This window comes from Poecilia reticulata, chromosome 8 (assembly GCF_904066995.2).
Source record: "Poecilia reticulata chromosome 8, P_reticulata-male-v2, whole genome shotgun sequence".
NCBI lineage: Eukaryota > Metazoa > Chordata > Actinopteri > Cyprinodontiformes > Poeciliidae > Poecilia > Poecilia reticulata.
The window spans coordinates 11,087,991-11,160,079 of record NC_088837.1 but is presented as its reverse complement, the minus strand read 5'-3'; the positions used below and the strand labels follow the sequence as shown (position 1 = coordinate 11,160,079).

General features: G+C 35.4%; 2 protein-coding genes and 1 long non-coding RNA gene across 4 annotated transcripts; all 3 read right to left on the bottom strand.

Moving 5' to 3' along the window:
* Positions 1-258: 258 nt before the first annotated feature.
* LOC145552520 (uncharacterized) lies at positions 259-4,585 on the bottom strand. Of its 2 annotated transcripts, XR_014088593.1 has the most exons (4): positions 3,954-4,585; positions 1,201-1,479; positions 1,043-1,069; positions 260-958 (listed from the first exon to the last, which is right to left on the bottom strand). XR_014088593.1 is itself a non-coding variant. In XM_081609878.1 (3 exons), the coding sequence occupies exons 1-3, from the start codon at positions 1,508-1,510 to the stop codon at positions 849-851; spliced, it is 447 nt and encodes a 148-aa protein (XP_081466004.1). In that variant the 5' UTR covers positions 1,511-1,811; the 3' UTR covers positions 259-848. The 2 variants fall into 2 exon arrangements, 1 of the variants encoding a protein (XP_081466004.1); XM_081609878.1 differs by lacking the exon at positions 3,954-4,585 and having other exon boundaries at positions 259-958; positions 1,201-1,811.
* Positions 4,586-27,199: 22,614 nt separating this feature from the next.
* LOC145552677 (uncharacterized) lies at positions 27,200-28,360 on the bottom strand. The gene is made up of 3 exons (XM_081610451.1): positions 28,054-28,360; positions 27,918-27,944; positions 27,200-27,833 (listed from the first exon to the last, which is right to left on the bottom strand). Exons 1-3 carry the CDS (start codon positions 28,358-28,360, stop codon positions 27,724-27,726), a joined length of 444 nt encoding a protein of 147 aa, XP_081466577.1. The 3' UTR covers positions 27,200-27,723.
* Positions 28,361-60,096: 31,736 nt separating this feature from the next.
* On the bottom strand, positions 60,097-64,442 carry LOC103468623 (uncharacterized). The gene is made up of 4 exons (XR_534237.2): positions 63,998-64,442; positions 61,467-61,748; positions 61,192-61,218; positions 60,097-61,107 (listed from the first exon to the last, which is right to left on the bottom strand). It is a non-coding gene; the product is annotated as an uncharacterized LOC103468623 (long non-coding RNA).
* Positions 64,443-72,089: the final 7,647 nt, after the last annotated feature.

Sequence of the window (72,089 nt, the reverse complement as noted above, 5' to 3'; positions counted from 1 at the left end):
GATAATTATAAGAATGTGTTTTGTTTACTCAGCTTAGTAACTTTTTAATGTTGTGTATATCACTGGTTTTATGTACTTCCTGTTTTTAACCAATCTCTTTACATTTCATTTAATGCAAAGACGTCTGCATTCATGTGTGAGATCGACTTATATCCCCAGAGGTTTTGTAACGTCACTAATTTATATAAATATAAGTTATACATTTATAATTATATGCCATTTTTGCAACATGAGAAGAAATAAAGTTGAAGTGAAACAATAAACACCCAATGACATCTGCTTGTTTTTTTATTTATTATTTTCTGAACATGACAACAAAGATTTTACTTATTCAACAACAATACATGAGTTATAAAAATAATAGTTAGACTTTTTGACAGTTAAAAAAAAACATAGAACAACATGTATATTATGCAATAACTGGAAAATGTACTGAGAATAATTTCAGTTCAGGTCTTAAACACAGAAATGAAGAAGCCTGTAAGGACATGTTTTCCTGCAGCACCTCAATTACCAAACTATAAATCAAAACAAAAAACTGTTTCATCTAAAATTTTAACCTACACCAATATAGCAAAACTGCTATCAAAATTTGAAATATAAGACATTTTATAGTGACCAAAAGAGATGGCAGTTGATTTCAAATTCACGTTTTACAATTTTATTTTTCAATTAATGGAAAATTAACATACTTATTTATTTCTATAAAATTATAAAATCTGTGCATTTCACAATGTTTATTTTCTTATTTTAAAAACAAAGCAAACTGAATATTTAATAGTTTTTATTGTTCCCTTTCCTTATTAAAATAACAACGTAATTTCTGCTTTTAAAAATATCTGTGAGTTTCAGAAGATCAGGCCTCTGATGGTGAGGACGGTGCTGAAGGCCAGAGCTTTGGTGAACACCACTCGGACTCCGTTCATCAGCAGCAGGTAAAAGTTCAGCTTGGCTTTTTCTGGACGACAGAGAAACAGAATTCAGACTTGAACACAAACAGCAGCGATGGAACCAAACTGAGACAGGAAGAGATCAGACTGACCTGGATAAATGCTGCCACATTCATCATCTGTTTAGAGACAGAAAGAACATCAGTCACACAAACATCATGAAAACTCTGACAGAGAGATAATTTAATCAGGTAAACATTTTTCAGAAATGGATATTTTCAAATTCTGCAGGAAAAACTTAGTTTAGTACCAGCTTCATTGTTGCCGAAGGTCCCGTTCATCCCACAGGAGTAAATGGTTTCATTACTGAATACAGCAAAGTTGTAGGTGTTGTCCTTTGACAGAACAGCATCATCAGTGCTCACGTTGACTGGACCCTCTTTCTGATTCAGAACCACGTCTCCCCCCTTTGGACGGAAATCTGTGGCCAGACAGACGTTTGGACCGAGCTCGTCTGCTGACTTCAGGGGGGAGTCAGGATTTGACAGAGGACTGAGGACGAACAGGGACGGAGTCTGAGGGGAATCAACTGTTCCAACAAAGAAAAAGAAAATAATCATTTAATGAATCAGATATAACAGAAAATAAGAACTGAAGTTCATCTAGCAAGATGAAATTTTCATTTTCTTAAATCTAAAATGTTCATATAATTGTTTCTTTGTTTAAAAAACAAAAAATAACATAAAAAGTCTTCAAAAATTCTCTTACTTTCTGTGCATTTCACCATTGAATTTCTTAAGTGTTTCAGAAATACTTTGTTTTTGTACACACACTTTCATCTCACTTCATACTGCCAGACGCAACTGATTAATCAGCTTATTTTTGTCAACAAAAGTTTAACAATTTAAGAAACATTTTAAACTTACATTTCAAATGGATTGCACGTCTAATATTTTTATTTTTGATAACACATTATTTTCTGTTTGTTTGTACATTATTATTATTATTATTATTATTATTATTATTATTATTATTATTATTATTATTATTATTATTATTATTATTATTGTTGTTGTTGTTGTTGTTTATGATGATATTGTTAATTAGGTTTTTGATATGTTTTAACACCTTAAAACCTGACTCTGCTGCTTCACCTCGATTTCCCCTTTGCGGGACTGTAAAACCAATTTCTTTCTTAAAATATGCATACTATTTGCTAGGAAGTTGTATTTTTAAGTTAGCACTGGATAATGGTGTTTTTGTTTTGAATTTGAATTTACAGACATTTAAAAAAACTCCAATAATAATGGCAAGAATTTCTATTTGTTTTTGTTATGTGTATTGTAGACGTTTCTGGATATTTTAAGATGACATGTTTGCTAAAACTGTTAAAACACGGAAAATGTTCCTGTGCTGGAAAGTTTTTTTTTACATGATGAGATGTAAACACTTTATCTACTTCTAAGCACGTCTTCAATCTAATAAACGTGTTCAACCTGTCGATATTGATAACTGACGAGTTTTTCAAGGATCCTTTGCATTGTCCTCATGTCCGAAACACAAAAAAAGACTGGATTATATAAAACTATTTCCGAGTTAATGGAGCTTTTGCGTTCATGGCACAGTTTGGTTTTGACTTCAAGTTCAATTTAAAATGCTTTCTGCGGGATTTCGATCAGCGAGAGCGGCTTTCAAACTGAGAACTTTCTGAAAATGGCTCCGTCTTTGCAGGTGGGACCAGAACCACGGGGAGAAACTGGAGGATTCCGAGCTCTTCGGTGTTTCTACTCGGACGCATTTGGATCTCTCCACTCTACGCGTATTTATCCAGCGGAATTTTAGTGTAAAGTACGAAGACATCTAATGACAAGAGAGAAAAGATCATTTATTTTATTGTGGGAAGATCCGCATGTCACTTCACGCCTTGGACAGAAGTAAAGAAATCTGGTATAGATGAGCAGGATTTTTTTTTAATGTATTTGTTTTCTAAATATTTTTTCTATTATTTCAATCTATCTAAAAACCACGGAGAACCAGAGGAATAATCTCTTATAAAACGACGTGAGTTGTAGCGATTACAAAAATGTCATAATATTCAGCTTAAAGTTATGTTACAAACGAACAGTGTTTATGGCCGCACAATTACAGAAAACATGAGCGGACCAAACGAATTATATAAAAACAAACAATGAGATGGCCGACTCATTCAATAAAAGATTAAACAGGAGAATGTGTCGTTGCGTGTTTTATTGGAGTCTAAAATTGCTGTCCCATGATATTATCCATAGAACTGCTCGATTTTTTTAAACTTCAAAATAAACACGACAAAAAAGAAAGATTTTTTTTCCCGTTTTTTCACCCGTTTTTTTTCTTTAAGTGTTAAAAACATAAACAAATCACTTTTTTAACAATTTTTTTTTCAGTAAATTGACACTTAAATTCTTTAAAAAATACCTGTTGATAAGAATAAAATGCAACACAAATAAATAGACACAACGGATAACATTCAGGAAACAACTTCTTCTTTTAAAATAAAACGGGAAACTTGCACCTTGATGTTCCTTGCAGATGATTCTATGTTACAACTGTTTTGCTTCTTGAACAGTTATTTAAAAATGAAATAATGTTTTCGCTTTTTTTTTTTTTTTTAATCTCAGTAGAGCATAAATGCATTAAGTAAAACTCAGTTATGACGTGATAAGCTGCTGGGAAATCCTATATTAATTGTTGTTCATTTAATTCATAGAACACACACAATAAACCTATCTCACCAACAACAACACAATTAGACTTTATTTTTTTACTTTCACTGTCAAGATTTGCAAGTTTCAATCCTATATTTATTTTATTTAAAAAAAAAAGATGACATAGCGTTTATTTAGCAAATTAAGTAAATAATACTGTCACGATACGCTTTTTATGTACTCTTCTAGAAGCAAGATAAAATGCCAATATACCACACATTTCTTTCCACAATCTGCCTGAAATCAAACACAAAGGGGAATAAGAAAACACAATCAAAACCAAAAAGAGATAAATAATCATATTTTAAAATGACCTTACCTGCTTCAATAGTAACTCTGGTTCCTTTACCCCAGACATCGAGAGCATCACAGTGCTACATCTCAATGGACTCCCTCAACAAAAACACGAAGCAACAGAAATATATTGTAATAATTCACCTAGTCAGAAAAATGCACATTGATCCTTTAAATGAAATAAGGCCTTTCAGATTTGTATGAAACGTTTAGAATAAACTTTGAGTTTAGTTTGATTTGTATGTTGAGAATATTATAAGGTCAGATGTAATATCTGTGTTGTATTAAACAGTATGATAGTCTAAGTAAATTAGCAAATTAAAACTATCAAAGAATTGTCTTACTTTATGCATAAATTATAAATAGGTGATTTATTGTCTTTTTCTCTGTTTTTTAAGCAGATTAATCTCAGAGTTTTGAGTCCAGGTTTTTGTATTGGTGCATATCTCTGTGCCCCCCAGCCCATCACAGTGACAAACCCTCTGACAAAAACTTGAACCACAGGGAAAAATGCAAATTAACAATATTCAACAAAACTACAGATATTAGATTTACAATCATAAATATCATTCTATTATATTCATGAGTTCACAAAGGCTGTTTAGAATATATTATTTTGAGCAAAGCTAGACAGAATTGTTTTATTAGTTTTCTGATTATTTTTCAGACTAATTGATATGCTAAGTAAAGGCACAGAAATATGGTAAACATTAGGGTTCTAGCTTCATGTTTCTCTGAAGATTTTTGTGTAAAGTTGTTCAACCATTATCTGGGTCATCAGAGGCCTGGTGCCTATGTCAACCGGTGATCGGACGAAAGGCTGTGTACAACCATACATGCACACATCAACTCCTAAGGACAATTTAGAGAGAGACAGTCTTGTTTTTGGACTGGGAGGAAGTTGGAGCACCCAGAGAGGACTCCCATATGCACAGGAAGAACATCCAAACTCCATGTAGACAGGAACTGATTGCTGCAAGGCAACAGAGCAACCAGCTGCACCACTGTGCAGTAAATTTGATTAATATTAAGGTCAATATTAATGACTTTTTGGCTTAAAACAAGTCATTAATCCATTTCTTGCTGAAATGTTAGTTGTAAGTTGACTTTGTCTTATTTCAAAGATGTTTGCACTATAAACTAGAACAATGTGCACCAAAAGTACCTTGTGTGCATGCTTATGTATGTACGAGGGATGAGTAAGTCAGCCAATGACTTAACTGCTTAATACCCGTCCTGTCCAGTCTGACCCAGCTGGCATTTATCTTAACCACTGAGTTACAATTGATTTCCTACATACTCCACAGGTAGCCTTTGAATAACGTTTCTCCCTCAGTCACATACATTCTATTTTTTAGCAGCTTTTGATAGTTTTTATTATATCTTTTCTAAACAACCAAATAATGATCATTTATGTTATGGTGTAAGTTGCAAAAGCATGTGAAGTTCAGCATGCCAACTTTAGAGGTTGATAATGGGTCTGGATGGAATGTTAAGCAGATAAAGGGAAGATTAGGAATGGAGTGGGAGAATCCTGAGTGTGTCTGGAAATGAATGAAGTAAACTAAGAGAGTTATATTCTGGGACCAGGCTGTAAAGAAATTGTTTAGTAATTTCTTTACATTTCTTTAATGATGGTGTCAAGAAGCTTCAATAAGGATGCTTCTTCAAATAAGCTCATGTCAGATTCTGCAGTTGTATTAAACTGACTCAGTGCTACAATGAGCATTGAAGCTGGAAGAATCCCAAAGCGCTTATTGTTCCAATATTTTTTTAACAAAAGTGGTATTTTCAAATGCTCCATTTGGACTTAATCTTCAGTTTTTAAACTTTTGATTAACAGGTAGATCTTGTGCTTGTTGTTGTCCCTGGAGAACCCAGCTTGTGCATTCTGTGGTCCTGGAATGTAAATCCAGAGGCTGTAAAAGTCAATTTCAGTGTTTTGCAAATTCTCAATAATAATCAGCAAGGTTCTTTCTGCATGGAGTTTGCATGTTCTCTCTCTAGCTTCTACTACCACTATAAATATCCGTTTATTTGTTCCCTCTTCATTTCCCTTATAGGGTGAATATATGTAGACATAGTTGTATATCTGGTCTGAGTGACTCATTCTGTGTATCAATAACGTTCCTCTTAGTCAGCACTATTCCTCTTACTGCCACCTGGTGGTCCATGTGAAAACTGTACATGTGGAGTTTTTGCTCAGGTTCTCCACCCACTTTGATCACTGTGCTCTTCTGGCACAGTAATACACTGCAGAATCCTCTGGGCTTAGATTGGACAGTCTCAGAGACACCATGCTGTTGCTGTTGTCTCTGGTGATCTCTATTCTACCTTGAAAACTGCTGGAATAATCGGTGTTACGTCCATGTGTATAGATATATCCCATCCATTCAAGTGGTTTTCCTGCAGACTGTTTGACCCAGTTCATGCCATGGGAGCCAAATGTGAACCCAGATCCTCTGCAGGACAAACTCAAAGTCTCTCCAGGCTTTTTAACCACTGGACTGGAAGGAATGGACTCCATGCTCTCACCTCTGCAACCTAATTAAGAAAAAAGAGAATGTCAAAGTATTATGCATTTATTACCTTATTTAAAGCTGAAGCTATATAAAGATGAAATAAAGTGAAGAAGGAAAATGCCTTACATGACAGAGAGAGAAAAAGTAACACAAAAGTGAGCAAATTCATTATCTTGAAGCTGGAAGTTTCTGATGCTGAAAATGAAGTGAGAACAGTCAGGGAACGGATGGACTATAAGAAGTTTGCTGATTTGCATGAGAGGGAGGGTAAAACAAACAGCCAAGTTATTTCTGATGGCTTACATTAACTCTGTTGGACTGAGGTGGGCGTTTACTCTTAAAGATTAGCCCAGCTGATTCGAGAAAGGAAGTGAATGTACAAAACAATTTTTATTTATATCCATATGTTGTCCAAAATTTAAGGGCAAACATTTATTTTTTTGTTTGTTGTTTTTCTGTCTCTTTTTTTGTCTTGTACATACTTCCTTGCATTTGTAATTTAAAAGATGCCTTTCAGTTTTGACAGATGTTTATTAATTCATGGAGAGGAGAGACATTTTTTTCATAACAGCAAATTTAGGCTTGAGGTTTATCAACTTGTTGCTGCATGTTTTTGTACAGCTACCAAACCAACTTTGATCACTGTGCAGCTCGAGCGCAGTAATAAACAGCTGAATCTTCAGTTTTCAGGCTGTTCATCTGCAGAAACACCTGCTTTTTGTTATTGTCTCTGGAGATGGTGAACCGGTCTCGAGCAGACTGAGAGTAGCCTTTGTCACTTCCAGCCCAATAACTGATAGCTGCAACCCATTCCAATCCTTTCCCAGGTGCTTGTCTGACCCAATTCATCCAATAGTCTCCAAAAGTGAAACCAGAGGCTGTACAGGTCAACTTGTGGGATTCTCCTGGCCTTTTAACCACTGGTTCAGATTCAGTCAGAGTCTGACCACCAACACCTGTTAACATAAACATAGCATGCTTATTCAGCTTGTCTGACTGTTAACAGAGATATTTTTTTCAGCTCAAAAGCAGAGTAAACTTTTACCTGCCAGGTAAAAGGTTAAAAACAGAAGTCCTGTCTTACAAATCATCATTTTAACCAGACTGTGCTCTGTTCTTTGCTCTGCTTCCAGCAGCAGGATAAGTAGGTTGGAGAGGAAAGACATTTGCATTGACTCCACCTCAAGGGACGAATGAAACTCATTATAGATGAATTTGCATATATATTCTCAAACATTATTAAACATTTTGATGCAAAACTGTATTGCTGACCTGTACCTAGTGTGTTAATACTGAGTGATGAATATTTTGCAAACTGTGAAAGGAGCAATGACATGAGGACAAAAGAATATGAAACATTAATCTCACTTTTAAAATTAGATCTATTTTTAGACCGTTCTTTGCACAATCACAGATTGTCCTGATTCTTCTCCTAATCATTTATCTCTAATTTCTGTAAGGTTCAGCTCTTGAGACTGAGATGGGCATGAAAACGGTTGGGGAACCATTTCTTCATGGAGTTGATAATAAATGTCTGACATTTTGCATTGATTATGTGCAAAACAATGTTTTAATTATTTGTTTGACATAATCCATTAGTATTTATATAACTTTCTATACAGTAATAATGCACTGTGTTCAAGCATGTTCCTGATAGGGAGTATCTGTGGTACAGAAAGGTTAAGTTGGAAAATGAATTAATATCGGACAAACTAATGGAATCAGCTTCTGATTTACCAATATACTGCTCTTAGCCAACACTGCCACCATAAGGTCAGCCTAAGAATGTTTTCAGTGAGGTTTTTGTTCAGCCTCTCCACCTACTTTTAACACTGTGCGTTGTTTGGCACAGTAATAAACTGCACAGTCTTCTGGCTTTAGGTTGGGAAATGTCAGATATACCAAACTGTTGCTGTTATCTCTGGTGATTTCTATTCTATTTTGAAAACTGCTAGAATACTCTGTTGTCCTCCCATGACTGTATACACGTCCCATCCACTGCAGTCCTTTTCTTGCAGGTTGTCTGATCCAGTGCATGCTGCAGCAATCAAATGAGAATCCAGATCCTCTGCAGGAGAGATTCAGAGTCTCTCCAGGCTTTTTCACCACATGACTGGAAGGAATGGACTCCATACTCTGACCTGTAAAACCTAAATAGAAAAGAAAAAATGTTTTCTGTTACTAATGACAACTATAAATTATCAAAGAACTGCACAGCTCATAAAAGCAAGACATCTTACAGGGAAGGAAGACAACAAACAACACAAGACTGAGAGAATTCATCATCCTGAAGTTAGAGAATAATCCTCTGATGTTCCTCACACAGTAGACGAGTGAGTGAGCAGAAATACCCTGACCAGACTGCAGATTTGCATCACATCCGTCAGAGGGAGTGTCTGTGGTCTCTGTTCTCTCAGGTTTTGAAGATCTTCTAGTAAAGGGGGATTGCAGAGTACAGGGATAATTTTTTCAGTAATTCAGTGCTTTCTTTTTTAATTGGGTCTGACTGCAACAAAACCACTTTGTATTTGTATTTTCATTAACTTGATTAAAATGTAGTTGGTATCACTGTGATTTAATTTGGACATTTCTTTCTTTTTTCTTCAAAGTACTCAGACATTTTTATTTGTCGTTCAGTGACATCATATTGATAAAATAAGTTGAAAAAAAATCCCAGTCATCAAGCAAATAATTAATTCAATGAATCGGCCTTGTTTGGTAGCATTTTTATTGTTCCCTTTTATGCTTGACATCATTAACATGATTTTGCTTTCAGTCCATAATATGTATTTCAGTGATTTCCAGTTATAAAACAAGAACTTGATACATTTCTCAATCTTTACTGAGCACATTTAGAGGACAGCGTTTCTCAAAAGCTCTTGAAATTACAAGTATGTTGAGAATCCCTCCCTCTCCTGGCTTCACAATGTGCTCAGGCTTTGTGGGGTTTTTGTACAGCTGCACTAATGTTTTATATCACTGTGACTGTCTGGCACAGTAGTACACAGCAGTATCATCAGGCTGCATATTCAGGCCGCTCAGAGTCACTGTGTTGCTGGAAGACTCCAAGCTGAAACTGAACTTGTTCTTTAGAGATTCTTTCTGGTATGTTGCATATCCAACACGAGCTCCTCCGATCCACTCCAGCCCTTTTCCCGGTCGTTGCCTGATCCAGTGAGTGTGATGGCTACCCACAGAATAAGAGACCTGGCAGCCAATGGATAGCTGCTGGCCTTGCTGCAAAACTACGGATGGTGGCTGTGTTAGCTGCTCACACCTCACACCTGTTGAAAAAAAAACACATTTCTGAAAAATCAGTTGTGCAAAATAACATCAAGTGGTTTAGCAAACCTGTACACTCAGAAGCAGCGGCAGCAGAATTAGTCGGAACATGATCTGTGGTAAAGGACACAGTGTGAGGAGGTCTTTATAGCTGAATGATGGAGAAAACTGCTGAATTTGCATTTCCACTCCTCACCAGGTCCTTTGTATGTGGTGTTTTTTTCTTCTCACTGTCATTATCCAGGTTCTTCTCACATCTTACAAACATGAATGTTGCGATAATTGGAAACTCTAAATTGCCCTGAATGTTGGCCGTGTGTTTGATGCAGTTTGTCGCTAATTGACTGATGGAGATTGGCAGTAGTACCACTCCCTGGATCACTTTTTTTGACAGACTGATGAAAGTTGTTATAACCTTTAAATGAGAAAGGTTGTTATAGTAACACAGTAACATTTCTCAGTGTTTTATAGAAGAAGCAGAATGAGAAGACCGAGAGATAGAAAGAGCCATTTTATATATTTTTAAGAAGTTGTAATCTGTCAGAGTAACATCATTTTGTATCACCAGACACAAAACGATTCTCATTTTAAAAGGTTTTGTATTTTGATGGAGGTTGTACTTAAAAAGCACTGCTGCTTTAAGTTTATTTCAAAGCTCCGGCAGCTTAAAAGCTTACGTACTGTTTCAATTAAAGAAAAGGAAAATTTAAAATGCTAAATTTTCAGAATATATTTCTTTATCGAAGAAAAACATTTATTTTTATTTTTAAAATTTAGGTACTTCATTGTATACTTCAGATGCTGTAGTTGTATTTCATCTTATGAATTTGTATGATAAAACACCTGTTCATAAAACACTGAAAAACAGGATTTCCCAAACCAAACAGCTGTTGCTGTCAATGTGTTCACATTCTGTGTGTCTCTGTGAAATTGTTTATGTCATTTCCCATTTACAGCTTCTATGGCCACCCTGGTGGGTTTTTGTACAGCCTCTCCACTTCATGAACCACTTTGCTGACTCTGGCACAGTAATAAACTGCAGAATCCTCTGGTTTTAGGTTGGACAGGCGCAGGTACACCAAGCTGTTGCTGTCTTCTCTGCTTATTTCAACACATCCTCTCACACTGCTGGCATAGCTGTTCCTACTCGGATTAGAGAACCCGCTGCCTAGCAGTTCTAATGGTTTCCCTGCAGTTTCTCTGACCCAGATCATAACACAGCAGCCAAAGCTGAACCCAGATCCTCTGCAGGAGAGACTGAGACTTTCTCCAGGTCTCTTCACTACTGGACTGGAAGGTATGGACTCCATATTCTGACCACTGCAACCTGTTCCAATGAAAGAGGAGAAAAAGAAGATCTAAAAGTATTCAGAAAAGGGGATATATATGAGATAAACCTGAAGTATGCATGAGAACATACAATGCAGTGTGACAGAAAGCAGCAGAAGAGTGAATCTCCTCATCTTGATGATGTGAGCTCTGATGCTTCACTCAAAGTAGATCTGCGAGACTCCTCAGCAGGACAGAAATACACCACAGACTAGAGATTTGCATCAGAGAATCACGAGGATTGAGTAACTCTAGTGTTGATTGGAAACTGTAAATATGTAAATATCACACTGTGCTGCTTTTAAAACTGACACAGAGAGAAACGTCCTTGTTGCTCTGCGGAGGAATGATGTGTTTTACAAAGTCAATTAGTGGTCAAAGTGTTTCTCAAGTCCTGTTTCAGCTCCTCCCTTCAGGAGTCACCACTGCACCTGACCATCTTCTTCCACACGGCTTCACTAGTGTAGTATTTAAATGTGATGTGAATTGTTTTCTGCTATGTTAATAAGTTTTTTTGATGTTAGTCAACTTAACTTATATTTGATCTCATCTGAGATCAGAAGGAGTCCTCAACAAAAGCTCTGGATTCAGGATTAACCAGAACATCTGCTTTTATTTGATCTAACACTAATTTATAATGATGTCCATATTTTAAGCATTGCTCTGAAAATGCAGGTTAGATGTTACAACCTAAGCCAGTCCTATAAAAAATTTTACCCTTCTAAAAATGTAATTGATTTAATCTATTTTTGTCCCTTAAAACAGGTTAAGTGATGGGTTTTACATCTAAAAAATACTACATTAATTTGTAGAAATTAGATTTTCAGAAGAATGAAACCTCTCACTGTTCAATAATACAGCTTCACTTCACATCAGTAAAAGAAAGTAAAATGTGTACTTCTTAATTGAAAAAAAAATTACTGCAGAATTAGTATAATAATATTGTATACTGAATAAAAGCTTGTAAGCCTCAATAAGTTAGTAATGGCAGTATTGTTACTATGCATACTTTAGAGTTAGCTCAAGTTCTTGAAGATTGATACAGAAAACACTGTTAGGAATAGAGGAAGTGGTTTTTGTATTAGTCTCCTGTTTACATCTGTCAGAGTGTCTCTTCGGGCACAGTAGTAAACTGCTGTGTCCTCAGTCTTAAGATTGTTCATCTGCAGATAGACTTTGCTGCTGGAGTCGTCTCTGGAAATGATGAATCTACCTTGGACAGACTGGGAGTAATAGAAATGGGAACTGCCTGTGTGCACAAAAGCGATCCATTCCAGTCCTTTCCCAGGAGCCTGTCTGACCCAGTTCATGGGATAGCTGCTGAATGTGAATCCAGAGCCTGTACAGGTCAGTCTGTGGGATTCTCCTGGTCTTTTAGTCACTGGTTCAGACTCGGTCAGAGTCTGACCAGCAACACCTACAAAAACAGAAGTGTGAGTAACTAATGGGACACATAAAAGAAAGTTAAAGAAAATATACATTAATCTTTTCACCTGCAAAGAAGACAGTGAACACCAGGAGCCCTGACCTACAGTCCATCATGTTTAGCTGTGTTCTCCTGTTTCTCTATGTATATAAATAGAGCAGGAAGATGATTCTTTGCATTAGCTCCTCCTCAGGGGAAAACCACAAGATTAGACCTGTTCAAATTATGAATAAATATTTAAGTTTCATCAAGAACAGATTTGTGTTTAGTGAAAATAGTACGCAGTGAGAGATGCACATTATTTTCCTTCTTCTTTTTGTAAAATAAAAACAAACTTAAAATTAAATGAAATGACAAGAGACTTAAATAGTGCTTTTCAGGACCTTCAGAAACGGTTTACATGAAATCAGTCATTTCCAATCACAAATGATTTCTGGGAAATTGAAACCAAAATATATTTGATTGTATATATTTGTATTTGCATGAAATATACACATTTTTATTAAGGTTGATATTTAATGTACTTTTGCATAGAATTTTGTTCTTCACCAGGTGAAGAAATTCCTTTAATAATGATAAACAAGACTCAGATTTATATCCTCTACTCTCTATTCCAATATTGCAAGACAGATAAATCAGAGTATGATTTATTCTGACAATTCATGTGTATGAACCATAATATATTCATATGGACACATTTCACAGTAAATAAGTAATTTCTGTTTGAAAACTTACTGGATGAAAAGTGTAAAAAGCTCAGAGGATATTTTGTAAAACTAAAAGCTTTGCTGTTACAGGAATTTAATCTAATATTTTCAGTGGCCTTTTGGTGCCACCTGTGGTGGCTTCTTGTTACAGCAGTTCATGTTGTCAGCGTATGGACTTTTTGCACAGTTTTTTCTGCTTTCTGTGTCACTGTGACTCTCGAGCTCAGTAATAAACAGCTGAATCCTGACTCGTCAAGCTGTTCATCTGCAGATACACTTGGTTTCTGCTATCGTCTCTAGAGGGGTTAAACGGTTTTTCAAAGACTGAGCGTAGTTGATACTGCTATCACTGTAAATAGTTAAAATCCACTCCAGTCCTTTTCCAGCTGCCTGTCTGATCCAAGCAATGTAAGGAGTGCTACTAAACCCAGAATATGTGCAGGTCAGTCTGTGAGATTCTCCAGGTTCTTTAGTCGCTGGTTCAGACTCAGTCAGTGTTTGACCATCAGAACCTGAAATATAAAACAGTTTGTTAAAACAGCCTCATCAATATAATATCAGTTTGTTTGAACTAAAACCAAGTCATGTTTTACCAGTTATTGAACAAAACACAAAGAGGAAACCAACTAAATGAGTCGGTCTGATCATCATGAAGGTCGTCTGGTCTGGTTGCAATTTGTTGTGATGAATCAAAGCATCATTGTTTTGTGACTTATGTTATGAAGTTGTCTGTTTTGCATTGGCTCCTCCTCCTCAACATGATGAAATTAAAACAATCATCTGACATATCTGTTGCAATAAGACATATCTGCTTTAAATAAATACTCTGCCATAGTGGTATAATAAAAATGTAACAGTGGAGACAGGGATGCTTATTATTATGGGTCATTTAAATGTTTGCTGAATTCATGTCCTGGTTTATTTTAACTTCCTCTATAGCGTTGCTTTCTGGCAAAAGTTAATATTGTTGAATCAATACAACAATATATATTGTTATATGTATTGTCTTCCATTTTCAGGCTGTTCATTTGTGATGTATTGTCACACATGTATTGTACTGTATGACCATGAACCCTACAATGTAACAGCAAAGTAGATGAGATCTGTTATTTAGGTTTTGATAGTTATTGAGCCTTTCTTAACCAAATGCCAAAATTATCCTCAAATGAACAGCTATGTTTTACACAAAGAGCCCTTTCTAAATAAATCATAAAAAGTTACAAGAAAAAAAAAAACCCATTCATTTAGTTGCTGTTGTCTACGGTTTATATTGTTTTCGTCCTGACAGGAGAAACACTATTGATCAGTTTTTCACTGATTATTAATGTTTCTTCTTTTAATTGGATGTAAATGTTGGAAATTATTGATGACTTAAAGATTTAGTTCATAGTTCACATGAAAACTTTTCATATCTTATTCATAAGACAATGTGTGGGGTATGGTATGCATTTTTATTTACGTAGCTTCAAGTTGTCTAATAATCAATGGGTAAGATTGTAGTGTATTTTGTATTACTATTCTTGAATCACAACAAACATATGAAACTGTGAAAAACAGAATTGTATTTATAGTAGTGATAGTTTAAATTTTCCTGGTTTTGCCCTCTGTTCAAACTGCCTGCTAGTTCTACATTATTTATCTACAGTATGTACTTGTTTATTTTTTATTTTACTTTTGAAGTACAACACTGATATATTACACTTTTTTTTTTAAAATATAATGCAAAACATACTCCAGTCACTTTATCACAACGTATTAACACTGTGGGTTTTTGCACAGCTGCAGAACCAGGTGGAGTCACTGTGGTGGCTCTCGAGCACAATAATAAACAGCAGAATCTTCCACCTTCAGGCTGTTCATTTGCAGATACACTTGGTCTTTATTGTTGTCTCTGGAGATGGTGAATCTGCCTACGACTGACTGAGCATAAGCAGTGTATGTACTCTGAATAAGGGCAACCCACTCCAGCCCCTTACCAGGAGCCTGTCTGACCCAGTGCATCCAGAAGTTACTAAATGTAAATCCAGATCCTGTACAGGTCAGCTTGTGAGAGTCTCCTGGGCTTTTAACCACCGGGGCAGATTCTGTCAGCATTTGGCCATAAATGCCTGTAGGGGTGAAAAAAATTAGTCTTGACATGGACTCACATCAGCCTTAAACTTATATAAAACTCAAAATAATTCACCTTGACAGCAGATTGTGAAAAGCAGCAGCCCTGTCTTGTAGTCCATTCTGATCATCTGTTTGTCACCTGCTTTCTGCCAGACCTAGTTAAATCAAATGTAGATATATGGATGACATCCTCTTGTTTTGCATAAACCCCTCCTCAGAAAAAATCTTGAATCCAGACATTACATGATGTTTTCATAAGCAAACTGTCAGTTTTTTTATGTTTTATAATAGCTGTTATTTTTCCAAAAGCTCATAAATAATTCATTTTGATATGTTGCAGTTACCAAAAAAAAAATAAAAACAAACCACTGATCCAGATTTTTTCCTGTCTTAAAATGAATCTTTACATAAATGTCAAGGCTTCAAAACTTTAAGATTAAACATCACTGAAACATACATTTCCATTTCTACAATTTTTAGTTTGTTCATTTGTCTTTTAGACCTGATTTAGGTAAATTGTTCATGTTTGAAGAGCCCCCTACTCTAAAGCCCTGGATCACAAGATATTTAATACATTTTCACTCATACAACAGTGACTATAACAAACACTGTTTTGGTTTTGTTTAGACTGTTGGTGCTGCTTAAATGTGCCCTAAGTAAGAATTGCTGATGAAACGTGGAGCTTGTTTCAGATGGTTAGTTTTTGTTCAGTGTTTCTGCTTTGTTGTGTCACTGTGGGGCTCGAGCACAATAGTAAACTGAAGAATCCTCAGCCTTCAAACCGGTCAGCTGCAGATCCACCTGCTGTCTATTGTTGTCTCTGGAGATGGTGAACCTATTTTTCACTGATTCAAAATATCCGCTCCTACTACCATCATCACTGATCCAGCCGAGCCACTCTGGTCTTTTCCCAGCTGCCTGCCGGATCCAGTGAATGTAAGGTTTGCTACTGAACCCTGAAAATGTGCAGGTCAGTGTGTGGGATTCTCCTGGTCTTCTAGCCACTGATTCAGACTGAGTTAGAGTTTGACCATCGGTGCCTGTAGAAATGGAAACAACTAGTTATTGTAACCACCTGAACATTTTCTTACTCTCTTTCATCAAAAACTCCTTCATCTTACCAGTTATAACGCTCAATGCAATGAGAAAAACAATCAAAGAACTTGCTCTGGTCATTGTAAACATCCCTGCTGTGAGGTTCATTTTTGGCTTGTTTGTCATAATGAACTGCTGAACTTTGATCTGCAACACATATGAAGAAATTGGCTCTATCTGTTTTGCATTGACTCTTCCTCCTCCTCCTCCTCCTCCTCCTCCTCCTCCTCCTCCTCTTCTTCCTCCTCCTCCTCCTCCTCCTCCTCCTCCTCCTCCTCCTCCTCAGGAAGACACAAAAATACTCTGTTAATTCTGAAATGAATTTTACTGCTCTGTGCTTTGAGAACATAGAAAACTAATGGGGAACCACTGATGCAATTAATAATGTTGAAATTAAAACATTTTGGTGCACATTACAAATAAAGAGGGTGATTTAACCCCCTTTCTACCTTCTCTACAACACAACACTGTATTGCTGCTTGTCTTTAAACCAATCTTTATTTTGAAGGTTCTTGAAAAGTTGAGAGCAGAAGAAACTCAGAGTAGCATCTGTTTTCTCCATGGTGAGTATTTATATGTCCATATTCACTTTTTTCTACACCCTCTTAGTTTTTTCATACCATGATTTACTGGAATTGTTGTGATATTTTCTTTATTTGCTCTGGGTCTTTTCTGTTAAAATGTTTGTATATGTTTATATTTACCTCAAGGGTCTTCAGTGACATGGCATTGACTGAATTTAACAGTATCTCATTCTGAAAATTGAAATCATGTATATACAATTGACAATATGTTTACTTTTGATTATTTCAGTGCATATGTGTAATGCTAATAAATTAAGTTGAAACACAAACTGTACAATATTTAATTAGAACAGACTATGAAGTAACACAATGTCTTGTAAGATGCTTAAATACAATAGTCTGTCTTCTTTAAAAGTAGAGTGAGGCTAAAAAACATGTCTTGTATAATTTTGGACTATACAATTTGAGAAAAATAAAAAATAAATTAATTGCACAGAACGAAATGAGACTAATGTGGTCCTTTTAAAAAAAAAATTCTAATTTAACAAGTTTTTCCACTAAAAGAAACATCTTATGTGTGTTTCTTCACACAGGACAGAAATGTAATTTTGTTACACCTTTGGGAAATTTTAATTCACAACGAGAGGACAAATCAATGAGAATGCTGTTGGTTAGAGTGCATGTACTGCAGCCACTGCTCACTTTGGGTCGTCATGCTCTCAGCCTACACTGACACCTTATGGTCAATATGGAAATATTTCTATGGGGTTTTTGTTCAGTCTTCTGTACTAGTCTGAACACTGTGCGTCCTTGGCACAGAAATACACAGCGGAGTCCTCTGGCCGTAAGTTAGACAGAGTTAAATACACCATGTTCTTGCTGTTGTCTCTGGTGATTTCAATTCTGCCCTGAAGACTGCTAGAATAAGGTGTTCCACTCCCATCAGTGTAGATTAATCCCATCCACTCCAGTGGTTTTCCTGCAGGTTGTCTGATCCAGTGCATCCAACAGCAGCTAAAAGTGAAGCCAGATCCTCTGCAGGAGAGACTCAAGGTCTCTCCAGGGGTTTTCACCACTGCACTAGAAGGAATGGACTCCATACTTTGACATTTACAACCTAAAATAAAGGACACGGTGCATTCATATATATATATTTTTGTTATTGGGAAAAAAAAACAAGTACAACTTTAAAACGCAAGATGACTTACAGGGCAGAGAAAGAGCAAGGATAGAAAAAGTCAGTGCCTTCATCATCCTGAAATCTCTGATAAGACCTGATGCTCCACACAAAATAAGAGATGAATCAACAGGGCAGAAATACTCTGAACTCTCTGCAAATTTGCATCGTTATGTCACTGAAGGGGAGGGTCAGAAATCTCCACCCTCTGGAAATGCCTTAATGATTTCATCTTCAGAACGACATCCAAATGACATCTTCTTGCGAAAATATGTAACTTCCTGAACAAACAAAATGTTTTTGTTTTGTTTTTTCCCAGAATACAACCCAAACATATTTGGATCTTTGCAGTTTCATACAGAAGCAAGTTCACAACAGTGAATGAGCGTAGACCTGTTTTGCTTTTGACTTAAATTGCATCATTTCAAACCATATACATATCTTTTGATTTAATTAGCATTGATAGATACTGTCCTAAAATTGTCATACAAACTTGATAATTACAAGGTTATCATTTATTATTAATTGATTTACTCAGTTTTATCTTATTCTTCTATCTGAATCACATAAAACAAAGGGAAACTTACTCAGTCAAAGGTTTTTGCTCTTTAATGGTTGATGATGACTGTAAATTACACTAAAACAATTTTATGCACATAGAAGCTGCAAATTAAGACAAGTTGTAAACATTGAGACATTTTTACAAAGGAATGCTGTTAAGTAGAGAACAGTAGACATTGGCAGATTGATCTCAACACTTTAAAAATAAACAAGGAAACAAATACTAACAACGAATCTTAGAAGGTTTTCAAAGCCGGCTTGTTTTATTTGCCCAGCAGAGGAAGGTTGCTTAATGGAGTCCAATGATTATGTTTCTCTTGGAGGTTTGAGTAAAAAGTTCCTCCTTATGTCATCTGTTGGGTTTTTTTATGCACAGGAGAGTTTTTGTACAGTGTTTTTGCTTTCTGCCACACCGTGAGTGGCGGACACAATAATAAACAGCAGAATCTCCAGCTGTCAGGCTGTTCATCTGCAGATACACCTGGTTTCTGCCGCTCTCTCTGGTGATGGTGAACTGGCCTTGGACTGACTGAGAGTAGTAGATTCTGCCACTGTTATCACTGATTGTAGCGAGAAACTCCAGTCCTTTTCCAGTTGCCTGCCTGATCCAAGCGTTCCAGTAATGCTGACCAAACCCAGAATATGTGCAGGTCACTCTCTGGGAGTCTCCAGGCCTTTTCACCACTGGTTCAGACTCAGTCAGAGTTTGGCCATCAGTTCCTGCAGGCAGGTTAATTGTTATTGATTGCCTTCTAATAGATCTGTTTTGCATAGTCAACAAGTTGGTTAAAGACCTTATTGTCTTACCTGTCCAGTTAACAAACAGGATGAGAAAAGCAAACACAGCCCAGGATCTTATTGTTGTAGGAGTCATTTCTACCTGCTCACTCTGCAGCGAGTTAGTCAGTGATTTACTGCAGCTCTTAAACTCGGAAACAGATAAGTGCAGTTAGTTTGAATTGACTCCTCCCCTTTGAAGAAGAAAAGAAGGGTTTGTGCAAAAAATTCAGCAGTACAGAAATAAATTTGAATATTAATGGAAACAAAATCACAAAATAATTAACTCCATTCACTTGTGAAACACATTTTATACAATATCCACAGAAACTGATGTTTCCAAGACTCTGATTCTACTAATTATGATTTTCTGATTACAGCAGATGAAAACACAACTTCAAATTTTATTAAGTCTCTAAACAATAAAACATAATTGTGATTAATGAAAGAATATGTTTAATACCTGCTCAAAGATTAATATCTTTAAGAAGGTTTTTTTCATTATACAAATGAGCCTTGTGAAGACATTTAATAAATTCAATTCATATATTGATTATGGCTTTGCATACTTTATTTAAATTTATATTTTTAACCATGTCATAAAGTACACTTTCAGAGAACATAACAAATATTTTAAATATATTCATATAACTCTTGATGAAAAATATAAATGTCAGATCTTAAGCTGAAATTTTCTTACCAAGACAAAAACGAGATTAAAGATAAAACACACTGATAAAAACTAGACAGGGATGATACATAATGTTGAAGATTTGTCTACTTTGTGTTTTGTTTTTGGCAGTTAATGAATGAATTTTTCATGAGTTATTTTTTTGTACATTAATATGTTAACGAAAAATGTAGACCAATATAAAATCTGTATTCCACAGCAGGTAGGATAATATCTCCTTCTGTCTTAACAGAAACAAACAGGAAAACTCAAACCACAAAATCAACTGAGGCTTTATTTGTCTGCTTAGTTTGTCAATATCAGTGTTGTTTTCTGTCTGCTCTGTGAGGAGTTTTTGTACAGCCTCTGTGCTCACATGACCCACTGTGTGTTTCGTGTACAGTAATAGACAGCAGAGTCCTCTGGTTTCAGGTTGGACAGTCTAAGATACACCATGTTTTTGCTGTTGTCTCTGGTGATCTCTATGCGCCCTTGAACAATGGTGTCGTAAATTGTTTTACTTGCGTCATACCAAATTGCACCTATGTGCTCCAGTGGTTTTCCTGGAGCTTCTCTCACCCAGTGCATTCCATAGCCACCGAAATTAAATCCAGATCCTCTACAGGACAGACTGAGAGCTTCCTCAGGGTTTTTTACCACTGGAGTGGAAGGAATGGACTCCAGACCCTGGCTGCTAAAACCTGTCACAAAAAGCAGAAATTAAGTTGGACACAAACAATGTGAGGCCTAATATATGTAGAACAGCATAAAAATCTCACAGGGCAGACAGAGCACTGTCAGCAGAACAGACGGTTAGATCAACATCTTGAAGCTGAAGCTGTGAGGGAAGAACCGTCATTTAATGAAGACAGTCTGTCAGGAGGAGGTCTGAAGCAAGACGTCAGCATTTCAATTAGATTTAAAAGGGAAATGTAGCCCATCCAAAAGTCCATACTGTTGATGTTTTAGATGGATCACAAAATAAATTTTACTGCCTTCTCTTTCTCTCACTCAACATAAAATCATAAATGCATAGACACACATAAAAGCCCATAAATATATGTATTTTAAAAAAGGTACCAAAATCTTAACCAGGATGCGTACTGGCTCCTTTTTATGAAAAATTAACATGACTATTTAAAACTAATTCAGAGTAACGACAATTTGATGTACAGTTTGTTGCTACATCCTTTATCTGCACAGACGTAATATTTAGATTTTGATAATTATTGTTGATAATTGGGTATTAGTTCAGCTGTTTGATAGCTTCAGTACATAAAAGTATAATTCACTACTTATATCTTATGTTCTCCATCAAAGCAGACCTTTACCTTTTTATTAGACAATTCAGCCAATATAGTTTCATGAAAGAAAGTCTGAACCAAGCTTTGGGTTCTTGTTCAGTGTTTCTTCTTTCTGTGTCACTGTTACTCGTGACTTCCACCATATTTAATTCCAAATGTAACAAACATTCATGATTAATAGTTATGAGTAAATTACATATACATAAATAAATCAACATATGCTATCCTCTATATTTGAGATATATTGTATGCATATACTTTGAAAAAACTAAATTAACTGACAAGTTAAAAGTTTTCCTCCTACAATATTGTTTTTTTTAATTTTTTTGCAATTATTTGTAACAATTCTTTAGAGCAAGTGTGTATGTTGTTTATTGCAACCTTTAGAATTACTATATTTCTTCAAATGTTCACTCTAAAATGTTTTTTTCTTACAAAATATATTCTTCATTAGAAAGCCGCAGCTTTGTTCAGAATGTTGATCATGTGAGAATTATACCAGTCTAATATCAATGAATACATTTTTGTACTTGGTTTAATATGGTTAGTTTTTGTGCAGTGTTTCTGTTTTTCGTGTCACTGTGAGTCTCGAACACAGTAATAAACAGCAGAATCCTCAGTCTTCAAGCTGTTCAGCTGCAGATCCACCTGCTGTCTGTTGTTGTCTCTGGAGATGCTAAACCTATTTTTTACTGACTCACGAAAGCCACTGCTACCACCGTCAGGACTGATCCAGCCGAGCCACTCTGGTCTTTTTCCAGCTGCCTGCGTAATCCAGTTAATGTAAGGATTGCTACTGAACCCAGAAAGTGTGCAGGTCAGAGTGTGGGATTCTCCTGGCCTTTTAACCACTGATTCAGATTGAGTCAAAGTTTGACCATCTGTATCTGCAGAAACGGAAACAATTTGTTAATGTAATCACAAAATAAACATTCCCTTACTTTCTTTCTGCTAATCCTCCATGATCTTACCAGTTATAATACAGAGCACAATGAGAAAAACAACCAAATAAATTGTTCTGATCATTGTAAAAAGTCCCTGGTGTGATTTCTGTTAGGGGCTCAGATGTTAGAATGAGTCTCTGAACTTTGTGTTGGAACATAAATGAAGAAACTGACTGACAGTTTTGCATTGACTCCTCCTCTAAGAGAAGAAGTTCAGAGTTTTTTTTTTTTTTTTATGTGTCATTTTATGGCTTTTCAGCCATGATCGCCCATATACGTATGACTGACTTGTATGGTACATCTGGGCAGATACCAAAGTTTTTGGCATTTAAAAAAATATATAAAAACTAGTGTTTACATATTGACCTTGATATATTCTTTGTTATACTACTTTTTTTAATTAACTTCAGTAGACAGGACATATCCATATGGCCTCATCTGAGTTTTCAAAGAGGAATATCCTTAAGAAGCAAGATAATTTATATAGTAGAGAAAGAGCAAGCACAAGTAGAATGAGATTTTTTCTCATCTTAAAACTAGAGATATTATTTCTTGTGCTAAAAATTTTTTATTTATAAGATCATAAGTCTGAAAACCATAGATATGTGTTCAAAGGAAAGATTGAAAACCTCAGTGTTTTGTTGATGTAGTCGTTGATTTAATATATAGAGTTAAGCCACATAACATGACCACACTAAAAAAATAATATATACCGATATATATATATATATATATATATATATATATATAATATATATATATATAATATATATATATATATATATAATATCACCTGTTTATTTATTTGCTCAATATGTGTGGATTTTAATGCTACTGTTGCTTTGTCACTTTCTTTTCAGTGGGGAGTTTTTGTACAACCTCTGTGCTCACATTAGCCACTGTGAGGCTGCAGCACATTGATACACAGCAGAGTCCTCTGGTTTCAGGTTGGACAGTTTCAGATATGTCATGCTAATACTGTTGTCTCTGGTGATTTCAATGCGTCCTTCCACGCTGCTGGCATAAACTGTTTTACTTGAACATACCAAATTGTACCCATCCATTCTAATGTTTTTCCTTCAGGTTTTCTGATCTAGTTCATTCCATACCGACTGAAATCAAATCCAGACCCTTTGCAGGACAGACTCAGAGCATCCTGAGGACTTTTCACCTCTGAGGTGGAAGGAATGGACTCCATGGACTGGCTGCTAGAACCTGAGAGAGATTCAGAAAGTCAGTGAAAGAGAATAAACATAATAAAATCCAAATTAAATAATTAAAGGTTGATTAGAATATTGCATTTATATTAAACATATTAAAACAACTCACAAGGCAGACTGACTGTCAGCAGAACAAACAGTTTGATCATCATCTTGAAACTGGGAGGAGTGACTGAATGGTTTCCCTCTAAAAAGATAGTCTGACAGGATTGATACATACATTAAAATAATAAAAAGCAACATTGTTTTATTTACTTTCAGTGAATATTTTATTTTATGCTCATGACTACATGCCAGGAGTCTTTTCAGTGATACTATCCTGACCTGTATTCTTGCATTTTTGCCTAAATGAAATACGATATAAAAATATCAATCAAGTTGAAAATTTAAAACAAAACATGCCAAATGGTAATAAAGTATTTATATTCAGCTGCAATTTCCTAAAGTTAAATCTCTCTAGTCCTTTTTCCTGCAGGCTGGTGAAAGCTCCTTAATGACTGATGGTCAGACGTTCACCTTACTGCACATCAGTAGGTCTGGTGTTCACAATTTATAGGTGAGGAGGGGGAGATTTATTGGGAGATTCTATTCATTTATTCTATTAAAAATTTCTTTAAAAGATGTCTTTAAAAAAAATCAGGAAATTAGTTTTCCGTCTTCGTGCACAGCTTCTATCATCAATGGGATATTTAATGTTGAAGCTTCAAACATTATAGGAGCTTTTGTGTTATTTGTGTTTGTAATTTTGCTTGTTTACAACAGGTCTCTCTTGTAAATTAGATATTTGATCTCAATGAGACGACTTGTATAAATAAAGGGCAAATAAAATCAAATTAAATGTAAGCACATTTATTCTTGTCTTTGATAAAGTGAGTCTAATGGTCATTAATTTAAACTTTTAATAACACTATAGTAGTAATTTTTTTGTGAAAATATTGAAAATAGAGAAGTTTGACTTTAGTTAAAACATAATGGGAAATATCTTCAAAGGTAAACAACATAAAAGTATTTCTCAAATGTTGACTCTGCAATACATTTGCTACTGATGATGACATTTATTATACAGATGATAAAACGTAATAAGACAAGACTAACATTCTGTAAAATTCTAATAGAAAATAAATTCAATTATTTTTAACTTGCTTTGCATTTGTAGATATCTTAACAATGTTAATTCAGATGTAAAAACATCAGACTGTCCCCAGTGTTGAGGTTGAATAGAGGACTAGTTTTTGTATGACTCTCCTTCTGTGTATATGATTGTGTGTCTCTTGCACAGTAGTAAACTGCTGATCCTCAGTCTCATATTATTCATCTGCAGATAGACTTTACTGCTGGATCGTCTCTGGAGATGGTGAATCTGCCTTGGACAGACTGGGAGTAAAAGAAATGGGAACTGCCTGTGTGCACAAAAGCAATCCATTCCAGTCCTTTCCCAGGAGCCTGTTTGACCCAGTTCATGGCATAGCTGCTGAATGTAAATCCAGAGCCTGTACAGGTCATTCTGTGGGATTCTCCTGGTCTTTTAGTCACTGGTTCAGACTCGGTCAGAGTCTGTCCAGTAACACCTGTCAAAATTAAAAATAAAAACAAAAAAAACATAAATCTGGTGGCACAAATAAAAAGATCATATATTTAGGATGTATATAAATTCACCTGTCATGAAGACAGTTAAGAGCAGCGGTCCTGTCCAACAGCCCATCATGTTAAACAGTGTGTGCACGTCTTCAGGCCTATCTTGGTGATAAATACAGGTGTTAGGTGTGTTTTGCATTGACTCCTCCTCAGAAACTTTCCTGAGTTACATTTTTCTGCAGTATCTCACTGATAACTGTCTTTATTCTGCTGCCCTGTCTGTTTAGTTTTATTCATGGATATTACATTTTCAGTGAACAAAGGTGTTTTGAATTCAGTATGTTCAAATGCAACTGATATAATTTTTTATATATTTTATATATTATATTATATATATATATTAAATATTATTATTAAAATACATATATTTCTGCACTAAATGGTGTATACAGAGGATATGTTCATAACATGTAACTCCTGTTCCAGGTACATTTTGTTTGGAAACCAAAAAAAGGACATTTGGAAGATAACAGTGAAGAGACACATAAGAGCATAAATCACATTGATAGAAACTTGCAGCAGAACCAGACCAGTGTTGGATCCTCTGGTAATGATAATGAAATTATTCTAAAAAAAATGAATACTTTTGTCTATTCCTATTTCCTCTAATCTAATGATCTATCTGTAAAAGCTTTTTGCTCTTATCTATTTCAGATAACCTGCAGTCAGTCCATATTATAAGATTATTGTTACAATTGAGTTTTTCATTGCTATAATCTAATATCCTGCTGTTGTTTATATTGTTGTTATTTCACAATTTTAAACAATGGCACCTTGAACAAATTATGCATAACAGTACATAAAATAGCTGAAGCCACATATGGAGGTGAACTCACTTAATTTCAGACGTCTTATGAATCATTGGTGGTGTTATGGCGCCCTCTCTGGTGAATCAGAGGGATTTATGTAAAAGAGTTCCTACCATATTTTACAGTGGCAACATTGGATGTTTTGTTTTCCCGCCTCATTGTGCTCTTTTGTTTAGCTGCAAACTAAGGGTACAACAACGATGTAATATGTTTTAATATTTCCTTTACATTATTTGACACATTGATCAAACTACCTATTTTACATTCCATCATGGAATCCAGTTAACAGTAGAGCAGTGTGTGTGTGAGCACACACCTGACACACATGGTTACTTTCACTTACCTGATTACAGGAGTATGAGACATATGTCGAGTGTCCTAATAATCACGTAATAGGTTATCAATTTGTCGGTTTATAAACTTATGGGCAAACTTACTATTGTAATATTGTTGACACATCATTGTTTTGTATTACACAAAGTCTTTTGTCTTTTTCCTCCAAGAAACTGCACCCTTGTTAGGGCATATTTGACCTGTCCTCATTCTTCTAATAATTTCCCCAGAGAAAAATCCACTGACTCACATCTTACTTAAGACAAATATGCTTTTATGTCATGATGTAAAATTCCCTCATTAAGTGTGCTTCTTATAAAGTTTATGCATTTTTACATTAAAAGTACCCTTATGTAATTCAATAAACAAAATTCCAACAAAATCTCTCGTCAGTTCTGTGCTGTTTTTTTTAGTAGTACAAAAAAGTACAGCATAATTCATTTCATGAATTGAAAAAGACTTATTGCCTACTGCTGATTAAAAAAATACTTTTTTTTTTCTACCACTGTAAAAAGCTTGTGTGAAAGGCAGAACCAGAGCCAGAAATGAGGTTAACCAAATCGCACCCCGTCGATGGGAAACTGAGCTGCTGTTTGGTTCCAGTCAGATTTGCATCTCCTGCTTAGACTTCCTGTCGAAATGTGGTTTCAACTGATGAAACTGCGGCACCGACAAACAAGACTTGAACTGCATTAAAAGAATCTGAGCTTCATCAAACTCACGCTAAAAGAAATGATGATGCCTAAAAATACCAAAACAGGATTAAGCAGACATTAAAAAAAAGAACCAAAACAAACAAAGAACAAAAAACAAAAACATATTTAATGAAATAACATAACTTGACAATTTAATACAGATTAATACGATACTTCCTGGCTTCAAGCATAAAATCCAAAGCATATTGTAATAGCTCTTAGGAAATGTTTTCATTACCACATGACAAATTAAATCTGCAAATCTTTCATGGATTGCAACAAGATCAAAGCACATTTCATCTGAGACGAGAGCTGCCCGAATACAATGTATATTGAATTGACAGAAGGTTTTAGGAAGAGTTGTTTTGTTTGTTTGTCTTATGATGTATATTTGCTTAATGATTTTGATGACACCATTTGCCAACATGTAATGTTTACTGCTTATTTCATAATCAGTTTCTGTATTATGTTTTCATGATGCAAAGCGCATTGAACTGCCTTTTTACTGAAATGCGCTATGCAAATAAACTTGGCTTAAAATAAACTTGACTAAAGACTTTCACTGATAAATATGTCACTCTTCACATTTACACAATTAGAAGGAAAAATCTGATAGCAAAGTTTCAAACTAAATCTTATTGACTTTAAGTTTATGTCGTATATAATTTTTTTCTCAGAAGATCAGGCCTCTGATGGTGAGGACGGTGCTGAAGGCCAGAGCTTTGGTGAACACCACTCGGACTCCGTTCATCAGCAGCAGGTAAAAGTTCAGCTTGGCTTTTTCTGGACGACAGAGAAACAGAGTTCAGACTTGAACACAAACAGCAGCGATGGAACCAAACTGAGACAGGAAGAGATCAGACTGACCTGGATAAATGCTGCCACATTCATCATCTGTTTAGAGACAGAAAGGACAGGTGGTAAATTAATTACATGAACATTATTTCAGCGGCTGAAAATTTCAGTTTGATCAAACTTAGACGGAGCTTTATTTGTTTGGTACCAGCTTCATTGTTGCCGAAGGTCCCGTTCATCCCACAGGAGTAAATGGTTTCATTACTGAATATAGCGACGTTGTAGGTGTTGTCCTTTGACAGAACAGCACCATCAGTGGTCTGGTTGACCGGACCCCCTTTCTGATTCAGGACCACGTCTCCCTCTTTTGGACGGAAATTTGTGACCAGACAGACGTTTGGACCGAGCTCGTCTGCTGACTTCAGGGGAGAGTCAGGATTTGACAGAGGACTGAGGACGAACAGGGACGGAGTCTGAGGGGAATCAACTGTTCCAACAAAGAAAAAGAAAATCATCATTTTAATAAATTTTAATAAAACTTAATTCTTAACTTAATTCTTAAGTTGTTTAAACTTAAGAATTTTAAACTTAAAAATAGTTTTCAAAAACGTTCTTGTTTTCTGTACATTTCACCATTGAATTGCCTTATGGAGCCTGAAGCATATTATATTTGTAAATAATATTCCTCTTACTTCACAAATTTAAAGACATTTATGGTTTGAAATATTTTAACTTGTACTTTTAAGACCATTTTAAAAATGTTACTTTTATCAGATTTTTATAACACATAAATTAAATATATTTTATGTAACTCCTCGTAAGTCTAACATTTTTTTATTACGAATTATTATTACTTTATTGCTAGGCAGTCATATTATGTCAGTTATATGTCATCATAGTCATGCTTTCGGGTTATTTATTCCAGACATTATTTTAATAAATTATATATATTAAAAATTTTGTTGTGTATATAGTAAAATACATTTAAGCAGTCAAAGTGTGTAACATAAACACCAGCAATTGTTCAAAAAATAATAATAAATTCAGTTTCTTGACCTTTTGTTGTTTCTGATTTATTTATTTATATATATATATATATATTTATTTATTTTATTTATTTATTTATTTATTTATTTATTTGGGGTCTAATTTTAGAAGTTCAGATTATCCCGATTTATATTAGGTCAATCTTATCTCTTATTTTGACTTCATTTTATATTTAACATAAGGTTTGGTTGGGAAAAAAAATCATGTTGTGTCGTTGTATGGTTGTGCTATTTTATTATACCTCATAATCTTAATCATAAATAATGACAATTATTTGATTCCCATACTGTTTTTTTGAGCTCATACAACTCAATTATACTTTATGCTGCAGTTTTTAAATAAGAAAACTTCTCTTACATTAAGTTTTTATCAAACATGACATTATTGGAGCATAAATTTAATTAGTTGCCCATCTGCTGCTTTAAATATGCAATAAAACAAGTTTAGGTTTTGAGCTTCTCTGTGTTTTTGAAGCAGCTGCAGATACTTTGTTTTTGCTTCAGGCCACACAAAATAATTTTTACTGCCTTCTCTTTCTCTCACTCAACATAATCATAAATGCATAGACACACATAAAGCCCATAAATATGTATTTTAAAAAGGTACCAAACCAGGATGCGTACTGGCTCCTTTTTATGAAAATTAACATGACTATTTAAACTATTCAGAGTAACGACAATTGATGTACATTGTTGCTACATCCTTATCTGCACGACGTAATATTTAGATTTTGATAATTATTGTTGATAGTTGGGTATTAGTTCAGCTGTTGATGCTTCAGTACATAAAGTATAATTCACTACTTATATCTTATGTTCTCATCAAGCAGACCTTTGCCTTCTTATTAGACAATTCAGCCATATAGTTTCATGAAGAAGTCTGAACCAAGTTTTGGGTCTTGTTCAGTGTTTTCTTTCTGTGTCACTGTTATCATGACTTCCACCATATTAATTCCAAATGTAACAACATTCATGATTATAGTTATGGTAATTACATATACATAAATAAATCAACATATGCTATCCTCTATATTTGAGATATATTGTATGCATACTTTGAAAAACTAATTAACTGACAGTTAAAAGTTTCCTCCTACAATATTGTTTTTTTTTATTTTTTTGCAATTATTGTAACAATTCTTTAGAGCAAGTGTGTATGTTGTTATTGCAACCTTTAGATTACTATATTTCTTCAAATGTTCACTCTAAATGTTTTTTCTTACAAAATATATTCTTCATTAGAAGCCGCAGCTTTGTTCAGAATGTTGATCATGTGAAATACCAGTCTAATATCAATGAATACATTTTTGTACTTGGTTTAATATGGTTAGTTTTTGTGCAGTGTTTCTGTTTTTCGTGTCACTGTGAGTCTCGAACACAGTAATAAACAGCAGAATCCTCAGTCTTCAAGCTGTTCAGCTGCAGATCCACCTGCTGTCTGTTGTTGTCTCTGAAGATGCTAAACCTATTTTTTACTGACTCACGAAAGCCACTGCTACCACCGTCAGGACTGATCCAGCCGAGCCACTCTGGTCTTTTTCCAGCTGCCTGCGTAATCCAGTTAATGTAAGGATTGCTACTGAACCCAGAAAGTGTGCAGGTCAGAGTGTGGGATTCTCCTGGCCTTTTAACCACTGATTCAGATTGAGTCAAAGTTTGACCATCTGTATCTGCAGAAACGGAAACAATTTGTTAATGTAATCACAAAATAAACATTCTCTTACTTTCTTTCTGCTAATCCTCCATGATCTTACCAGTTATAATACAAAGCACAATGAGAAAACAACGAAATAAATTATTCTGATCATTGTAAAAAGTCCCTGGTATGATTTCTGTTTGGAGCTCAGATGTTAGAATGAGTCCCTGAACTTTGTTTTGGAATATAAATGAAGAAACTGACTGACAGTTTTGCATTGACTCCTCCTCTAAGAGAAGAACTTCAGAGTTTTTTTTTTTTCTTAATGTGTCATTTTATGGCTTTTCAGCCATGATCTTGTATCTGGCAGACAGGTTGCATTAATCCAATATAAAACTGTGTTTATATGACCTTGAAACTTTGGATACATACATTTAAATAATAAAAAGCAACATTGTTTTATTTACTTTCAGTGAATATTTCATTTTATGCTCATGACTACATGCCAGGAGTCTTTTCAGTGATACTATCCTGACCTGTATTCTTGCATTTTTTTCAGAATGAAATACAATATAAAAATATCAATCAAGTTGTGAATTTAAAACAAAACATGCCAAATGGTAATAAAGTATTTATATTCTAGCTGTGATTTCATAAAGTTAAATCTCTCCAGTCCTTTTTCCTGCAGGCTGATGAAAGCTCCTTAATGACTGATGGTCAGACGTTCACCTTACTGCACATCAGTAGGTCTGGTGTTCACAATTTATAGGTGAGGAGGGGGATTCTATTAATCTAAGAAAAAATTCATTAAAACATGACAAAAAGTCAGAAATGTAGTTTTCCATCTTCCTGCACATCTTCTATCATCAATGGTATATTTAATGTTGAAGCTTCAAACATTATAAGAGTTGTTGTGTTATTTGTGTTTGTAATTTTCCTTGTTTACAACATGTCTCTCTTGTAAATGAGATATTAGATCTCAATGAGACGACTTGTACGAATAAAGGGCAAATAAAATCAAATTAAATGTAAGCACATTTATTCTTGTCTTTGATAAAGTGAGTCTAATGGTCATTAATTTAAACTTTTAATAACACTATAGTAGTAATTTTTTTGTGAAAATATTGAAAATAGAGAAGTTTGACTTTAGTTAAAACATAATGGGAAATATCTTCAAAGGTAAACAACATAAAAGTATTTCTCAAATGTTGACTCTGCAATACATTTGCTACTGATGATGACATTTATTATACAGATGATAAAACGTAATAAGACAAGACTAACATTCTGTAAAATTCTAATAGAAAATAAATTCAATTATTTTTAACTTGCTTTGCATTTGTAGATATCTTAACAATGTTAATTCAGATGTAAAAACATCAGACTGTCCCCAGTGTTGATGTTGAATAGAGGAACTAGTTTTTGTATGACTCTCCTGTCTGTGTATATGATTGTGTGTCTCTTGCACAGTAGTAAACTGCTGTGTCCTCAGTTCTCAGATTGTTCATCTGCAGATAGACTTTGCTGCTGGAATCGTCTCTGGAGATGGTGAATCTGCCTTGGACAGACTGGGAGTAAAAGAAATGGGAACTGCCTGTGTGCACAAAAGCAATCCATTCCAGTCCTTTCCCAGGAGCCTGTCTGACCCAGTTCATGGGATAGCTGCTGAATGTGAATCCAGAGCCTGTACAGGTCAGTCTGTGGGATTCTCCTGGTCTTTTAGTCACTGGTTCAGACTCGGTCAGAGTCTGTCCAGTAACACCTGTCAAAATTAAAAATAAAAACAAAAAAAACATAAATCTGGTGGCACAAATAAAAAGATCATATATTTAGGATGTAAATTCACCTGTCATGAAGACAGTTAAGAGCAGCGGTCCTGTCCAACAGCCCATCATGTTAAACAGTGTGTGCACGTCTTCAGGCCTTTCCTGGTGATAAATACAGGTGTTAGGTGTGTTTTGCATTGACTCCTCCTCAGAAACTTTCCTGAGTTACATTTTTCTGCAGTATCTCACTGATAACTGTCTTTATTCTGCTGCCCTGTCTGTTTAGTTTTATTCATGGATATTACATTTTCAGTGAACAAAGGTGTTTTGAATTCAGTATGTTCAAATGCAACTGATATAATTTTTTAAAATATATATATTTCTGCACTAAATGGTGTATACAGAGGATATGTTCATAACATGTAACTCCTGTTCCAGGTACATTTTGTTTGGAAACCAAAAAAAGGACATTTGGAAGATAACAGTGAAGAGACACATAAGAGCATAAATCACATTGATAGAAACTTGCAGCAGAACCAGACCAGTGTTGGATCCTCTGGTAATGATAATGAAATTATTCTAAAAAAAATGAATACTTTTGTCTATTCCTATTTCCTCTAATCTAATGATCTATCTGTAAAAGCTTTTTGCTCTTATCTATTTCAGATAACCTGCAGTCAGTCCATATTATAAAATTATTGTTATAATTGAGTTTTTCTTTGCTATAATCTAATATCCTGCTGTTGTTTACATTGTTGTTATTTCACAATTTTAAACAATGGCACCTTGAACAAATTATGCATAAGAGTACACATAATAGCTGCAGCCACATATCGAGGTGAACTGACTTAATTTAGAGCAGTGTCCTAATAATCACGTAATAGGTTATCAATTTGTCCATATCTAATCTTATGGGCAAACTTACTATTGTAATATTGTTGACACATTATTGTTTTGTGTTAAACTAAGTCTAACCTTTATTGCACTGCCTTTTTCCTCCAAGAAACTGCTCCCTTGTTAGGGCATATTTGACCTGTCCTCATTCTTCTAATAATTTCCCCAGAGAAAAATCCACTGACTCACATCTTACTTAATTAAGACAAATATGCTTTTATGTCATGACATAAAATTCCCTCATTAAGTGTGCTTCTTATAAAGTTTATGCATTTTTAAATTAAAAGTACCCTTATGTAATCCAACAAACACATTTCCAACAAAATCTCTCGTCAGTTCTGTTCTGTTTTTTTAGTAGCATAAAAAAGTACAGCATAATTCATTTCATGAATTGAAAAAGACTTATTGCCTACTGCTGATTAAAAAAAATACTTTCTTTTTCTAGGACTGTAAAAAGCTTGTGCGAAAGGCAGAACCAGAGCCAGAAATGAGGTTAACCAAATCGCACCCCGTCGATGGGAAACTGAGCTGCTGTTTGGTTCCAGTCAGATTTGCATCTCCTGCTTAGACTTCCTGTCGAAATGTGGTTTCAACTGATGAAACTGCGGCACCGACAAACAAGACGTGAACTGTAATAAAAGAACCTGAGCTTCATCAAACTCACGCTAAAAGATATGATGCCTACAAATACCAAAACAGGATTAAGCAGACATTAAAAAAAAGAACCAAAACGAACAAAGAACAAAAAACAAGAACATATTTAATGAAATAACATAAATTGACAATTTAATACAGATTAATAAGATACTTCCTGGCTTTAAGCATAAAATACAAGGCATATTATAAAAGCTCTTAGGAAATGTTTTTATTACCACATGACAAATTAAATCTGCAAATCTTTCATGGATTGCAACAAGATCTAAGCACATTTCATCTGAGACGAGAGCTGCCCGAATACAATGTATATTGAATTGATAGAAGGTTTTAGGAAGAGTTTTTTTGTTTGTTTGTCTTATGATGTATATTTGCTTAATGATTTTGATGACACCATTTGCCAACATGTAATGTTTGCTGCTTATTTCATAATCAGTTTCTGTATTATGTTTTCATGATGCAAAGCGCATTGAACTGCGTTTTTACTGACATGTGCTATGCAAATAAACTTGGCTCAAAATAAACTTGACTAAAGACTTTCAGTGATAAATATGTCACTCTTCACATTTACACAATTAGAAGGAAAAATCTGATAGCAAAGTTTCAAACTAAATCTTATCCCTCTTAAGTTTATGTCGTATATAATTTTTTTCTCAGAAGATCAGGCCTCTGATGGTGAGGACGGTGCTGAAGGCCAGAGCTTTGGTGAACACCACTCGGACTCCGTTCATCAGCAGCAGGTAAAAGTTCAGCTTGGCTTTTTCTGGATGACAGAGAAACAGAGTTCAGACTTGAACACAAACAGCAGCGATGGAACCAAACTGAGACAGGAAGAGATCAGACTGACCTGGATAAATGCTGCCACATTCATCATCTGTTTAGAGACAGAAAGAACAGGTGGTAAATTAATTACATGAACATTATTTCAGCGGCTGAAAATTTCAGTTTGATCAAACTTAGACGGAGCTTTATTTGTTTAGTACCAGCTTCATTGTTGCCGAAGGTCCCGTTCATCCCACAGGAGTAAATGGTTTCATTACTGAATACAGCAACATTGTAGGTGTTGTCCTTGGACAGAACAGCACCATCAGTGGTCTGGTTGACTGGACCCCCTTTCTGATTCAGAACCACCTCTCCCTCTTTTGGACGGAAATTTGTGACCAGACAGACGTTTGGACCGAGCTCATCTGCTGACTTCAGGGGGGAGTCAGGATTGGACAGAGGACTGAGGACGAACAGGGACGGAGTCTGAGGGGAATCAACTGCTCCAACAAAGAAAAAGAAAATCATCATTTTAATAAATCAGATGTAGCAAAAAATATGAACTGAAATTTGTCAAGTAAGATAAACATGATATTCTTTTTCTCTAAAAGGTTCATATAATTATGACTTTGTTTAAAATCACAACTTAAGAATTTTAAACTTAAAAACAGTTTTCAAAAACGCTCTTGTTTTCTGTACCTTTCACCATTGAATTGCTTTACAGAGCCAGAAGCATATTATATTTGTAAATAATATTCCTCTTATTTCACAAATTTAAAGAAATTTATGGTTTTAAATATTTTAACTTGTACTTTTAAGACCATTTAAAAAATGTTACTTTTATCAGATTTTTACAACACATAAATTAAATATATTTTATGTAACTCCTCGTAAGTCTAACATGTTTTTATTACGAATTATTATTACTTTATTGCTAGGCAGTGATATTATGTCAGTTATATGTCATCATAGTCATACTTTCGGGTTATTTATTCCAGACATTATTTTAATAAATTATATATATTAAAAATGTTGTGTATATAGTAAAATACATGTAATCAGTCAAAGTGTGTAACATAAACACCAGCAATTGTTCAAAAATAAATTACGTTTCTTGACCTTTTGTTGTTTCAGATTTATTTATTTATTTATTTATTTATTTATTTATTTATTTATTTATTTATTTATTTATTTATTTATTTATTTTTTGTCTAATTTTAGAAGTTCAGATTATCCCGATTTACATTTATGTTTCCTCTTAGGTCAATCTTATCTCTTATTTTGACTTCATTTTATTTTTAACATAAGGTTTGGTTGGAAAAAAAATCATGTCGTGTTGTATGGTTGTGCTATTTTATTATACCTCATAATATTAATCAGAAATAATGACAATTATTTGATTTCCATACTGTTTTTTTGAGCTCATACAACTCAATTATTCTTTACACAGCAATTTTTAAATAAGAAAACTTCTCTTACGTTAAGTTTTTATCAAACATGACATTATTGGAGCATAAATTTAATTAGATGAAAACAGCTTTTTCTTATTTCTGTAATGTTGCCCATCTCAATGAAGCTTTAAATATGCCATAAAACAAGTTTAGGTTTTGAGCTTCTCTGTGTTTTTGAAGCAGCTGCCATGGATTTAAATTCTCCAAGAATGTGAGATTCTAATGTTCCTGAGGACGGAGCGGTCCGTGTGTGTTTGCAGGGAGAAAACTTTACTGAAGTCAGCTCCTTCCACATAAACTACATGTTTGGTATAAATTATTTAGAAAACACTTGAGAGTTGGTTTTATTCTGTTCAAGGAGCCGCAGTGAAGCTGAGGAAATGGACTCAGTTAAGTTTTCATCTACAGAAACATTTTTCACTCAACTATTTCATTTTACGGTTACAGATATCTGAGGACTAAAGGATCTCTAAATCTTTGTTTTTGCAACAACTACAACATGTGAAAACTCTGTTTCTCTTCAGTAATTAAAATGGCTTCAACTGATAAGACAATTTTAATACGGGAAACATGTTTGATGCAATAAAGTTTCAATTAAAATCAGGGTTTATGAATGTTTATTTTTATGTTTTCCATTTCACCTCAACTGTTATGAGAGATGTGCAGCCAATGGTACGAAATACTTTTAATATAACGCTTAAGTACTTTGTCTTTTTTCATGCCTTTAAAACAAAGATTTTTTTGTATTGTGTTTTGTAGTAGTAGTTTTTATTCTATTTATCCTTGCAGTAGTTGTCATTACTTTTTGTTTTCAATTATTTTATTACGCAGTTGTTAGGTTTCATGTAACTGCAATGCTGTCATACTTTAATGTGAGTGACAATGTGTAAGACATTTTGGGTCTTTGGAAGAGGGACAATTAAAACTGAACAAAAAACAAAATTCATGGAATATTATTTTAAATAAATTAAAAACAAACACATAAATTAGGAACATTGTAAAATTATCTCCTCTATAATGTCAAATCTCTTAAGGTGGTTTATGCAGTGTGTTTTTAACGTAACAAAACCATCAAAATAAAAAAACAACACTTCACATGACCAAAATAACTTTACAACACAGCAAGAAAACAGGGTTTAGATAATATTTTAAAAAGTCTCACCTGAACGAACAGTGACTGTGGTTCCATCTCCCCAGTAGTCAAAAGCTCCATCACAGTGCTACATCTTCACTGAGTCCTCCAACAAAAACCTGTAGCACCACAGAAACACCAAATAAAACCAGATCCATTTGTTTACCACACTTTACTGGAACAGATTAACAGTCACTGAGGAGTCTGATCTCCGTAAGTGTTTGCTTTGAAATAAACTTTGTGTCAACTCTCAATCAGACTATCAAACTGAAACGGACTCTGAATTACCTTTGCTGCTTTATTAATTTAAACGGATAATTGTTGAACTTCTAAGCTTCCAAATAGACAAACAGTATATTTACCTCATGTTCTGTAAATGCTGGTGATGTTCTGTATTTATTTTCTCTGCATATGAGAGGATTTCTGTCCCAGGTTTATATTCTGAGGTTTTTGTATTGGTGTGTATCTGTGTGCCACCCCATATATGTCACAGTAAAAAACCCTGATGCAAAAACCTACACCACCCTGAGGTGGGAGGATAAAAACAGAAGCCGAAGAAATGTGACAGCTGCAAAAGTTGCAGACTTTATTCATATTTTTGATCCAATTAACAATAATTTAAAACATATTTATTCGTTTTTAAGCTCTATGTTTAAAACTTTCCTATTTTAACAAAAATGGACAATAAAAAAAAAACTGTATATCAACTCATTGTTTATTTTTTCACCTATGAAAAAAGGGGTTGGTGATTTCTGTTCTTTTTTTAATGCATTTTCTTTATAAAATAGAAACACATCTCTAAATGTCATAATGTGTCATTATTATGTCATAGTCAACTGTTGCTAAATTTGCTCTCTATAATAATCTGCATGTTGCGTGGTAATACTTTTTTAAAGCTTATTACTAAATCATCATTTACTGATGTCTCAATGCAGAATATGCAGCATAAAAAAGGCTAAAATAAAACAGACACTAGATGGTTTCTGTTTTTGTGGTTTTATCTTATCTGTTTAGAGTGTTTAATTAGAACGAGGAAGATTTGAGGCGGATATAAGTTCAACCTGGGTGTTTGAACACTGGAGGCAGAAACTGCTAATAGATTTGAGCTGCAGTGTCAGAAGGCGTACAGAATGTGGCAAGATCCTCTAAAGTGTGAGTGGTGAAGCTGACAATGAACGTAGCATCAGACTGTTACGTGGTTAGAGCAGGGACGTCCAGTGCACACTCAGACATGGACGGTCTGTCCTGAATCCAATTCTTAATCACTATTTTGGATTGAATTGAACTAAATTCTGGGGCTAATGCTGTTGGAAAGACTTGTGATTCCACATTGTGTCAGAGGACAGATTTTTTGAATTTTGTTATATTATAAATTAAATTTCAAGTAATTCCTATTGCCTCAAGTTGTTTAGATTAGTTGGATAACTTCTTTCAACTGATTTATTAGGACCAACATGTCAAAGACACAGCTGATTATTCTTTTGCAAACAAAAAAAAAAGCCTCATAAATATCTTTATTGTGGGCTACTGTAAGCTACGAAGGAGGTCAAAACAAAGGAAATTTGCAAGAAAGCTGAAAGTCACAATTCACTAAGCTCAATAAATCAGTTTTGAACATAACGCTCTATTTTGTGAATGTTAGTAAGATTCGTTAGTTAATCAACAAGACTTATTAGAAATGCCATCGCCTCTTTATCCAAACACAGAGACGGCTTTCAGTGACATCATCCTGATGGTTGGCTGGTTTTTGTTCAGGCTTGCATGTGGTTTGTATCTCTGTGTCTCGTCTCACACAGTAATAAACAGCTGCGTCTTCAGGCTGCAGATTCTGTCCTGTTATTGTTACTGTTCCAGCAGAAGTGTCTCTGCTGTAGCTGAACTTGTTCTTCAAAGCATTGTTTTGGTAAAAGCTGCCACCACCCCACATATCAAAAATCCATTCCATTGGTTTTTCTTCACGTTGTCTGATCCAGCCTGTTGCATAGCCATCTGTCACAGAATAACCGGAGGGCCGACAGACGATGGTTAAAGACTGTCCAGGCTGGACAACCTTGGAGTCTGGCTGGATAAGATCAATACTGAGGACACCTATAAAAACACAGAAATACAATCATTTTAGCAAATCCAGAGTAATTATTAGTCTGAATCGACCCAAAGCTTCTCACTTGATCCAGCTGTCATCAGCAGCATCAGAGCTACAGAGAACATGGTTGATGCTGAAGCTGAAATGATGGGAGTTTCTTCCTCTACTGACTGACACAGACTCCCTTCTTCTTTTTAAATGAACATACTTTGCATATTGTTGAATAAATTTTATTTTAGCTGAGCTTACTTTGTCTCAGCATCATAGAGCACAGAAAATCTGCAAAGCGAAATTTTGCTTTTACATCAACAATGAGTTGAACCAAAGTTGCAATTTTATGATCAAAGTATCAAATATTTAACTTTAAAATCAGCAACACTGAGCGCCCTCTAGTGTTTCAAACAGAAAATTGTCATGGATGAGTTTTAAGGATCTGTTTGAACAGGACTCTTCAGATTTTCTACTATTAAATCAATTTGTTGGCTGGAATATAATTTCTATGTTGTCATTCCTGAAATTGACAACCTTCATTAGTTTTCTGACCTCAGTTGCTGAGTGACTTGCCATAAAGTGCTCTAAAGGAAATCTATCTTTTCATATCTGATCCAATTTTTGTTACAGTTTTTTTTATCACATTTCTTTGGGGAATGATTGAGCTCAGCTCCTTCTTATTACTCAACATCTTTGTGGTCTCTGGAGGCTCTTTAATATCTGAATCTCTCCATCCAGACATGCAAATGGTAGAATCTGAAGTTACATCTTGTTCTTTCCTAAACTGTTAACTTGCTGCTTCACCCCAATGGATAACAGTTTGGATTCAATGTTTCAGAGTTTCATAAACCATTTTGTTGTGTGAATGAGTATAAAACCACTTCAGTCCATTTTTTTTCAATTTTGCTTTCCAACAAGTCCAGACTTGTTTCTTTTGTTTGTTTTGTTTTGTTTTGTTTTGGGAGGGATGTGGAGGAGGGGAATTATTTAATTTAATAAATGTTTTTCATGTTCAACAATATTTTTTTTTATACAATCTTTTATTTGGACTGCTTTTACTGTAGTTTCCAGGTACCAACTTAACCTCTTTATATGAATATTTGTTTTTTATACTCATGCCATGTATCACTGACCATTTAATAATTCAATCCACACTGGTTCAATAAAGTCAGTTCAATAAGTTAGTCTGGTGTTTGTAACATAATAGACAAATTGGCAAAAGAAAAAAAAAGTCAAATGCCTTGTTTAGGGACTCCATGAAATCCAGCCTATTTTCTCTTTTTGCTTCCATTTTTGTACAATATGTGGATGTAAAGTGACTCTCTCAATTTTTTATTAAAGAAAATACAATTTAATCTGGAATATTATTAACATTATTAGCATTTGCTACTGTTAGACAATCCACACATCATCACATTTTTTTGTCTGTGGATGTTTTTGTGCAGCTGTTCCTCTGCTTTCAGTCACTGTGTCTCTTCGAGCGCAGAAGTAAACAGCAGAATCTTCTGCTGTCAGGCTGCTGATCTCCAGGTACTGGGTGCTGCTAGGGACATTTTCAGTCATAATGAAACGACTTTGAAAGGAGCTGCCATAGTCTGCTGAGTTTCTACCAGCATTCATTCTCCCAACCCACTCCAGAGCTCTCCCTGGTTTCTGTCTGACCCAGTGAATGAAGTATTCTGTCATGTCAAAACCAGAGATGACACAAGACATCTTCACTGTCTCTCCAGGTCTCTTCCCCTCAGATGGAGTCTGGTCCATTTTAATCTCACTAAAGACTCCTGCAAGATCAAAGTTTTTAGTCAATAATTCTTAAACTCTCACATTAATGTTCAAAGACACAGGTGATTCTCACCATGAATCCAAATTATTAAAAGCAAACTCCAGATGACTGTTTTCTCCATTTGAGACGAAATATATGAAGATGAAAAATACATGTTAACTGACTGAATGAGCAGTTTTAAGAGAGGAAAGGTTGGCATGGCTCCTCCCCCTCTATTGCATTTACGCGTTAAGCAAATGAGATAGAAAGTCAAGTTCATCATAGTGTCAGTTGATAAAATACTTTGAATGAACTTAAAACATTTCCAGCGTGTTTGGTGACTTATCAAGAACATTTGGTTATTTGAGAAAAAAAAGATTTTTGGTGCTTAATTCGTTTTAAAAAATGTCTTTTGAGTAATTTATTAGTACCAGCTGAAAATATTGTAAATATTTTTTGTCATAGAAGGAAAAAAGCCTGACTAAATCTCTTTATTATTGCTGTTCTTTAGAGAGGAGGTCAAAGCAAATAAGATCTACATGCAGGCTAAAACTCACAATTCACTAAATTTAATTTCAGGAGAAAAAAAAAAGGGCTGAACGGCATTGGGGGACTTTGAGTAGATCATATGATTTCAGTGTAATTTTTGTAAGTGATAGATGTGCTCAAAGAGTCTAATTGACTCTATTCACATGCATGCACAGCAGGCTTTCAGTAACATTATCCTGATGGTTGACTGGTTTTTGTTCAGGCTTCCATGTGGTTTGTGTCACTGTGTCTCTTCTCACACAGTAATAAACAGCTGCGTCTTCAGGCTGCAGGTTCTGTCCTGTTATTGTTACTGTTCCAGCAGAAGTGTCTCTGCTGTAGGTGAACTTGTTCTTCAGGGCATCATTTTGGTAAAAGCTCCCACCACCCCACTGATGGAAAATCCACTCCATTGGTTTTCCTTCACGTTGTCTGATCCAACCTGTTGCATAGCTGTTATCAGTCACAGAATAACCGGAGGGCCGACAGACGATGGTTAAAGACTGTCCAGGCTGAACAACCTTGGAGTCTGGCTGGATAAGATCAATACTGAGGACACCTATAAAAAGACGGAAATACAATCATTGTCATAATTCATCTGATTTTCAGCAAATCCAGAGTAATTATTAGTCTGAATTAAACCAAAGCTTCTCACATGATCCAGCTGTCAGCAGCAGCATCAGAGCTACAGAGAACATGGTTGATGCTGAAGCTGAATTGATGGGAGTTCCTTCCTCTACTGACTGACACAGACCTGTCCCTCCTTTTTAAATCAACATACTTTGCATATTGTTGAATACATTTTGTTTTTATTCAGTTTCGTATTTTGTCTCTCCTATAGAGCACAGAAAATCTGCAGGAGTACAAAAAGTTATGCAAAGAAATGCAAGAATATTTAGGTAAATTATCATTCATTTATCAGATAACTTGAAAATAAATATTATATCAGACCTTTTTTTATACTTTATCATGTAACAAGAACAATGCTTAATGACAGCTTAGCATAAAAATGCTAAATGAAGAAACAGAATAATCTGTTTTGCTTTTAACCATTTCTGGGCGCTAAGGTGCTGATCCATAGTAAATTTCCAAATGTATTAGAAAACAGAAGGAAAAATAGAAAAACAAAAGTTTATTCTCATAATGCAAACAGACCTGAAATAGTATCTGACTGAAAAGCTCAATGAGCTAATCCAAAATTGTAATTTAATGATTGAAGGATCAATAATTAAAATCTAGCAATAAAGACAGCAAATTTTAATAGAATCTAGTTTTTCAAAAACTTAACCGAGGTTTTCACTCCTTGCAAGTTGTATTTGTCATTTTTCGTGTTGATTTGTGTTAGTTCAAGTTTTTATGTTATTAAATGTAAAAACAAGGAAAACAAACAGCAACAAGAAACATATTTACTTAAAATGTATCTGGTTAAAGATAAACAATGGGATTTTGTGTTTCTTCTGAACTTGGACTCTTCAGACTGTCTGTTCATATATATGTTCATCGGCAAAGTTTTTTTTTTTTTGTCATTGTCATGTCTGACACTTACAACCCTGTGATGGATCTTTTTTGACCTCAGTTGCTAAATGTGAATTCAGAGGCCCTGCAGGTCATCGTTCATTCAAGTTGTTCATTCAATGTATGTGAGAATTTCCAGGATTTTAATCCACCTCCAGATTCTATATAAGAAATATCTCTACTAATGTGCACATCAGAGAACAGTCACTTAATATATGAAGTAAAAATGTTACGTTAGAAATCCTGCAACTGAAATGTCCCTCTGTAGTAAACTGGTGCATTTCTTAACCTTTAACTACTCTACTAGTGTCTTCTTCTGTTACAGTTCGGCATCAGTTTTGTTTTCTGAAATGATTGATCCCCATCTTGTATCTTCAGTTTCACACAACGTCCTCATGGTCTTTGGGGAGCCTCAGTTACTTCCTGATCTGTTCATCCTCCCACCCCCTGGGAAATGATAGTATTTGTTACAGTTAGACAACCCAGACATCCCTGCATTAAGGGTTTTTGTCTGTGGATGTTTTTGTGCAGCTGTTCCTCTGCTTTCAGTCACTGTGTCTCTCGAGCGCAGAAGTAAACAGCAGAATCTTCTGCTGTCAGGCTGCTGATCTCCAGGTACTGGGTGCTGCTGGGGACATTTTCAGTCATGATGAAACGACTTTGGAAGGAACTGCCGTAGATGGCAGCGTTGCTACCAGTGTTCATCCTCCCAACCCACTCCAGAGCTCTCCCTGGTTTCTGTCTGACCCAGTGAATGTAGTGGTTGGTCATGGTAAAACCAGAGATGACACAAGACATCTTCACTGTCTCTCCAGGTCTCTTCCCCTCAGACTGGGACTGGTCCAGTTTAATCTCACTAAAGACTCCTGCAAGAGAAAATATCTTAGGTTGTAAATCTTCAACTCTCACATACATTTTCAAAAACCCATATAATTCTCACCATTAATCCAAATTACTGAAAGCAAACTCCAGATGACCATTTTCTCCATTATGTAATTAGAACATAAATTGAAGGCTGTCAGGAGTTTATTCCAAATAAACCTCTGAAGGTTTACAGACAAAAACTGAGTCAAAGAACTGACTGTGCAGCTTTAAGAGAGAATGGGTTGGTGTGGCTCCTCCCCTTTTATTTTCCCAGCAGACAGACATGAGAGAACACAATGTTCTTCTAGGTTTTGTTCAATTACAAGGTCACTGGAGGACAGATAGAAACGTGTTCTGTCCTAAAACATTTCATCAGCAGTCACAGTTATTGTCTCCAAACTGTGAACATTCACAGAAGTAACTGAGAAGAAAATCCAATTGTTTCATGCAGGTGGATCCCTGCAAATTAGAATGTCATCAAGAAGTAAATTTATTTTTGTAATTAACTTAAAGAAATGAAATTCAGAGAGATTCAGAGAGATTTATCACATAAAGTGAGATGCATTTCATTTCTAGCTATTATAGCTGTCATTTAGGAATAGAAATGAGCAGAAATGCATTTATGCAGTACAAATTTGCTATTTTATTGGTTTACATAATAACACGATGCTGACAGTTAGAGGCCTTTTTAGATTTGTTTCAAGACTGACTGCTACTTCCTGCCCACATTATTATCATCCAAAACAACTCTATGAAGGTACTTGGTACTTGAGTTAAAACATTTAATTTCCAAATTTGAACTGGATTTTTAAACTGAATTGAATAAAGTCACCCCAGAGCCAGAAGAAATCTTCAAAGTTTCCTACCATAACTATTGCTCCGGGGTCTTAGGTCCTCTTTCCAGATTTTGATTAATTTAAAATTTCATTTAGAAAACAAGGTCAAAGAGTCTGGACCTATTTGTATCATCATCCATCAAAGGCTACTCTGCTTGCCAGAAATGTGCTACATGTTACTGGTGAGAGGAGATGAATGTGAATGTGACAGTATCATGGAGACAGTGTAGTATTTTACTGAGAAGTTGCTTCTTAAATGTTTCACTTTTGTTCAGGCTTTTTTAATTTTTTTGGAAGTTGCTCACCAAATACTACACCAAAGTTTATGTACAAAATAAAAACATGAAGAGAATGAAGATAACTCTTTTTTATCTCTGTAAAAAGTCTATATTAACTGTGGTCTGATGGCTCCTCCTCTGGTGGCTTTGAAGTATTACAGAAGTATTACTGCTGAAACCCACGTAAAGCTGTTGAGATCTGGGGTAAATAAATAAAATATGTTCATAAAAATAAATTCCTGTTAACTTAGCTTCATATAATTATCATATAATTATGATATAGAGAAGTGGGTGGTCATATTTGTAATTTAATAAACTCCATCTAACATGACTCATCAGAATCGTTAAAGCCTTTTTTAAAGGTTTTAACTTTTTTAAATGGATTCGTTGTCAAATTTAAAGTTTGCTCACTGAAAATTTAATAATTTAAAGTTTTCAAGTTAATTTTCAGAGCCCGTTAATAATTTCTCAAACATGCATTGTTAAAGTCAGGAGAGGATTGTTCTGAAGTCAGTCAGGTCAGGTTGATCTAAAGCTCATGTCTGAGCCTGTCATGCCTGCTAAGATTTTGTTCAGGCTTGCATGTGGTTTGTATCACTGTGTCTCTTCTCACACAGTAATAAACAGCTGCATCCTCAGGCTGCAGATTCTGTCCTGTTATTGTTACTGTCCCAGCAGAAGTGTCTCTCCTGTAGCTGAACTTGTTCTTCAGGGCATCGTTTTGGTAAAAGCTACCTGAACTTGCTCCCCACTGATGAAAAATCCATTCCATTGTTTGTCCTTGCCGATGTCTGATCCAACCTGTTGCATAGCTGCCATCAGTCAAAGAATAACCAGAGGGCCGACAGATGATGGTCAGTGACTGTCCAGGCTGCACAACTTCAGAGTCTGGCTGTATCAGATCAATGCAGTACACACCTGTAGAAACAAAGTTAAACATCAAGGCAGTGGATCACTGAAGCTGTCATTGTATTAGATGAAATTATTAGTATGACTCTATAAAAATGTGCTCACAGGATCCAGCTGTCAGCAGCAGCAGCAGAGACAGAGAGAACATGGTTGATGCTGAAGCTGAATGGCTGGAAGCTCTTTGTTCCTCTCAGTAACACAGCATCTTCACTTCCTTTTATACAAGCTGAATTTGCATATTGTTGAGGGCATGATTATTTGTACTGACTTTGTTATCTCTGTTATCTCTGTTTTGATATTTCTTTAAAAAATGTACATCAGGACACATCTAGATTTTGAAAACCCTCTATTTGTCCAGCAATAAAAATAACCCATTATTTTCCAATGTTCTGACCGAGATGATCATATTTTTTGCCGAAGGCCATTTAAATCTGTCACACAGGAGCTGAAGATGCAGATGGTGAAACAATTTTTTTTTTAGAGCTTTTAACTGGTTTTATTTTGTTTGATCCTTTATCAGTGTCCCATAAAAAATATTAAAAGCAATGGTCTATTCCATTGCTGTACACAGACATTTTTTAAAATGTAATTTATTTTAAAAGCTTTTTTTTATTGCTGGACAAATAGAAGGGTTGGGAGTGAGAATGTGTTGTAAAATGTGTTAAACTTTTACCTGCTGATAAAAACAATTTGTGCCGTTCAAATATTAGTCTAGTTTCTATTCTTGAGGGAAACTTTAACTTGACTTTTTCCTCCTCCTTCTTCAAAGTCATTTACTGAAGTGATTAGCCTTCAATCAGATAAGTTTTCAGAAACAGCTCTACTTAAATTATCTTTGTGCCTTTTTACTGCCTTAAACAGTTCAGTTTAGATTATTTCAATGGCGGCTAATTATATTCCCCTTACTGGTTCTGTGGTACAGGGTTACAGGGATGTTTTGTCACTATACCCTCATTAGCTCAGGTTCCATTATAGCATTCAAATGACTTTCTCCCTATGAGTGATCCATCATTTTTTGTCCATCGTCCTTTATTGAATGTTACCACACAGTAAATGGGCAGGAAGAGAAGGTGAGGAATACATGAAACAAAGATCTACTAAACTATGAAGTTCACCAGGAATCCAGATTTCATTGCAACTCAGTTTTTCCAGATGTTTTAACCTGTAGATTGACTGGTTTTAACACCTGATATTTAAGATTTTTGCAATTTACGTTTCAAATATTTCTAAAGTAAAAACAGATTTTGATTGAAAAAACATTTCTAGAGGGACTACGTAATTCAGCAAACATGCATGTTAAAGTCAGCAGAGGGCTGTGCTGCACTCAGTGTGGCTGGGTGTTTTGGAAGGCTGTGTCTGGCTGCTGAGTTTTTGCACAGTACTGCATGTGGTTTGTATCACTGTGTCTCATCTGACACAGTAATAAACAGCTGCATCTTCAGGCTGCATATTCTGTCCTGTTATTGTTACTGTTCCAGCAGAAGTGTCTCTGCTGCAGCTGAACTTGTTCTTCAGGGCATCATTCTTGGTTAAGCCTCCACCACCCCACATATGAAAAATCCATTCCATTGGTTTTCCTTCACGATGTCTGATCCATCCTGTTGCATAGTTATTATCAGTCACAGAATAACCAGAGGGCCGACAGGTGATGGTCAGTGACTGTCCAGGCTGCACAACTTTAGAGTCTGGCTGGATCAGATCAATGCAGTACACACCTGTAGAAACAAAGATAATCATTAACACACAGTGATTGTCATTATATCAGATGTAATTATAAGTTTTCTATAAAAAGGTGCTCACAGGATCCAGCTGTCAGCAGCAGCAGCAGAGATAGAGAGAACATGGTTGATGCTGAAGCTGAATGGCTGGAAGCTCTTTGTTCCTCTCAGTAACAGCATCTTCACTTCCTTTTATACAAGCTAAATTTGCATATTGTTGAGAACCTGGTTGCTTGTGCTGGCTTTATTTAGGATTAATGTTTTTATATTTTATTCACTAGCGAAAGTGTATCTAGTTTCAACAAGACTTTGAATACCCTCCCTATTTTCTGACTGAGATTTCTAGATTAATCTCTTCTCCCAAACACTTGTTACCAAGGAGCTGAAACTAAAACTGAGTTTTCAGAGATATTATCTTCGGTTTTATTTCAGCATGTCTTACAATAATAAATTAAAATGCAAAAGAACAAATGAAAATCAAAATGAAATGAAACTACATTTTCCAATAATCAGCTATGTATACAGGTGCAACTTTGTTCTAATGCACTCAGTAATCCATTATCCACAATATGAAAATAAATTTGCAATTTCATATTCGATATGAAGAAGGTAAGGGACTGACCCAAAGGAGCTCCAAAAAGCAAAGTGGTCAGCCATCAGAAAAACAATTTAAATGGTAAAAACAAATTACTCATCACAATGTTTATTTCTCATATTTTATTTCAAATCTGGAAAATGTAAATGTGATGTAAACTTAATCATTTATCATGTTAATGTTCTTGTGTCCAGAACTGTTTCCTGTAGAGGTGACTGTTACTATAGTTACAGACCCAAAACTAAGAAAACTGAATCATATAGTCAGAGTTCTTCAAGGGGAAAACTAAGTGTGTCAATGCAAACAATACTAATAGTAATAGATTTTTATCATTTGTTTTAATAGTTTTTTTTCCACTGTTTTTGCTAAACAAAAATGCTTTTAACAAAAGTAGTGTTTCAGATAATTTGTGGTTTATTGGCTCCTCCTTTGGTGGCTGACAAGTACTGCAAATGTTCAGACTTGAAGGGTTATTGTGCTTGCATTCTGATACTTTGTCTCACTGTGAGGCTCTGGCACAGTAATACACAGCCGAGTCTTCAGGTAGAATATTCTGTCCATTCAGAGTCACTGTGTTGCTGGAAGAATCAGTGGAAATGCTGAACTTGTTTTTGAGTGAACCTTTGTAGTTTGTTGAAGATCTATATGCTTCTCCAATCCACTCCAGTGCTTTGCCTGCAGGTTGTCTGATCCAAGCTGTCCAGTAGCTGCTAACAGAATAAGAGACCTGACAGCTGACAGTCAGACTTTGACCTGGTTGCACAGTAACAGAGGCTGGCTGTGTCAGCTGTTCACACCTAAGACTTGTGAAATAAATGTCAGAATAGTTCAGGATTATTCTTTTCAATAACTTAACTGGTGTAAAGTTTAAGAAACTCACCCGCAGCTGCAAGGAGCAGGAACAGAGGAGCACAAAACATGCTGGCTGATGAAGCAAACATCCTGTTAACTCACCTTCGTACTGTGACATTTTATAGCAGATGGGAGGAGGAAAAGTTTGCATGTGATCAAAAGCAGAGAGGTTTTTATTTTACATGAATGAATAGAAGAATTGACCTTTAACTAAAGAATTTTGGATCAAGAACAAATGATGTCTACATTTGATTTCAAAACAGCCCATTCTTGTCTAAACATAGCATTATAATTTAGCATAGCAATCTTCAATCTTTGCATTATGAATTCTCCACACTTTTCAATTTAACTTTGTGACCAGCAGGTGGAGATTTTTTATTTATTTTTTAATAAGATGCACCCGAACACAGATTTAGCAGTGCACAATATTTTATTAGACAATCCTTTAAAACATTTATTCTTTAAAAACGAGGCTTCAGGCCCACTACTCGGTCCCTGGAACAAAAGGAACACACAAGGGGAAAAAAAAGGACAGACAAAATCGATTATTCCAAAAGAAATAAAAAAAAAAACATGCAAAAGAAATTAGTAAATCAAACAAAAAGAAAACAGATTAGTAACTTCAATCACAAAACAAAACTAAAAGAAAACAATGGAACAAATCGTTGTCATCCGTTTCCAAATGCCCTTCTACGGAGCCAGGGGAGTAACGCCCCGCCCACACAGCCGGCCCAATCCGCAACAGGTTTGGTTGAGGGCGGCCCAAACAAACAACGGCAAGATAAAAGACAAGACAGCAGAGCGTCCAAAGCGCTGCAGCTCCACACACAATCAGTTGCCTGAAACAAAAAACCCATTAACGGTGGATCCAGATAAAAGAAATCAAAAGTTAAATAGCAGGTAGCTTACCCAGGGGTGGAAACATAGCCTAACCTGGGAGGAAGCGGGTCAGCAGGTGAGGACCAGACGGAAGCCCCACGCCACAGCAACCCCCAGCCGCAGCCGGTGTTACGTCAATCCGCGTTTCCCCATCAGATACCGTTCCCCCTGCTTCTTCTTGCCGCCCCGCCCCGCCCCGCCCACGCGGCACAATACGCGCGTGCTCGTGCTGAGCACTGAGAAAGCACGGGCTTAGGGAACTACGGACACTGTGAAAGCTCAAACAATATGTTTCGGCAAAGTTGTCACTTTCTTCACGTTTTTGCGGGAAACTAATAATAATAACAATAACAACAACAACAATAATAACAATAACAACAGCAACAATAATAATAATGGTAATAATAATAAATAATAGTGATGATAAATACATATAAGTCATATATATATATATATATATATATATATATATATATATATATATATATATATATATATATATTTATGAAATAAAAACAGGGCAAAGTATTTTAATGCTCGATATCACCCATCAGATACGGTTCCCCTTGTTTAACAGTGGGGGAACCCTATCTGATGGCCATATTTCACCCTCTGAGCAGCTAACCTGCTATTTCCACCAGATTAGCTAAAATGTCCAGTGTTTTGTGAAGTAGAACTGGATGCATCAGCTCTTAAAGAGAAGAGATTGTGCAGAACTGCAGCTGATGTGACTTTTAAGTAGAGGTTAAAAAATGATAATGAAGATGAAGATAAAGATGAGAGGCCGCATCAATATTGATCATTCTGCTCTAAAAACTTCAACAATGATATTTCACAATTCACGTCTGTAAAGTGTACTGCATAAATCTGTACAGCAGTTGGATAATTGCGCATTTAGGGCATTTTTACAAAATATGACATATTTGTTTTTTCTTTCAAAAAATAATAGGGTGAAATCTCATCCAAACTGGCAGCTGCTGTGCACAAACTCATAATCATTGCACATGTTCACATTTGAAGCTTATGAGTGAGTGTATCTGCTTGCTGCTGAGTTTTTGTACAGGGTTACATGTGGTTTGTATCACTGTGTCTCTTCTCACACAGTAATAAACAGCTGCGTCTTCAGGCTGCAGATTCTGTCCTGTTATTGTTACTGTTCCAGCAGAAGTGTCTCTGCTGTAGCTGAACTTGTTCTTCAGGGCATCATTCTTGGTTAAGCTTCCACCACCCCACATATGAAAAATCCATTCCATTGGTTTTCCTTCACGATGTCTGATCCATCCTGTTGCATAGCTGCTATCAGTCAAAGAATAACCAGAGGGCCGACAGATGATGGTCAGTGACTGTCCAGGCTGCACAACTTTAGAGTCTGGTTGGATCAGATCAATGCAGTACACACCTGTAGAAACAAAGTTCATAATTAATACAGTCATTGTTTCAGATGTAATAATTAATAGTTTCAATCTGTATAAAGCTTCTCACAAGATCCAGTTGTCAGGAGCAGCAGTATGAGAGATAGAGAGAACATGGCTGATGCTGAATCTGAACTGATGGATGCTCTTTGCTCCTCTGACTTATAAAGACACCTCACTTCCTTTTAAACTTTGCATCTTGTCGTATAACAGGCTGCTTGTTCTGACTTGATTTACATCATTATTTTTAATGTCCTGTCTTCATTTAAAATCTGTGTACTTGATTATAAAAGCAAACTTTTCTCTCTAAAGTGTTCATTGTTAATATTTCATCCTCTGTCGTCTTTTAGGAGGGATTTTTTTTACGTGAACCACTTCCCACAGCCAGTGTAGCCAGGAATGTTTTCAGGATTAGATTTTATAAATCTTTAAATTCACACCTGCTCCTATTAATGGGCTGGGAGCAAATTTTCCTCATTCACTCATGAAACTAAAGTCATCTCCCAGTTCCTTTTATTGTAAAAGCGTCTTACATTTCTTTCATTTTTTAAACATGTTCTGGAGATATTGAATCTTGATACTTTCGATTTCTTTATTTGTTTTTTGCTCCACTACGTTGATGATGTTGTGATCACTCACAAATGTCTAATTACAGTTTCAATACCAGGATTTCAATTCTGTTAGTTGATTTTAATTTATGAAATGTGAAAAAATCTTGAGAATTTGTGATTTCTTAGTCTTTTTCTAAATTGCCATGAGAAATATTTTGTCTCTTCAAAATATTTGGGAAGCCATTTGGCTTTTTTTTCTGTCTAATCATGTCATATCCATTAATGCTATGTATTTATCCACGTTAAATAGGAGCTACTTATCCTTCATGCATTAATATAACTTCTAAGCTGAAGGGCTGAACCACTTTTATTAATTAAATACGAGAAAGCAAAGTTTTAATGTACTGGTAGATCTTGTGGTAAGTTTTTATCAGTCAGTCCCAAAACCAGTTTGTTGAATTTTACTCATAGTTAGTCAGATAAAGCAATTCAACAGATTGTAACAAAAACAACCTCACTAAAAATGATCACTGTGAAACATAATTGTCAGTAAAATGTTGTGAGGACAATTAGAAAAATGTACCAGGTATTTATATATTTACATTTTCATTTGTCACTGACAGTTCTCAGAAACCAGATGTCTCTGTGATCACATTGTTTTTAATCTGTGGAGGTTTTAGTGCAGCTGTTCCTCTGCTTTCAGTCACTGTGTCTCTCGAGCGCAGAAGTAAACAGCAGAATCTTCTGCTGTCAGGCTGCTGATCTCCAGGTACTGGGTGCTGCTGGGGACATTTTCAGTCATGATGAAACGATTTTGGAAGGAACTGCCATAGGTGGGACGATTGTTTCCAGTGTTCATCCACCCCATCCACTCCAGTCCTCTCCCTGGTCTCTGTCTGATCCAGTGGATATCATAGCTTGTCATGCTGTAACCAGTAATGACACAAGACATCTTCACTGTCTCTCCAGGTCTCTTCACCTCAGAGGTTGACTGCTCCAGTTTGATCTGACTCCAGGCTCCTGTAAGAAAACATCTTGTCATTATCTGTTAAAATTATAAATCGCTGCACATGAATGTATAAAAAAAATGGGCCGAGGGTCTCACTCTGAATAAAAAATATAAAAAGAAAATTCCAGATTACTGATTTGTCCATTCTATGGCCAAAAGCAGTTTGTTTGCTGGTATGATTGAAGAAACTAATGTTTTTTTTTTCCTCTGTCTGATAGTTTGCAAGAACTGTCGATGGGATCTTTTTAAAAGAAAATACTTTGCATAGACCCTCCCCTGACTGCAGGTTACACTTGAGACCACACCTAATGCTGCTTTCTATACAGTGTAACAACAAGAGGAACAAAACTTATTTATTTATTTATTTATTTATCTATCTATCTATCTATCTATCTATCTATCTATCTATCTATCTATCTATCTATCTATCTATCTATCTATCTATCTATCTATCTATCTATCTATCTATCTATCTATCTATCTATCTATCTATCTATCTATCTATCTATCTATCTATCTATCTATCTATCTATCTATCTATCTATCTATCTATCTATCTATCTATCTATCTATCTATCTATCTATCTATCTATCTATCTATCTATCTATCAAAAACTTTGGAATACATTATCTCATTTAAAAATTAAGGATCTCCATTTTGTGCTAGTGTGGTGACAATATAAAATCCAATAGAGGTACTTCGAAACTACAAATAAAAATTTTATTACACAGTGATTTAGACATTCTGGCTATCTATAGACTTAGGGGAAAAAATACCTTGAACTATATTACGGATGTAAGATAAACACTTTTCTATCATAAAACAGCGCTACATCTGGTTTATAAGTGACATTACATACGCAAGGCTCCTGAGGGGTTTTTGTACAGCTCTGCTGTCTGTTTCTGTCACTGTGCCTCTCTTGCACAGTAATACACAGCAGAGTCTTCAGGCTGCATATTTCGTCCATTCAGAGTTGCTGTGTTAGTGGAAGAAACAAAGGTGATACTGAACTGGTTTTTCAGTGAATCTTTGTAGTATGTACTCCATCTAGAGCCTACTCCAGATCCACCAATCCACTCGAGGGCTTTCCTTGCTGGCTGTCTGAAAAAAGCCGTCCAGTAGCTGCTGACAGAATAAGAGACCTGACAGCTGAGGGTCAAAGGCTGGCCTGGCTGCAGAGTCAGAGAGGCTGGCTGAGTAAGCTGCTCACATTTCACACCTATAAATGAGAAAATATTATATTGGAGTATGAGAGCAGTCAGCAATGAGTTAATGAATTTAGTGTAATCATGTTGTCAATGCCTCAGTGAGACTCACATGATCCAGCAGCCAGCAGCAGAAGCAGCAGAGCTACAGAGATCATGTTGGTGCTGAAGGTGATCTGATGAGTTTCTCTTCTTCTGCCTCAAAAACCATTTAAGGTAGACAACCTGGAAGTTTAATTTGCATAGAGGAAAAAGACAGATGATTTGTCCAATTAGATATGAAATAAATGATGTGAACACACTTACTTTGTGTTTTCTTTTTGTTTTTTTACAGAAAGTGCAGATATGGGTTTGAAAAACTGGCAACCCTCATTTGCCAATTTTGAAGTTAGCAAATTACTCTCATAATTTAAATGAGGTTTTGTTTTCCATCAGGGTTTTGACATATACAAATGTTTACTGCCGGCATAAAAGAAGTAATTATGAGTCCTTGCTGAAAATAGCGAAAAATAAAGAAACGCAGCCGAGGACAAAAATGTTATTTTTGTATCAAAACAAAAATGTTTGACATTTGAATGAAACTGTGCAATAACTGATTAATAACAAAAATGAAAATCAAGTCTCATTTGCATCTTTATTTTGTAAATCTAAGTAGAAGAACAGTTCATGATGTCAACAGGATCATATGCTATACTTGCGATAATAAAGGACAATGTTAAAGTGTAACAAAAAGCATGTGAAAGGAGTTAATGTAATTTCAGAAGTAATAATCCCTCACCTCTTCTAGTTTTAAAATTGTTTTTTTCTTATCTGTTTTCTTATTATGAAAGTGTCTTAACATGACTTAAACAAAGTTAATATTTCAGTGATTCTTGAGATTCTTGAAATTAAAACCCTAAAATGGGTTTTAATTTTCCCATAACTTTTCTTTTTGTTATTTCTCAACCTTATGTATGCAAATATGACAAATAATGTTATGGAAATGTAAATATGCTAAGGTACAGGCTCCCAGTTGCAACATTTTTTTTTTTTAATTACATTTTTAATCGACCTGACCTAGAACGTTGTCATCACCATTTGTCAAAAATAAATATAAAATAATTTTTAATGACCCTATTAGTGATATTTCTACTCATTTTACAGACAATGCTTCTCAAGAACCAAATTAATATTATTTAAAACAAAAAACAACAAAAAGTCCATCTGACATAGTTGACACAGAACTGAAGGTAGTGACAAATTAGTGAGTAAAATGAAAAACTTGATACATGTGAAGTAATGCAATTTATGTAAAATACATTAAAATTAATTAATTGCACATTTAAGTGAAATTTGACAACAATTTCACTGAAAGAGTCAAAAACTCTGATGGAGTTGACATCTGACAGAGTTGACAAAAAGCCAAACTACCTCAATTTATATAATGTTATTCTAAATGAGGCCATATTGTAGCTCATCAGGTCCATGCAATCTTTACATTATACCAAAATTAAGCTTTTATTTCACATAATTTCATAAAAAGCTTTGTAAATTGTCAGTTATGGTGTTGACACATCATGGTTGTGACAAAAAACTTAAGAATAAAAAGAAGAAAAAACTAAAGAATAACATAAGCTATTAGACCAGAGCTAACTAGCCCTCTTAGCAAAGGGACAGAAAGGAAGTGGTCATGGGGTCCTCAGAAGTTCTGGTGCCCCCCAATAATGCCTGATTTTTTAACATTATTTTCATTTCTGACGGTTTTGACAAAAACTAGGGACAAATTTGAATGGAGTTGGAAAATATATAAAAATATTTTTAATTCAATTTATTGATACTTTTATAATTATTTATATACTTAATTGTCATAATGTATAATTTTTGTATTTCTTTAATTGTTTTAAACTATTATAATGTATTGAGTTCTGCTCCTGGACAAGGGATTTTACAGGCATCATCCACCGACTACAATGTTTGAAATAAAAAAATATTCAGCAAATACCAGGAAAACATACATTGTTGTGCTCACATGACCCAGGTTAGTTTAGTCAGATATTTGAAAAAATTATATTTTGAGTATATTTTATTTAGATTTTGTGCTTTATCCATAGGACCTGTTTTGTCCCTATTCTTAAGAATCACTGATTTATGACATTTTCAAAGGAACTGAAATGTAGCAAAACAAGGCAAGAAAAAATGAAACCAAATGAATTATTTAAAAATGAATAGTTTATAAATATTAAGAAAATAAATGGCTAAAAACTGGTTAGTCCCTTGCTGTTGTGGTCAACACACCTAAATAATTGTGTGGTGTTGTAGCTCCCTCTGTGTTTGCTGTGTCCTACAAACTTTCATGTGCTGAAATGTTTTTGTACAGAGTTCCTGGTTTCTGTGTCACTGTGGACCATCAAGCGCAGTAATAAACAGCAGAGTCCTCCGCTGACAAACTGTTCATCTGCAGATACACCTGACTTCTGCTGTTGTCTCTGGAGATGGTGACCCGACCTCTCAATGACTGAGGATAGTAGGTGCTGCCACCAGTGTCACTGATACCAGAAACCCACTCCAGTCCTTTTCCAGATGGCTGTCTGACCCAAGCAAACCAAGGAGTGCCACTAAACCCAGAATATGTGCAGGTCAGTCTGTGGGACTCAGCAGGCCTTTTGACCACTGATTCAGACTCAGTCAGTGTTTGACACTCGGTACCTGCATAAAGACAGTTAATTAGCTACTGAACATTAATAAGGTTGGATTTATCAATTGAGAAGCTGCCCTGAGTTCTTACCAGGCCAGATAACTGCCAGGATGACAAAAGCAGCCACAACCTCAAGTCTGATCATTGTTGTACTTATTTGTCTGCTAAGTCTACACTGTGGTTGTCCCCGATTTTATCAGGTTTTAAACAGATACGGAAAAATGAAAGGAGTTCGATTTTTGCATCAGCTCCTCCCCTTCAAGGGCGTTAAATGCTTGAGTGGTATTATTGGAGTATCTTTTAACAGAGACTCCAGAAGGACTCATGTAGTGCGTGTTACATTATCTTTGCACAAATAACTTATCAGCACATGTTTAGATCCATTCATTTCATTCTGAAACCAGGCAGCATTACAAATAAAAGGTTGATAAATTGAAGTTGAAAAGAAGAAGAATGATATCCTACATCTGTTGAACATCATGTCACTACATCCTCAAAAACAGGAAATCCCAAATCAACAAATTGTTGTTGTTGCCATCCTTTTTGTGCAGATTGTGTGATCCACTGCACTTTACACTGACTGAAATCAAGAAACTGCTGGGGCTTTTCCTTTACTATCATGGGAGATTGCACTAAGGATGTTAGAACCTGTCAAAGACCCAGAAATTATGATAAATAAATATAAAATGAGACAAACTCAAAATGGAAGAGATGTATTACTGTTTTGAAAGACTTCAAAGGAAGACACATAAATATCAGCAGGGCATACTTTTGGCTTTTATCATTAAAATGTATGACCAAAGAACATCCCTCTAATATAGAAGATAATCAAATACTGAGAGATCTAAAATATGACATCTGCATTGGATTTACATTTATGAGACAATTTCTTTTTTTATTATGAGCAAATTTTAATAAACTAAAGGCAAAAACATAAATAAATAAAATATTTACAGAAAACAACTTATTGTAAAACTTTATATGTCAGCTCTCCTAAAAAGTAAATGTAAAGTTTGTCACTTCTAGACAAGAAAGTAGATGTCTTGTATTGTCAGGATGTATGTTTTGTTAGAGTCTCTCCACTGGTCAAAAGTAATTATACAAGCATCGGCTTTGAGGGGTTTGTGTGCAGGTTGGCAGATGTTTTTTGTCAATGTGTCTCTCTGGCACAGTAATACACAGCAGAGTCTCCAGGCTGCATATTCTGTCCATTCAGAGTCACTGTTTTACTGGAAGACTCTAAACTGATGCTGAATTTGTTCTCTAGTGACTCTTTGTAGTAGGTAGCATATCCTACGCCTGCTCCTCCAATCCACTCCAGTCCTTTCCCAGCAGGCTGCCTGATCCAGACTGTCCACTAGCTGGTGAGAGAATAAGAGACCTGACAGCTGATGGTCAGACGCTGACCTGGCTGCACTGTTACAGAGGCTGGCTGTGTCAGCTGCTGACATTTCACACCTGCAGAGAAAAATACCTTATTAGAGTGTTAAACAAACATGGTGTTGAGAATATGCTGTGTGTTTCTGTCTCTTTGAGACTTACAGGACCCAACAACCAACAGGAGCAGCAGAGCTACAGACAACATGTTGATGATCTGGTGGGAGTTTCTTTTCGTTTCACTTTTTTATAGCCAACAGCTTGGAGGTTTACTTTGCCTAGAAAGAGGCACAAGAAAGTTTAACTGTTCAATCAGAGATGAAGAGAGAGTTTTGGCTGAGAAAATGAATTCTCTCTTTTTTATTTTTCCAGACTAGATTGAACAAAATAGTTCTGTTAGTGGTGAAAGTACCTTATACAGTTACAATCAACAACAAAAAATGGGTCAAGTTCATATTTAACAGCTTTTGGTTGCTTTGAAAAGGTTAACGCAAAGGGCAACCAAAACCCTAAATGTCAGTCACTGAGCATTTATGTGTGATTCCACAGCTAAGGCCTGATCCAAGTGTCTCTGAAAAGAAAAGTGAGCCATAACTCTCGAGCACTGGTAAAAACACAGACTCTTATTTTTGGTAAGAAAGACAGCAAATAGTTAAACAATTTAACAAAAACAATAACTGACAAGTCAACGCTTTGGATTGAAAATTAATTTAAATATCTTCCATAAAGAAAATATATTAACTTAAAATGTGTTATTTCTAGTTTTAAATTAATGTAAACCTAAACTAAAACTTGCACTTAAGTAAAATGGATATAAATTATTCTCACATTCTGTTGTTTCCATGATGGTAGCAACACAATTTCCATCAATTAAGTAAATTGTATAAATCTGACTTTAAAACCCCTGATTTTTTACAGCTAATGCAAGTTTTACCTTGCATTTGTGGTTTGTCAAGTTTGTCCACTAGGTGGCGGCATTTCTAAATATGTTTTTGGAAGAATCAATACGGTTTCTTATTTAAAACTGATTTTACCCGATATGTGCATGACATGAGGAGGATCTACCTTTATTTTCTGTCAGTTCATACTTCAAACAGATGATTCCTGTTCATCTTTTTTTTTGAAATCTGAACACATATGCTTTAAAAGCTGCTGTAAGAAGGTTTTACCTAAACTTCTTAACAAAGTTCTCGTCGTGTTTTTAAATTTGATCGTGTTGTCCATGATTTCAAATAAAAAAAAGCATGCCCTGGAAACAATGTAACTCAACTCTGTGACAGAATAAAGGACAAATATAATAATAATATATATAAAAAACTCTAAATGGAGGATTTCAGAAGATTTAAGATCTGACGTGAAAATTAAAAATATTTGATTAAATGCCAAATTACAAAGGAGCTTGCTTGCTGCCACTGAAGTCAACATGTGAAAAGATTCAACATGTTATGTGAAGAGAAGAAACAAGCGGAGCTGAGGTTAACCTCAGCCTTTTCGTCTCCATGTGAAACTGAGCTGCTGTTTGGTTTCTTTCAGATTTTCATCTGTATTTCTGCTTCCTGGTGACATGTGGTTTAAAACGATCAAACTTTTATACTAAGAAGGAGATGAGAAATGGGGTCTATTTCTTACTGTTGTTTCTCCTCGTTATTTCGGTTATTCACCAATAGATTACTGGAAATAACCTGAGCAAGTGGCTGAGAGTGGAGGTGTTTTATCACATAATCAGTAAGAAAATAATTCAAATGTGAGTGAAAAAGGGAAGATAAAACAGCTTTGAATGATAAAGGAAAATATAAACACAATAAAAAGGTATTAATGTCAAGTTAATAATAGAAGATGTTTGATAAATAAAGTAACAGAGCAGGAACATATTAAATAGGCTGCATTAAAGTTTATGTGTACATCTTGCACATAAATGAAATATGAACATGAACAGAATGAAGCAGGAATATTGTTCATTTTTTACAAACACCAAAAACTCTTTCTTCATTATCATGTCAAACAAAGACTAACCACAAAAAATACAGGACCATTTGACTAAATTGAAGAAAAAGTAATTAAGCAACAGATAACAAATTCCATATTTTCTGGATTGATAAGTTACGCTTTTCTATTTATTTTTTATTTTTTTTTAGCAAAGTTGTTCATGTTATTCCTGAATTTATGGCTAACAGAAAAAAATATATATTTGTTTTATTTCTTTTAGACATTCTGCATGTAGGTTTATCATTAAATATTTATCATTAAAGCTACATATAAAACTACATTTTCACATACATAAAAGTGTATTTCAATTTTTACAGCCTTTTGAGGAAGTCAATTCTTTAAACATAAAACTCAAAATACCGAACATATAACTCCTTCTTTATTACAAGAATACATAAATATAGAAAAAAAACATAAAAGACAAGAAACAACTTTGCATAAAATTAACAGAAACATTAGAAAAAATTTAAAAAATAAAAACATCAAAGGAAATTGTAATACATTTTATATTCCACTATAGCAAACAAAGAAAAAAACCCAAAAAACTCTAATTTACGGTAAAATACTGGCGGCGGTGGTTGCAAGAATTTTAAATATGGTATAATCCGTATTTGGCAACCACAGCTGCCGGTATTTTACCATAAATTAAAGATGTTTTTTTGTTGTTGTTGTGGTTTTCAGTGTATATTTGCCAATTTTAATATTTCAGAACCATTTAATCACACATAATTTGTTTTTTAAATAAAATTGATTTCAATTTGATATTCACGAGCCGAAGGCTCGGTTTCAGAAGAGCAGGCCTCTGATGGTGAGGACAGTGCTGAAGGCCAGAGCTTTGGTGAACACCACTCGGACTCCGTTCATCAGCAGCAGGTAGAAGTTCAGCTTGGCTTTTTCTGGACGACAGAGAAACAGAGTTCAGATTTGAACACAAACAGCAGCGATGGAACCAAACTGAGACAGGAAGAGATCAGACTGACCTGGATAAATGCTGCCACATTCATCATCTGTTTAGAGACAGAAAGAACATCAGTCACACAAACATCATGAAAACTCTGACAGAGTCATAAAAAGTCAGGAAACACTCTCATAAGAATGTTTTGTAACAAATTAACAACTGGAGCTTAGTTGAAGATGGGAGGACTTAAAATCATGACTTATGATTTTAAGTCATAAAAAGAATTAACCGAAAATTTCAATGTGTCTAAAAACAAATAGTTAGATCATGACTCTTTATACTGTATAAATTTGGTACCAGCTTCATTGTTGCCAAAGGTCCCGTTTACCCCACAGGAGTAGATGGCTTCGTTGCTGAATGCAGCAAAGTAGTAGCCGTTATTCTTCAGAACAGCATCAGTTGTGCTCACATCGACCGGACCCCTTTTCAAATTCAGAACCGCACTTTCCCACTTTGAATGGAAATTTGTGACCAGACAGACGTTTGGACTGGACTCGTTTGCTGGCTTCACTGTGTAGCCGGGAGTCTGCAGGGGACTGAGGACGAATAGGGACGGAGGATCAGAGGCAGCATTTGGATCTGCAGATGAACAAAAAAAAAGCAGATCATGTCAGGACATTAAGAATGACTGAAACAACATTTCATCAGCACAAGACTAACTACTTCATGTCAATGCATAAACTACAGTTTAAACAACTGTAACCCTTTACCCCTCACCACTTACATGCAAATCAATGGGTTCATGAAGACACTTATGTCCCTGTGACAGTTAAAGTTAAAAAAGTAACAAGAAGCTGATTCAAAAGTAATAAGTCATAAAAAAGTATTTCTTAAAGGTTGAATATCGCAATCAATTAGCTTCTTGTAATGTTCTGTGATATTTTTATCCCCAAATCATTTAAAACATGTAATATTAAGCTAAAAATGTAATGTTTCTGCAGCAACAACTTTGCTGCTGCAGAAAGGGAAATTTAGTTAGTTTTTTAAATGTATAACTTTCCAAGAGAAATAAGTATTTTATTGTGATGGAAAGTTTCCAACATCAGTTGGATATGTAAAAAAATCAAGTAAGATATGTGGCATTTTAAACTTTAAGGCTGCAGCCTTTTTACATTCAGAAATCTCCATCTTCTACGTCCTGAGTTAAAAATGAACGAGTGACGTCTCTCCAGTTTTTACCGGTTTGATTTGTGGAAAATTAATCAGTGCCAGACTTTTACATTTAAACAACTATCAAGCCAGCTCATTTTCGATCAAACCATTATGTTAGTTTGATTGAAAAATAAAATTAATTAATAAATAAATAAATAAATAACTTTTCTGCTTAGACGAAAGTGTGTGAACACAGAAAGAATATCAGTCACTGTCCCCCGATGTCTGCAATCAATAAAGGCTAAAATTTTAGAGTTAATTTTATCACAACTGTTAAAGGAAAAGTAATAATGTGTCAAGAACACCACCAAGAAATATTTGCATACAATTCTTCAATGAATTTAATAACATAATTTTAATGTGATAAAATTGTAGAATATATGACAGTGAAACAAATGTAATTTGTCTAAAGATTCTTCCTCAATGTAACAAAATGTAACTCTGCCATTCCAGGACCTTTACAGACCTCTCATAGATCAGGCTCCCGATTTAGCTTCTTGTTTGAGTATTATATAGTTAGTAAAAAATGTATTCTATATATATATCCACAATAAGTGATAATCAATCATTTAGATGTTTTATGGGGATTAAAAGACTCAATCATTTGAGTAGTTTATTTACCTCATATTTAGTCCACATAGTCCTTTTGATTTCAACTTTTTTGTTTGAGTCGAGGTTTTGTCGCCATCAGATTTTTGATCTATTCTTAATTAAGAGAATCTGTCATTCGTTAAAGAGATTTTTATAACCATATTTTTCTTTGGTGAGATCCCTGACCATAAATTATTCTTAGTTCTTCTTGTGCGTCTAAATTGCCACAATGCCGCTGGTTTGCAAATCAAAATTGTGTCTTTAGTCATTTGTCAAAATGTCATTTAGTTGAGAAGTTAGATTTGCGTGCAATTTTTTTCCTGCCTTCATGTCGTGTTTTCTTCTGTCTGGATTCTGTCTGGATGAATCTCTGTCATGTCCCTCTGAAGTTTGAACCAGCTTTGTTCAGATTCTAAATCAATCTTCAGTCTCATATTTTCTGGTAAATTACATTTTTACAATCTGGACCATCGATCCCTTTTTTCAACAGATTACATTTGTGATTCTGGATAACAGAACCCAAATAAAAATATGAAAAATTATGCAGTTATAAGAAACAACTTCCGGACGCTTTTAAACTCATAGTAATGAAAACTTTAAGATTATTTAACACTCAATCAAAAACAAAAACAATTTTACTGGAGACTATATTGAATAAGAATTTATTTATTGACATTGAAAATAAATAAATAACTCATTTTAAATGCAAAAGCACTAAGAGTCACATAATCCATTAAAAATTATGAACATTTATTATTTATTTAATTTTTATTGACATTTCAAAACTGCATTTGAATCCGATTAAAATACAAATATGATATGATTAGTTATGGTAGATTTTTTTCTCACAGTCATATCAGTGCAGTCCTTTAAAATCTGGTGTGAAACATAACATTTATAAGATTTGTCTGCAAAACTAAAATAGTAAATCTACAAATGCAATTTATGCAGATAACACCAAAGCCGTTTAACATGACTGTCAATTAACAGGAGCATCAAAAGTTATGACTAAGTAAACATTTTACATGAATATTATTATCATAAACAACAACGATAACTGTAAATAATGTTTTAAAGTATCTTACCTGGTAGAACCGTGACTGTTGTTCCATTACCCCAGTAGTCTAAATATCACAGTGCTACATCTTCATTGACTGGTTGAACAAAAACCTGCAGCACCAGAGAAAATGGCAAAAAAACCTGAATAATTACCTTAAAGTCTTTCAACATTGGTCCAGTCTTATGAGATGGATATTCTTGTGTAACGATTCTGAAAGAAGCTAAATATCAATTATCTGATGCAATTAAAATAGACTCAAAAATATAACTTATAGTCTATGAATTAAAGTCTAATTAATGTGTATTTGAAAAAAATATTAGTCATTATTATCAAAATGACAACACTGAGTTCTTACCTCATATTACAGAGGTAGAAATGCAGTAATCTATACTGATTTATAGTTATTATTATGAATTACAGTCAGGTTTTTGCTCTGAGGTTTTTGTATTGGTGTATATCTCTGTGCCCCCAATATCACTGTGAGAAACCCTGATACAAAAACTTACAGCAGAGAGGGAGGAGGAAACTGAAAGACAGGAGACAGTTACAACAGTTGTGGTTTTTAGGAAAATGTCCTCATTTATTTAAGCACCAAAGCCTGGTAGGATTAAAACAATTTCTTCAAATGTTGTGATTTAGTTAAAAAGTTGAAGGGACACAATTTTATTTTAATTTCCTCTAATTGTTTTATACCCGTACAAAGCAAACATTATTTGTTCTTCTCTAGTTTGCCTTATCGATGTCAATCCTGTATGACAACAGTTTTTAAATAAACACGCCTTTAAAATAGCTAGACAAATGTGTAAAAGATAGATTTAAAGCATTTGATTTTTTTCCTTCTGAACTGTATATGTTTTATATTAATATATTTAGTTAATTTCTTGAACCAACATGTTGAACCACCTTGTGCAATGTTTTAAAAAGGGGAACCGCATGGCTCAGTGGTAGAGCAGGACCAGCGTGTGATGAAGATGATTGATTTTTAGGCCTGGGCCTTTTACTGCATGTTTTTCCCTTCACACTGTGGCCTTACATATCCTGTCCAGATATGAATGAATATAGGTCACCAGTGACAAAAAACCCTAAAAAATGCAGAAAATCTGGTCCTCACAATGTAATCTGCAGATTGAGCTTTTGTTGATTTTAACCCTGCTATACATGAATGACAAAGATTTTCTCATGTGGATTATTTAAAATGTCTATGCATAACCTCTTGATGCCACAATAGCTTATATAAAACAGAAGAACTGTTGGCGGTTTCTTCCAAAAAGGTTTTGGTTGAGTTTGACTTTTCTTCAGGAAGTTCACATATTCCTCCCTGCACATATATAGATCCTCTCCAGGCTACTTTGTCCAAAGACATAGAAAACTGGTATAAGTATGGAATAAATTTCTGGCAAATAATTGATGGTCTGATGGTGCCTCCTCTGGAGGTCTACAGTATTTCAAGTGTTCTGGTACTGAATGGGTTTTTGAACAGGTCTGTTTATGTTTTGCTTCACTGTGGAGTCTAGCACAGTAATACACAGCAGCATCTTCCGGCTGCAGATTCTGTCCTTTCAGAGTCACTGTGTTAATGGAGGTCTCTGTGGAAATGCTGAACTTGATTCTGAGAGAATCTTTGTAATCTGTTGAAGATCCTTTTGCATCTCCAATCCACTCCAGTCCTTTCCCTGCAGGTTGTCTGATCCAAGATGTCCAGTAGCTGCTAACATCATAAGAGACCTGACAACTGATGGTCAGAGGTTGACCTGGCTGAAGAGTCACAGAGCTGGTGTCAGTGCTCACATTACATCTGCTGAAAGAGAATGACAAAGTCGAAAAATTAGAATTTTTTTGAATTATGGTTGACGAATCTCAAGATGAAGAAATCACCTGCAGCTTGCAACAGGACAGAGCAGGAAATGTTGGCTGATTCAACAGACATCCTCTGAACTCAGCTCTGAACTGAAGCCACTTTATAAGAGGTTGAAGGGAGGGCAGGTTAGCATGTGTAGGATCCACTCCCTATCACAGTTTCAATTAATCTAGTTGATGAACCACATGCATGCATATTTATTTTTTAAATTGCTTTATTGTTGACTAAAAATGTTTTTAAATTTAGCATGACTGCAGTGAGTGAGAGGTAAATAAGTTTTCCTAAATACACATTTCTTAGACTTTCTTTGCCAAATTCCATGAAACAAAAACCTTTGACGTCACAAGCAAATCATAAAGCATAACCCTTCTCTCCATCTTACAAATAATTAATATCCATCCATCCATTTTCTTCCGCTTATCCGGGGTCGGGTCGCGGGGGCAGCAGCTTCAGAAGGGAGGCCCAGACTTCCCTCTCCCCAGCCACTTCTTCCAGTTCCTCCAGGGGAATCCTAAGGCGTTCCTAGGCCAGCCGAGAGACATAGTCCCTCCAGCGTGTCCTGGGTCTTCCCAAGGCCTCCTCCCGGTGACGTGCCCAACTACCTCACAGGAGCGTCCAGGAGCATCCTGACCAGATGCCCGAGCCCTCAACTGGCTCCTCTCGATGTGGAGAGCCGCTCTACTCTGAGTCCCTCCGGATGACGAGCTTCTCACCCTATCTCTAAGAGAGCCCAGCCACCCTGCGGAGGAAACCCATTTCGGCCGCTTGTACCCGTGATCTCGTTCTTTCGGTCATGACCCAAAGCTCATGACCATAGATGAGGGTGGGAACGTAGATCGACCGGTAAATCGAGAGCTTCGCTTCTGAATAATTAATAGTCATGTGTAAAAGGAACCTTTAAAATTTGACACATTTTCTGCACGTGTTCCAAAATATTGGTTACAAAAATGCTGAAGGGGTCACAGTGAAAGAGCTCCTATATTTTCTAAACTGGAACATTTATCCACAATTATAAAATCTAAGGTTGTTTAAAAAACTGAATAAAGACACTCCAAATGGCTGATTTCTTCATTGCATGACAAAACTGTTTGATAGCCATATATTATTTAGTAATCATTAGATAAAGTGATAGAGATAGATATATATGCACATTTTTTATTACAGTCTTTAGTATTTTTTCCTGAACATCAGAGGTCTCAGCTCACTGGAGCAGGTGTTCAGTCACTGAGGGGTTTTTGTTCAGGTCTGCTGCTGATCTGTGTCACTGTGGATCTCTGGCACAGTAATACACAGCAGAGTCCTCCAGCTGCATATTCTCTCCATTCAGAGTCACTATGTCATTTGATTCATCCAAATTGACGCTGAACTTGTTGGTTAATGAATCTTTAATAATTGTGTCAATGCCAATCCACTCCAGTCCTTTTCCTGCAGGCTGTCTGATCCAGGCTGTTGCATATGTGCTAACAGAATAAGAGACCTGACAGCTGATCTGCAGTCGTTCACCAGGCAGCACAGACACAGAGGCTGGCTGTCTCAGAGTCTCAGACCAAACTTCTGGAAAAACAACATTTTGTGAGTTTCAAACCATGATTTGGTGATTCTCATGAATCTAGAAATTCTTACCTGATCCAGCTGTTAACAGCAGCAGCAGCATCAGAGTGACAGAGAACATGGTTGGTGCAGCTGAAACAATGAGGTCTGATCCCCTTTTACAGGGTTTCCAGCTGAACTCTTTACATCTGTATCACAAGCGAAACCACAGAATTTGCATAGAGTTACTACAGAGAAATAATTTTAATTTGTTTTGATTTGCAACAAGGTTTCAACAAGTCTGAAAGAGAAATATTAAATACATATTTGCATTTAAAGATACAAATATCTAAAAGGAATCAACTTTTATTTTATAACATCCTTTATTAATCATTTTATAAATACTGGACAACTTTCAGAATGTTTCTTGTTTTATGCTGTTTTTCCTTCAGAAGTAAAGGGAACAACATAAAATGTCTCACCTTTTGAATTTGTTACAATTTCTTTGTAATCTCTATATTTTTAAAGGCAAGATAAAAACAATAAGTTGGAGTCAGTTTAAATGCGACGCATTAAATGTTGATCTAGAACAATACACAAGTGCAAACTTTATATTATTTTTAATTTTGATAAATCTTCACAAAGTTGTCCATATTTTTCTGTGCTTTTTTATTCATTACAGATTTGCTCTTTCCAGCACTTTAATCTATGATCATGAATTGAATTTTAAAAAATTGAGTTTATTGCTAAACCCTTGCTACATATGCATGAGTCACAAATGATGATGTACATGGTAAAACTGCCCCAAAAAAATAATTATGGTGCATCTTTGCATTGATAAATGTCAAATTTAAAGCAAGTATTTTTAATTTTTTTGTCTTCTTTTTTCTCATCTCTTGTCTTCCCATTCATGGTAGAAAAGATTATATGAGTAGAGGTGGAGAAAAAAACGACTACAACTTTGAAATAAGATTGGGTTGTGGGGATCATGGATGCAGCAATGAATGAGTGAAATGTAGAAAATGAAAAAGTCATGAATGCGTTAGCATCTGTACTGTGATAAAACAGAACAGACGCATTATAGAGGAATCACATTGCTCTAAGACTTTTTGTGCAGCTGCTCCACTGTCTTCAGTCACTGTGCTGTCTTGCACAAAAGTAAACAGCAGAGTCCTCTGTAGTGAGACTGTTGATCTGCAGGAACTGAGTGCTGCTGGAAACATCCTGAGTGAAGCTGAAACGGCTCTGAAAGGAGCTGGAATAGGTAGCAACAACTGTCTCTGTGTTTAGAAATCCAATCCATTCTAAACCTTTAGCAGATTTCTGTCTTATCCAGTGCATGCTGTAATCCGTCATTGTGTAACCAGATGTGACACATGAAATCTTCACAGTGTCTCCTGGTCTTTTCACCTCAGAGGATTGAGGCTGCTGCAATTTGATCTCACTCCAAACACCTGTGGGAAGTAAAAACATTACTTTTGCACCCTGTTTAACAGCCAACGCTTTTTCAATGAAGCATTAAAACTTACCATGAATGGTAAAAACAAAAACTAAGCTCCAGGAAATTAACATGTCTTTGGTATTAAGATGTGACTTTTCCAAGTTATATTTGTAAAGTGGGCTTTATCTGAGTGTTTTTCCGTCAGATAAAATGCTAGTTATCTATAGTGCGATTGGTGTATTTATAAAGCAGAAACAGTTTGCATAGACGTCCCCCTACAGGTTTAAGTGGGGAACATCTGAAAAAAACTAACACCAAAATTCAAATTCATTGCATGTTTTGCCAACTTAGGGGGAGTGTGAAGTTTTTGGGAATACATTACCAGTTTGGTTTATAACAGTGTCATAAGAAAGCACAAACGATTATGCTCCCTGTGTTATAGCAGAAGTACTTTGATGGTTTAGGTTCTTGATTTCACTCTTCTTTCCTCTTTTATAATCTCGCTACTGAAACTCTGTAATATATTTTTATATTAAAGTTTTGCCTTCATACCTATTTCTACAAAACTCCCTAATTTATTGACATCAAGGGATCATCTTTGAAATGTGCTTTCACATGTATTTTTCTATCTATTCCTTAAAGATTAAATCTTTGTGGTGGCCTGTGATAATCTAGAGGCCTTTCACTGAATCCCCTCACCAAGTCAGTACTATAAAGAGGCAAACGACTAACCATAACATTCCTTGCTGAAAGTATGGATTTCTGATTTTTTTTTTTTCATTTTTGTTCTTTCTTTTTTGTTTGTTTGTTTTGTAGTAGTAAAAAGGTAATCTACATGCCATTTTCTCTCATAGAACTTGCAACCAAATTGGTGTCACTGTTTCTCAAATAGGGCTCCCTCTGGTGGATAAGTTGTAATTACAAGTATTCAGGCCCTGATAGGTTTTTACAGCTCTGTTGCTTGCTTTTATAACTGTGGGTGTCTGGCACAGTAATACACAGCAGAGTCTCCAGGCTGCATATTCTGTCCATTCAGAGTCACTGTGTTACTGGAAGTGTCTAAGTCGATACTGAACTTGTTCTCCAGTGAATTTTTGTAATATGAATATCTGGTGTATTTGCTCCCAATCCACTCCAGTCCTTTCCCTGCAGGTTGTCTGATCCAAGCTGTGTAGTAGCTGCTCACTGAATAAGAGACCTGACAGCTGACGGTCAGAGTCTGACCTGGCTGCACAGTTAAAGAGCCTGGCTGTGTCAGCTGCTCACACATCACATCTGTGGAGGGAAAGTATTAAATTAAACCAGTTAAACAAAATGAAATAAATTAGTTTGGCATTTATTTCAGACTCACAAAATCCAGCAGCCACCAGCAGTAGGAGAGTTAGAGCGAACATGTTGGTATGTGAAGGTACCAACATGAATAGTTTCTTTAACTGTGCATTGAACAGCAGAAGGTCAGGCTTTACAGTCGACTCACAGGAAGTTCACTTTGCATACAGACAAAACTAAAAGACTTTGAACAACAGAACTCAAACTTGATGAGGTTAGATTGGCTTTCAAGACACTGTGATGTCAGGAAGCCATAATTTCCTCAGTAGCTCAGCAAGTTTAGGGCAAAGTCTTTTAATCCTTTAAATTCAGAACCTTGTTTGTTCATTTAGGGTTTTTTAATACAGTATTTTGACAGTTTGGCAATTCATTTTTTCATGTAAGGGATAAAAATATAGAAATTCATATTTCATATAGAAATTTTTGATCATGGTGTGTGTTACGGTCACTGACCTCTAGGGGCTCTCTTTTTTGAGAGAGCTCTGTGTTTTTTGTTTCAGCTCTGCCTGATTGCTGCAGGTGAAGTGTGTTGGGGCTCGTCAGCCGCTATATATAAGCAGCAAGCTGGAGATGCCAGATCTCTCTCTCTCTCCTTTTGTTTGACCTGGGCCATGAGCTGTGACTCTGCTTGAGAGCTTTGTGTGTGTGGACCGACTTAAGTTTGCTGTGAGCAACTCTGTAACTTATCCAAGAAGGTGGAAGCTGGTAGGGGTTCTCTGCCATTTTGTTGTAACCTGTTTTTCTCCTGTTTTTGGTTAGTAAGGGAGTTCAAGTTCTGTATTTTCTTTTAGTTCTTAGAAAGTGGTTGTTTTATTCTGTAGTTAAAAGGGGGTGTTTTGTTTGTTGTTTTGGCCTTGGAGACCCTGAAGCTTAACGCTTTCCCTGTGTTTTCTTTTTCTCTCCTGTACTTGTTTAGCAGACTTGTATAATAAATTATATTTTTTGTTACTCATCAACTGTTCGGATTACTTTTTTGTTATGTTAAGCCCAGTGCCACAATTTACTTTAGGAATTCTAGGGTGGGTTGTAACATAAGTGGGGGCTCGTCCGGATTATTTTTGAACATGGCACAGTTAATTTGGAAGAATTTTGAGTAATCCTACTGTACAACAGTTGATGTTCTGTAGAAAAGATGATTTATATGAAATCGCTTCATACTTGGGTATCCATGTGTCTAAGTCTCTGCTCAAACGTGACTTAAATCTCTTGTCTTAGTAGCTTAGTTGAGAAAGGAGTACTCACAGTGGATGTGGACAAAGAAGAGACCACCTTTCCTGAAGTCCTGATCATTCTGAGGTTTGTGCTGAGGAGGAAGGAGGAAAGACGCCACCTGCTGCTACCAAGCCAGGGGGGATAAACCACCAGCCTCTCTCCCACGGTTTGAGCCCTTCTCTATTGAATCCTCAAATCCCAGTGTTGAGGCACGTTTGAAGGTACGTCTAGTTCGTCTAGAACTTGAAGCTAAGGAACGGGAACGGAAGGATGAATTTGAGTTCCAGCTTAAATGCAGACAAATTGAAGCTGAAACTGCATTAAAATGCGTCAACTGGAGCTACAGTCTCAGAAACCAACCCATGTTCTCACTACAGATTCTGGTAGAGATGAAGACAATGTCGGTATTTCACCAGATGAACCTTGCTCTCTTTAGCACCTTCTACATTTGACATTAGCAAAATATTGCCCTGGTTCCACCATTCCGAGAAACGGAGGTGGAAGCCTATTTTAATGTGTTTGAACGTATTGCTGTTGCCCTTCACTGGCCCACAGACGTTTGGTCCCTTTTGTTGCAGTGCAAACTGAGTGGTAAGGCACAGGAAGTATGTGCAGCACTCACAATAGAAGACAGTCTTGTGTATAACAAAGTTAAAGCTGCCATACTCCGGGCATATGAGCTGGTACCTGAGGCATACAGGCAGCGGTTCAGAGCCTTAAGAAAATCAACTGCACAAACATTTGTTG

Coding starts and splice junctions, on each gene's coding strand:
- LOC145552520 (XM_081609878.1), bottom strand. CDS start 1,510: ATGATTATTTTCTTTTTCTTTGTTGGAACAGTTGATTCCCCTCAGACT. Junction 1,070..1,200: donor CTTCGGCAACAATGAAGCTG/GTACTAAACTAA, acceptor GTCTCTAAACAG/ATGATGAATGTGGCAGCATT. Junction 959..1,042: donor ATGTGGCAGCATTTATCCAG/GTCAGTCTGATC, acceptor TCTGTCGTCCAG/AAAAAGCCAAGCTGAACTTT.
- LOC145552677 (XM_081610451.1), bottom strand. CDS start 28,360: ATGATTTTCTTTTTCTTTGTTGGAACAGTTGATTCCCCTCAGACTCCG. Junction 27,945..28,053: donor CTTCGGCAACAATGAAGCTG/GTACCAAACAAA, acceptor GTCTCTAAACAG/ATGATGAATGTGGCAGCATT. Junction 27,834..27,917: donor ATGTGGCAGCATTTATCCAG/GTCAGTCTGATC, acceptor TCTGTCGTCCAG/AAAAAGCCAAGCTGAACTTT.